This window comes from Dasypus novemcinctus, chromosome 6 (assembly GCF_030445035.2).
Source record: "Dasypus novemcinctus isolate mDasNov1 chromosome 6, mDasNov1.1.hap2, whole genome shotgun sequence".
In the NCBI taxonomy this organism is placed as follows: Eukaryota; Metazoa; Chordata; class Mammalia; order Cingulata; family Dasypodidae; genus Dasypus; species Dasypus novemcinctus.
The window spans coordinates 9,156,761-9,226,879 of record NC_080678.1 but is presented as its reverse complement, the minus strand read 5'-3'; the positions used below and the strand labels follow the sequence as shown (position 1 = coordinate 9,226,879).

At 44.1% G+C, this 70,119-nt stretch overlaps 1 non-coding gene across 1 annotated transcript; it reads right to left on the bottom strand.

Annotated features, from left to right (window-relative positions):
* Positions 1-19,273: 19,273 nt before the first annotated feature.
* LOC101438503 (uncharacterized) lies at positions 19,274-41,036 on the bottom strand. Its single transcript, XR_011648974.1, has 16 exons — positions 40,997-41,036; positions 40,486-40,680; positions 38,919-38,997; positions 38,707-38,822; positions 36,945-37,011; positions 35,544-35,589; positions 33,982-35,070; positions 33,261-33,442; positions 31,037-31,361; positions 30,832-30,947; positions 30,554-30,722; positions 28,691-28,846; positions 25,353-28,102; positions 23,980-24,034; positions 21,703-23,681; positions 19,274-19,538 (listed from the first exon to the last, which is right to left on the bottom strand). It is a non-coding gene; the product is annotated as an uncharacterized protein (transcript).
* Positions 41,037-70,119: the final 29,083 nt, after the last annotated feature.

The window sequence follows — 70,119 nt, the reverse complement described above, 5'->3', positions numbered from 1 at the left end:
ATCCAGCATCCATCTGGAATCTAAGCCCCCTCTTGTTATAGATGTGGAGTGGACACAACCATTCTAAGGTCCACAGAATGGAGGAATAGAGTATGGATTAGAGTGGACTTACTGATATTCTATTCATTAACTATTGTGATTAGTAATCGAAGAAAATGTGGCATTGGTGTGGAGAAAGTGGCCATGGTGGCTGCTGGGGGTAGGGAGTAGGAGGAAGAGAAGAGATGTGGAGGCGTTTTTGGGACTTGGAGTTGTCCTGGGTGGTGCTGCAGGGACAGTTACTGGACATTGTATGTCCTCCCATGGCCCACTGGGTGGAATGTGGGAGAGTGTGGGCTATGATGTGGACCATTGACCATGGGGTGCAGCGGTGCTCAGAGATGTATTCACTGAGTGCAATGAATGTCTCATGAGGATGGAGGAAATTGTTGTTATGGGGGGAGGAGTGGGGTGAGGGGTGTGGGGGGTATATGGGGACCTCATATTTTTTTAATGTAATATTAAAAAAATTAAGACAAAAAAAAATAAGTGTCTGCTATAGGCCTACTCTGTGCTGAAGAGATAAAGACATTCCACGTTGTCCAGAGGCACCGGCCCGCCCTGGGAGAACACCGTGTGACTTAGTAGGACAGCTCATTGCAGGCACCACGCGCTTCAGAATACTAGACGAAATGGCTGTCTGGAGCAAGAGCTCCTGGGCTACCAACTTAGCAGACTAAGGCCCTGGAAACTGGTACTGCTGGTATTTGGCAAGGAATGAGCCTAAGTTTGGTTACGCTCCACATCTACGAAGATATTTTACAGGTAAACTTGGAGGCAGAATGAGCTGGGAAAGGTATGCCCATGTTGCCCTCAGTTTTCAGGACCTTAAGATGGGGCGAGCTGGTTAGCATAACTACTGCTTCATCCAGCACTGCCCTGTGCCAGGCGCTCTGCTAAGCGCGGAGGCGTCTCCTAATCTGTGGGGGCAGTCCTGCACTCCAGGTTCTGTGCTTATTCCCATCATGGTCAGAGTGATGGTCGAGTACCCTGTACGCAACCCTGTGGCGCTGTCTGACTCGGGGGTCCTCACTGAGCCACCTGAGTTGTGTGGGCTCTTCTCACAGCAATATGCTAATTTCACATTAGGGCTAAGTAGAATTTTTAAAAATACATTTTGCAGATTCCTCATTTCCTTGATCACAAAGCAGGGAGGCAGGACCTCTGAGCCGTGAGCTGTGAGTATCTGCTTGGATGGCGAGTGGCAGAGGGGGGCAGGGCTCCATGCCAGGCTGAATGGCCCCCTCCAGGCCAAGCGTCCAACCTGGCCAGTGAAGGTCCACTGTGTGGACGGGCCTGGCACACCAGCCCTGCCCCGGGGGAAACTGGCCCTTAGGCTTCCCTCACCACCCCTCCCGGGCCGTACTTGTGCCTTGCCACACATGACACATTCAGAGGCTTCACTGAGTCTCATAAATTAATGCTAATAATGAGGCTGATAAGGGTGATCATGGTGATGACACCACAATTACTGCCACTCCTGAGCCCTCAAGTTTGTGGAGTCCCAGCATTTTGCATTTTGTACATCCTGAACCTTCAAAACAATCTCCTGGGAGAGAAGCATCATGCCCATTTTACAGATGGGGACTTGACTTACTTTCACTTTCACAGTGGCCTCACTGTAGCTCTTGGCACTCAGCCACCCTCCAGGTCGGGTCTCTGCTCTTTCTTAGGCACTAAGATCCACTACCTAGGGCAGAAAGGGTCACCCTCTGCAGAGTTAGACCAGCAGGTTCTGGACCAGGGTATAAAGGTGCAAAGTCCCAGAGGAAGGCCTCAGGGCTCCCACCCAGGGCCAGGCAGGGCTGGGTGGATGGTGTCAACACCAAAAGAAGTAATGATGGTTTATGCTGCATCTGACAGCTGCTCTCCTGCAGGCCTTTCTGCAACTCTGCTGCTCCAGTCCCAAAATAGAGGGGGCTGCACTGTCCCTTTGGCTTTTTCTAGTTCTTAAGATATGGCTCCACTAAGGGGGTTGAGTAAGTGGTGTGGAAAGAAGTGAAGTAAGTGCTGGAAGAGTCATACTGTTGGCCAGTAGGAATATGGAGAGGAAACCAGAGCCTCCAGTGCAAGGAGTTCAGTCCCAAGGTCCATCACCAGGGGCAGGTGCATCTGCCTGGGAAGAGTCTAGAGGAAACTTTGGAGCAGGCAGGTCGCCAGAGTTGGGCACCTAGAAGCTCAGAGCATCTCACTTAGTGCTTGATGTTTACAATAACCATATCATTAAAAACTTGGAAAAATTCTTTTTGAGACATTGGTGGTGTCCATTTGTGGTTGGATATTTATTCCAATTAGTAATAATGACCAGATTATTCCATCTCTTCCTGAAAGTGAAGCTATCTGATCAGGTATCTAAAAGTGCTTGTTAACCATTACTAACTGCTATATTCTTAGGTGTGCAAAGGGTCAGGTTTATTTCTAAAGTGTTAAAAAGTTGATAAACTCTCAGGTTTTTGTTTTTTTCTTTCATATTCTGCATAATATTCCTAAATTGTCTGTGCATAGAAATGCATCTTCAAGAAGAGCCCTAGCTTTTCTTTGGAGCCTGAGAAATTGGACTTTGGAGAGAAGTGGGGCCAGGTTTAAGTTCTTCTCTACTTCTTTTCTCTGGGCCTCAGTTTCCTCAGCTACAGAATAGCAATTACAATAATGACTTTTTGGGTTGACTTTGAGTTTTATGTGAGATGAAGCATGAGGAATGGCTAACCCAGTCCTGGTACACATTAGGCCCTTGAGAAGCCCTCATCTATTTTCCTGTCTCATCCTCTTTTTTGGAGCCTCCAGATTTAAATCCTGGAGGACAGGAATGTGTCGTGCTCGTTTTGGTATCAGCAGTGTCTAACAGACACCCACAGTTTGTGGCAAGAATGAATCTAGACACCGTTTCTTGAAGCGTGTTCCCTGGTGTCTAGTCCCGTAGGAAGTTCTATTTGAGAAATGACTTTGGGGAGCATCGTGTGCCCCGTTTCCTGCCTGAAGCTTTATCCCACACGCAGCCCGGCTTGTGAAGGTCTCTGAGAGGCTCTGGGGTACAGAAATCTGTGGCTGAACCCAACGTTTGCCAGGCTTTGTTGGCCGTGGACTGTTGCTAAGCCCTCTTCAGCAGGTGTTCTTCAGAAGAGTCGGGTCAAAGGACCTGAAGGACGTGCTGAGCTGAGGACTTTCTCCTGGACCCACGTGGCTCTGCAGAGCTGCAGACGGTGCCTCTGACACACACAGTTCTAAGTGGCCGTGTTTAATTGGACACAGTTTACTGTAAGGGATATGTTGTATGTACGTGCTAGACACTCACCTGGACCTTTTTTAAAAAGCTTAATCTCATTTAGTTTTCATAGTGGCCTCTTTTTTCCTCACACTGTATGGAATGTAACATATTTAAATGGAGCCTGCTTAATTTTGTCGATTTTCCCCATTAACTTCACATAGAAAGTATTCTATCCTTGTTCAAAGTCCTCTCTAGGAAATATTATTCACAAAAGATAAATGAAGGGGGCATATTTTTAAAAATCAAATAAAAGAAACCCTCCAAATACCTGTCAACAGAATTGCAGGTAGCAGTGAGAATGAACGAACCAAACTACATGTGACAGCATAGCGGTGCCTCACAATATCACTATGGTAGTGGAGCAGTGTGAAATGGTTGTGAATTCCAAAAATAGAATTGGATTAGTGTGTAATCCGGTCTGTACCTGGGCATAATTAAGTTATGATTAGGGCTTTGATTGGGCCATGTCTTTGGGGCATTGAATCCCCAGGCTTCGGTGGGTGGGGACTCACAGATAAAAGGCACGGCAAAGGACAGAGTTGAGGGATTTTGATGTTGGAGTGTTGGTGTTGGAGTTTGATGCTGAAGCCTTAAGCTGGAGCCCTGGGAAGTAAGCTCACAGAGGAAACAGAAGCCAAGCCCCTGGAAGAGAGGAACCCTGAGCCCAGGAAGAAGCGAGCCCCAGGAAGAGAGGAACCCTGAGCCCAGGAAGAAGCGAGCCCCAGGAAGAGAAGAACCCTGACTCCAGAGGAAGAAAGGTCCTGGGAGGGAGGAGCCCAGGAAGCCTGAACCCTCACAGACGTCAGCAGCCATCTTGTTCCATCACGTGAAAACAGAATTTGGTGAGGGAAGGAACTTATGCTTTAAGGTCTGGTATCTGTAAGCTCCTACCCCAAATAAATACCCTTTATAAAAGCCAACCAATTCCTGGTATTTTGCACCAGCACCCCTTTGCCTGACTAATACATGTGGTTTGCAGCTGTGTGTACCGCAGAAATGCATGTGCTTAACTCCAGTCCATTCCTGAGGTTGGAACTATTCCAAGCAGGACCTTTCGAAGAGGCTGCTTCAGCTAAGGTATGGCCCACGGCTGAGACCAGCTCAGCGATAGGTTTGCACAAAGGGAAGGCAACACAGAACTGAAGAAATGAAAGGACAGAAAGAAAGACACGAGAGAGAAAATAAAGACGGAACCAGGGGACTCAACAGCTGCTGGAACTGAGAGGCTCGACCCTGGTTTCCACATCCTATTTATTAGAAATTACAAAGCAGTAGTTATCTGTTTACTTTCAAGGCTGCTTATTATTCAAGCTGCAGCACCTGCAATACTAGGGAACAGGCTATGCAAAGTTCAAATGCTTCCTCACACAAAACAGTTTTCATGCTGACCAGACAGCGTTCCATCTAGTCAAGGCCAGTGTTCCTAAGCCCACACTTCTTATCCGTGTTATGGAAACGTTCCAACTTCAAGCCAGGTTCCCATGTTCAAATTCAAGCTATTTTCCCAGATCTCCCCCTTTTTTGTTTTTGCAAAGCAGTAAAGGCAGATTTGTCAATTTCTTGCTGCCTCATACCCTGGAGGGTTTGTAGTGTGCATCTGAGCACTAAATACATACAAAACAGACGGGAACAGATAATTAATACACCTCCTAGAAGACCCCCTCCCCAACTCTTAAACCATATCATAGGGTTCAGGGATCTTAATCCATCCACAATTCCTGTCATAGTGTGTGAGGCAGGAAGCAATTGCAAATGAGCATGTTGAATGTTTATTGCTTGGGCTTGTAATTGAGAAATATCTAAACTTAAATTGTTTTTATGACCACGCAAATGACGTTTCACTGATTTCTAAGGAATATCACTGCTATTGTATACATAGGGGGTCACACAAAAACCAGCTACATTCCAATCACATTGTAGGCATAAGCATATATTTACAGTTTGTAATTCTTCTACCAAGTTCAAAACAGCATTTTATACATAAGCTATAACTGCAATAGATTATACAATAACAAACAATAAGACTTCCAACTGCAATATATTATACAATAACAAACAATAAGACTGCCAACTAGCAGACATTTAATTAACAGACTTTCATTTTTCATGAGCTTAAGATTCCCAGCCAACAAGGCTATATAGGCCAGTACTTGATCAAAAGTGGCCTCATTTTCCCCAGTTTGTATAGTTTTGAGGCTTGGGCAGTGACAAATTATTGTTACTCCCCCATCCTGGGCAGCTGGAAGTTTATCTCATAATTTCAGTGCCTTCTTGTCTCACTGTTAGCATCTTCAGTGGACCTGGTGCCACAACTCTGTTGAATCTGAATTTAGTCCATTGTTGTGAGGATTCATTTCCTAGTCAGAAAATAGTAGCTGTCTTGTTATAAGAGTCCCGATGCAGTGTCTGTGGCAGTGAAAGCATACCTCGTCCCTCCCAAGAGCAGGAGGGGTCCGATGACACAGTCACTGGAGCGAGCATGAAGGACACTCACGGGTGAAGTCCATGAGCTGTTGGCAAGTAACAGGCAGCCGGAACTGCCGGGCTAGGCACCATGAGGTTTGGTACTCATGATGTCCGCCTTTCTGGTGGAGCCAGTCTGCTTCTTCTGAGGTCTCAAAGGTAGGGCTCTGGATCTTCATGAAGGCACCAGCCTCAACAGTCCTCTAAGAGAGATGTTAGAGGAGTGGGCAGGGACGTGATAGACACTTACCTGTCGCTGCTGCAGGCGTCCCAGATGTTCTTCCACAGATCTCTCCCCCAGAGAGTGAGTCACAACAGTCCATTGTTTCTGTCTTGCTTTTAGTATTTGCAATCCACCCCTGGGTAGGGATGGCAGTCTTCAGAGTGACCAGACACTATTAGGTTAAGCCTTTCACTTTCAGCAGGACCTCCCATGCTGCACACAATTGCTTTTTTATATTGTACTTTTGGCCCCTTCCCAGAATTATGGCTAAAATGCAAGGGGTACTTGTTTAGATGCTGCCTTTGCCACAAACCCCACCTAAAGCCAATACTGGGGCTGGCCACATCCAATTCACAGGCTACGTCAATGTCCACCTTTTCCTTCCTTTTTTTTGAATTTATTTTTAAAATTTTTAAAGCAGCCTGCTGGAGGTCCTCCTACTCCCATGAAGGACCTTTCCCAATTAACACATATAATGGTTTTAATATTTGAGCTAAGAGAGGGATGAAAAATTTTTAGTATTCCAACAATATTATAAACTACATTAACATGAGAAAACATTGTGCTCTATCAATTACAGCAGAGGGTATACTTTTGTCTTGCCCAACTAAATAACATTTAAGAATTTGATAGAGCAGCAGGGACCTTGCCGCCTGTCCCAATTGTTTGCCTATTTCACGCTCTTAAGATAAGATATTATTGTCTCTGATGTTTAATTTTGAAAAAAGTATCACTGGTTAACGAAATGTCATTAGTAGGGTTTCAAACACAGATTTCTTCTACACAGTCAGATTCTTTGCCACCAGGCCAGGGCAGATGGCTGGGCTATGCACACAGCCTTGGGGAAGCACTGCAGAAGTTCACTGTTGGTTTTTCTACAGGTGGGAGAATACAGGCTGGCTTCATTTGCCTAAGAAGACACTAAAGAAAGTCTTAGCAAGTTTTAAAACAAAGTGATAGTGACACAGTTGGATATTAATTTCTTGCAACAAATTAGCAATATTTGGGACTGCTGCCTACTACAATGGTGTTACTTTAATTTACGATAAGAGGTTGTTTCTGTGACACTATTTTTAATAATAATTAAAACCATGATTAACCACATTGTATTTTTATCTAATATTATGCTGAAACATTGGCAAATTTCCAGAAATTTTATACACTCTTTAAGTATTCATATGAACTTTTAACTCATACAACTTTAATTAACAGAAGGTTAAGTAATCCTTTTAATTTTATAATACTTTCAAACACTTTCCATTCAACTTATAACATATTAAAGGAACTTAACTATTTTATTATTTTAATTTTTTTTAAGGTAAAAGAACAAGTCTTTTGTAAGAGTTTGAAATAAAAAGATACTTTTCAGGATTTGACTTTGAGAAATCAGGTTCGAATATTATGTTCCCTTTAAAGTGATAAGACTTGTTTCTTCTTTAAAAAACAAGGAAATGATAAGGTTTAACTACAAGAAGCTATTGTGATAAAACAGATTTTTTTTTGTATACTGATTATTCAGGAGAAAAACTCTTTATAAACTTTTAGTAAAACAGTCTAATAATTTGAGAAACTTTGAGAAAGAACAAAATCTTAACTTTGCATCAGTATACTATTTGATACTAAAGCTTTTAAAACTTTATAGACAGACCCATCAAATCTTAGTCAACTTTAACCACAAAGATTCCTTTTCCACAAACCTTTTGCATTTTCTGTATTCATTCAGGTTTTGTCCCACAGTTTGCTCTTTCTTAATAACCAATCATTTTATCTTAGGACAAAATTATTTTCTGTTTCCATAATAATAATAAAAACACATTCTATACACCCTACATACATAAGTTACCAAAATGATTTTAGAAACTGTTTCCAAGCAAACTTCTTACAACATACAATTACCATCAACACTAAACAAACCTGTTAAAATAATAATTCAGTTTGGTTTATGCAAATACAACTTTTCTTTATTTCAAATACCTAGTAGCATACAATACTAGAAACAGTCTTTTAAAATGACTTACTGGAATTAGCCATTTAAACACTGTAATTCAAACAATGCTTATACAAACTTCTTATAATTATTTACAACCATATAGACTGTAATTATATTAAGACAAATTTCACCTTCACAGAGCACAACCCTTACCTAATGTTACCACAATACCTTTTACAACTTGCCACATGCTTTTTTGTCCCATCCTGCATATGTTCATTCTGATTTTACGAAAACCAGCCAGGACGAAACACACTTTTTTGAACAAAGTTATTAAATTTCAGTCAGCACTCCCACAAACTCTTTACCTTTTTAAAAATTCATTTAAGTTTTACATCCTTCATTTTATCCTGTGAAGAAAAATGAACTATTCATTTCAATTTAGGCAAGAACTACTTTTTATGAAGAGACTTATACTAATTTCGTTAATCAAGACTTACAATTTTTATCATTGTAGAGATCTTATTAACATTTAAATTTATGTATTAATTTTTATGTAAGTGCTTATTTAAGTTGTGACCATTTGAATAGAGCTATTTTAGGAATTTTTATTTATTAATTTATATTACCATCCAGAGGTATCAAAATATACACTAACATTGAACAAACAGACAAACACAAAATAATTACAACACACCAAAAGAAACATAGAGTTTACAATTTGACTCATAATTCTTACTTTTCTGGTATAGCTGTTTTTAAGTTCTCCATCATTTCATATCTTAGATTTTACTGCTTTTAAGATTTCTTCTGCAAGCTTGTTCTTGGAGACACTTTTATTAGTAATCATCAACCAGTTAGGATAATTTGAACAGCATAAAAGCAGTTAAGCTTTTATTTATCAGTTTAGACAGACAGTTAACACACATCTTTTGGATTTACTACTCTTTAAGACTATACTAAGTTGGGAAGTTCAGGAGTAAGCTATTGATTTAAAACCAAAAATTCCTTTTAACACCTTGATAAAAATTTTATACTAATTTTATTAATTTGGCTAAATAGGCCCAATCAGAATCAGCATGGAAACAAAACAGAATCTCTCCCTGATAGTCACAATCAATTACTCCTGTATGCACTCTAACTCCCTGTGACATGAGCCAGCTTTTCTCGAGAAGTCCAAACATGCCAATTGGTAAAGGCCCTTTATTCTCATTTTTGCATGGATGGGGGTGTCTCCTGCAAGCGAAAGCACAGGTTCTGCCATAGGGAGATCTACGGCTGCACTTCCTGCTGTGGCGGGGGATAAGTCCAGGGCACTGTGGAGAATGGGGGAGTCCTGGGATTGCGCTGCTGAACTGGGAAAGCCCCCTTTTGGAGCGGGGCAGAGGGGCTGGTTGGAAGTTTCCTGACAAGGGGGTGTCATTCTTATGATAATTAGACTGACATAGGCCAGACCAATGCTTTCCTTTACCACAGCGGGGACACAGCCCAGGTCATTGCTGAGCAGAAATATTCTATCCGAGCAGCATTGTTTTTCCCTCAGACCTCTTCCAACAATCTTTTCTTGTGTGACCAATTTTTCCACAATTAAAACATCTTCCAGAGAACCGTATGGATTTTCATCCCTGCCATAGCCTGAGCAATCATTGGAGCATGGTGAGCCTCTGTCCTACATCCTGGCACAATTTAATATATCCAGTCAAATCCACTTTACCTTTCATAATCCCAATAGCTTTCTGACAATCCTGATTAGCATTTTCGTAAGCCATTAGCTGCAAAATAGTATCAGCAGCCTCTAAGTTATTAACCTGTTTTTTGTAGCCGCTTGTAATTGGGAAATAAAGTCAGAGTAGGGTTCTTTAGGTCCCTGTAGGACTTTTTGAAATGACACCAGAGGCTGGCCTTTAGCCTCAATTTTTTTCCAGGCACTTAAGCAACAACGATGGACCTGTGTGATGGCTTGATCATTCATTGTTAATTGTTGATCTACTCCCACCCAATTCCCCACTCCCACTAACTGATCCAAGGAAATGGGGATATTATGGGCCCTATTATAAGCAGCCCGAGTCTCTGCATGATCTGTCCACCAGGTTTTGAATTGTAAAAATTCTCCAGACCCTAGGGTGATGCGTGCTGATGTGGACCAGTCAGCTGGGATCAGCCTAGAGCCTTCAGTCAGCCCCTGCACTGCACCATAGGCAAAAGGAGAATTTGGGTCATATTGTTGCACTGCTGCTTTTAACTCTTCCAAATTTTAAACGGGAAGGGTTCATGAGTGAACTTGTAAACTCCATTCGGGTTTTGAGGATCAACTCTGGGAGATGCTCTTTCTCATACAGTAACTGGAAAGGCCATTTGAAGCCCTGCCAAGTCAGCCTCCCTTCTAGCCTGTGAAATGCCCTCTTGGGAAGCTGACGGCTTAGGCTGTAGGGTACAGGAGGGGGAGGCGGTGTCGGCGGAGGGGAAAGTGACATTCTAAAGTCCTTTAATGAAGGGGCTGAAGGCAAAACAACTTGAGATTTTGTATCATCAAAAAATTCAGTAGGAGGAATTGCCTTACATTCTCTATTTTTGTTTTTCTCTTCCTCATCTTCTGTTTGCAAGGGTTCCAAAATAGATTTAATAATAGTCAAAGTGGTTTCTACAACCTGTTAAGAGTTGTAAAATACGAGGCTCGCTGGCCTTGGCTCCTCTGCTTTAAGGAGCTGTTTTAGGAGACATGCGGGCGATATTTTGTATTAGGAGACATGCGGGCGATATTTTGTTGAAATGTCTCCAGTTCCCATCGTGACCCTGCTAAATCCCTGAGAGTGTCCTTACTCACCGAGGACTTGGAGGGCCTCCTAAACCAGTCGGGGCTCTGCACCGTGACAACACCTTTAGTTTCACTCGAACCGATCCTTCTTTCAGGATCGAGCTCAGCAATAGGTTTGTACAAAGGGAAGGCAACACAAAATTGAAGAAAGAAAAGGACAGAAAGAAAGACACGAGAGAGAAAATTAAGATGGGACCAGGGGACTCAACAGCTGCTGGAACTGAGAGGCTCGACCCTGGTTTCCACATCCTATTTATTAGAAATTACAAAGCAATAGTTATCTGTTTACTTTCAAGCCTGCTTGATATTAAAGCTGCAGCACCTGCAAAACTAGGGAACAGGCTACCCAAAGTTCAAATGCTTCCTCACACAAAACAGTTCTCATGCTGACCAGACAGCGTTCCATCTAGTCAAGGTCGGTGTTCCAAAGCCCCCACTTTTTATCTGTGATATGGAAATGTTTCAACTTCAAGCCGGGTTCCCATGTTCAAATTCAAGCTATTTTCCCACAGGTACTGTCCATGTTTCATTTAATAATATTCCAAGTGGAAAAAAGAACAGATGATGGAATTGCAGATGTGCTCCATTGTTTATTCACATATCAGATCTCAGTAAAGTCCACTAGGAGCAAATGTCCTCCACATCGTTGTCCAGCAAATTGAACCCACAGGGAAGCTGTGCGCTGTAAACGCAGCAGGCATGCCTCCACCACGAGCTTGTTTGATGAGGGGCTGTATCGGGAGCAGCACATGCTGTTATGCAGCAGGAAGGTTTTGGTGGCTGGGGTCAGCTGGAGTTGGCTAGCCAGTCCTGCAGGCTTGACTAGTTGTGTACTCACATCCACAGATAGGCCGGCTTAGTTTCCTGGCTGCTAAAACAAATACCAGACAATGTGTTGGCTTAACAAGAGGAGTTTATTGGCTCACAGAGTCTAGCAGGCTTGCTTCCTCCCAGGCAGTTTCCTTTGGCTGGTTGCAATCTTTGGGGTTCCTTGGCTTTTCTGTTACATGGCAGTAAACACGGTGGTGTTTTCTCCTTTCTTCTCTGGGCGCCACTGACTTCCAGCTTCTGGCTGCTGCCCTGTGGCTTCTCTCTCCGGGACCAACTTCCATTGCTTCTAAGAACTTCAGCCAACTGTGCCTCTCCTTCTTCACCACCCCCTGCCCCAGGCACCCCACTCAGTGCCGACCTGCGCCCAGTGCACCTGGTGGGTGCTCAGGGATGTCTGTGAACACGTGATTGGATGAGTGAGTGAATGAATGGATGGCCTTTGAACAGCACACACCATCAGAGAACCCCAGAATGGAAAACCCCCGCTCCGGGCCGGCGCTCGCTTTGCACCAGCTCTAGCAATTCAGGCCAATCCCATGGAGGACTCTGGGCATTTGGCATTCCGGGGGAAGAAGCAGCCTGGAGCAGTGTCAGGCTGACTGCTGGGCTCCCCAGGGGTTTAGGCCCCTGTGAGCCTGGGAGAAACCTGGGGTGTGGGGGAAGAAGTGAGCGCTGGGCCCGAGGCCACACACCCATGAGTGCATTCTGGTTTTGGCATCACAGGAACCCTATGAAGCACGTGCCAGCACCTCCACCCTGTCAGCTGGGGAAACTGAGGCTCAGCAAGGAGAAGCAACCAGCCCAGGGCCTGCAGCAAGGAAGTGGCAGAATTGGGACGTGAAGCCAGAGCTCTCCAACTCCCAAGGTCCTGCTCCAATGGCCGCACGGTCCTGGGGGCGGCAGAGGGAGCCAACCTGGGGCCTGGGGAAGGTCCCCGAAGCCCGGCAGGAAAGAGACCTCAGCTTGTGACCCGTTAGCGTGCAGAGACTGCTGGTTTTCATGTGGCGTCTCCCTGGTGGCACAAATGCTCAATCATTCATTTCTCTACATCAGGGGCCTGCCAGTCCTGGCCAAATCAGCCCCCAACCTGATTTATAAATAAAATCTTATTTGAATCCAGCCACACCCATTCATTTGCAGATTGTCCCTGGCTACTTTCCCGCTAAAGCAGCAGAGCTCAGCATTTGCAGCAGAGAAAGGATGGTTCCCGTAGAGCCTAAAATATTTACTCTCTGGCCCCTTAGAAAAAGTCTGTTGATCTCTGCTCTGAATGAAAACCCATCAGACTTTCCTTCCAGATAGGTGGGATTCTTGTGTCCTGGTCTAGATTTAGCCCAAAGCAGAGACAACATCTATTTCGACCAGGTTTACACATCTGGGTCATAGTCAGCAAAGTTCTGTGATTCAAGGCCATTTAAAAACCTTATTAGGGAAGCGGACTTGGCCCAGTGGTTAGGGCATCCGCCTACCACATGGGAGGTCCGCAGTTCAAACCCCAGGCCTCCTTGACCCGTGTGGAGCTGGCCCAAGCGCAGTGCTGATGCGCCCAAGGAGTGCCATGCCACGCAGGGGTGTCCCCCGCGTAGGGGAGCCCACGCAAGGAGTACGGCCCGTAAGGAGAACTGCCCAGCGCGAAAGAAAGTACAGCCTGCCCAGGAATGGTGCTGCACACACGGAGAACTGACACAACAAGATGACGCAACAAATAGAAACACAGATTCCCATGCCGCTGACAGCAACAGAAGCAGACAAAAAAGAAGATGCAGCAAATAGACACAGAGAACAGACAACCAGGGCAAGGGGGAAGGGGAGAGAAATAAATAAATAAATAAATCTTAAAAATAAATAAAAATAAAGACCTTAATAATAAGGTTTCTGATTTCAGATATCCCCTGTGTTACTCAGCCAAAGGAATGCTAATGCAAAACACCAGTAATCGGCAGGTTTTTATAAAGGGTATTTATTTGGGGCAGAAGCTTGGTTACCGGGCCATAAAGCATAAGTTACTTTCGTCAACCAAAGTCTTTTGTCACGTATTGGCGCAAGAGCACTGCCAATGTCTGCCAGGGTTCCGGCTTCCTGGGTTTCTCTTTTCCCCACGTTCACTTCTCTCTGGATTCAGCTCTTCTATTTTATCTACAAGGCCAACTGTAGACTATCATGCGACCAGCTCTGTCTCTCTCCCCAAGGCTTCTGCCGTGTCTAAAGAGCCATTCTATTCTGTGTTCTGCTCCTGTGTGTTCACTTCCTGGGCTCCAGCTCAGAACTCCTGCATCAAAATTCCAACTCTGTCCTTTGCCATGTCTTTTATGTGGTCCAATCAAAGCCTTAATCATAATTAAATCACGCCCAGGTACAGACCATTCTACAAACACAATCCAATATCTGTTTTTGGAATTCAGGAACCATATCAAAATGCTACACCACCTCACAGATATTCATTTTTCCCCTCTCTTCCTGAAGGGATCATATTCAACTTGGATAATGCAGAAACCTGGTTAGTCAAGTCTTCAAGAAACGATGTTTCTCCATGCTCTTTCGGATATGGGTTGTTTTCTTCAGTTTCTGTTTGGGCATATGTGGGCTCACTTGAAGACATAGACACGAACTGTTCTGGCTTCAGGGTCCATGTTTGCCCTTCACCTTCTCCGTGGGGAAATCCCTAATGATACAGAATTCATGAGCCAGGGAGAAAACCTTGGAGCTTTAGGCATACACTGAAGGTATTATCTTCCCATTAGGATAGCGATATTTAGCTTGCCTCCACGTTTACCAAGCTCCAGGCGACGTCCTAAGTGCTTTACATAGATTATCTCATTGCAGTCACTCAGCCACCCTGTGAGTCCTCCCTATGAGGTTGGCCACTAAATAGCCTCATTTTACGGGCAGGGAAGTAGGCCTGGCAAAGTTCAAAGCCTGGGGCAGGGTCACACAGCTAGCAAGTGCAAAGACTGAACGCTGTCCATTGATCATTTCTCCTGCACCAGGTCCGGTAAGGCCACGCAGCATTAGAACTAGCAACACCAAGAGGTATTAACAAGCACCGACTCTACCTCCCAGGGCCCAAAGCCAGACAGAGACGGCGACTGCGCAAGCGCGCAGGACCCTTGGGGCGGGGGGAGGAACAGGTGAAATCTGGCGCCTTCCGCCGCGATTGGCCGCGCGGCGAGGACGTTGCCAATGGGGCGGAGCCTCTGCCGCACGCGCTGAGGAGCCAACGGTTCCGGGTCCAGGACTTGGGGCAGCCCCCGCCGACCTGGCCCCTGCCCGGTGTCCCGGTGCCCCGGTGTCCTCGCCGCGCCCGGCCCCAGGCCCGCCGGCTGCGAGCCCGCTGGGAGTCCCGGGGAGGGGTCGGGAGCGCTTGTCCCCCGGGTCGCTTCGGCGGCGCCGCTGCTGTCCGTGAGGGGAGCGGACGCCCCGGCCCCACCTGCCGCGGCCGCGGGGGCGGCGGGAAGGGGAAGGCGCGGGACGGGCGGTCCACGTCCAAGGTGGAATCCCCTCCTGGCCCGGCCGAGGGGTCCGCAGACCAGCGTCCAGCAGCGATTCCCGCCGGGAGGAGGAGCCCGCGGCCTGCAGGGTCCTGCGCGGGACACCAGCAGCGCTGTGAGTGCCGGGCGTCTGGGTCGTGCACCCACTTGACTGTTCATTTCCTGAGCACCTGCTCAGGGTTAGGGTGCGGCTAGGAGAGGGGCCTTTCGGCGCTTAGGGGAGGAGGGTGGAGGCTGGCCTGAACCAGGGCAGTCGGCAAGGCCTGGGAGTCGAAGGCTGGTGTGAGCGGGCTGCGGGGATAAGCTGCCGTGCTTCCTGTTGCCAGGGGAGGACTTGCCCTTGGCGCAGCCTGCGCCCACGCCCGCAAGCTTTACGTTCCGTGAGAAGTAGAGGAGCTTTTGAGTGTACCAGTCAGCCAAAAACCTCTAAGCTTCCTTTCCATAAAGACCCTGATAATTTTTGGGACACTTGTAAACTGATTTTAAGTCAGATTTAAAATCTAATTTTAAGCTCAGACTTCTTGCATGACCTATATGTAAACCACCCCATTTTTGTTTTCCCTTTTATACTACTGTTCTTTTTGTATTCCATAAATCAGATAATAGCATGCCATTTACCTGGAGGCAGCCCAAGTGGTCCACTTTTCCTCCCAGAAGTAATCTCCAAAATCTGTCTCCTTTCTTGTCCCTGTGACACCCCCCACCTTGCCCCATCCTCCTCACTAAGGTGCCTATTTTTCCCCCCTCTCAGTTAATGAAATATCCTAGCTGGCCTCCCTGCGTTTAACTGCCCTACTCACCCACTCCTAATCTTGCCTTTCCTCCAACTACACAAACTTTCTTAATCCCACAAACACTACAGTTGCCTGAGTCAGGGGTTTCTTTCCACCATGGTGCCAGCGTTACTCCTTTTGCCATTCTACTTTTTTGAAGCTTTTTTTGTTTCTGTACTTTTTCCTCCCCGAGCTGGTTTAGACACCATGTCTTTCTTACAGCACCAGTACAAGCCTCTGTTCAGACTTCATCGTTATAACTGAAATGGATTTATTGAGGCATCTCAACTCAGCAGAGGTGTTCCTTGTCTCCAGTCTTTGCTTTCAACAAATTCCCATTGATCACTTCCCATTACATTCTATAACTTTTGGATTATTAAAACTCAGTCCAAAAACAACAAAACAAACAAAAATAATTAAAATGAAACAGAATGGAAAAAAAAGCTCAATCCATCCAATAGTTCTCTAACTCAATTTACATTTCACCCTTTCCACTCCACCCACTCTAATTTGGCTTAAAGCCTGCCTTGGTAATAAGGTGGTGTGGTTGGAGGGGCGGGCAGGGGCTGGCTCCTCCAACTTCTTTCAAGACCTACCTTCTCTGGTGTGTTCAGAAAGGACAGTGTCTCCTAAACAGCCACTGGCACAGATCTCTGTCAGCTTGCCATTGCTTCTCTGGCTGACATGGCTTGTTTCCTGGCCAGGGTCCCAGATATGGGTTTCCTCATGGGGTACCTGTGAGGTTTGGGATCTCCACTGCACAATTTGGAGACAGTTCTGGTTCTAGATCCACCTCCTCTGACTTACTTCCAGCCTCTGCTGATGGGGCTCACTCTCCCAGCAGGCAACCTTCTCCCTGGCGTGATGTCACTCCTTCAACTCTCTTTAGGACAGGGGTTTTTAACCTTTTTTGTTCTATGGACCCCTTTCTCAGGTGAAAACCATGGACCCCTTCTCAGAGTGTAGCGGCAGACAGTTTTATGAAACTAAAATCAACATGTCTTTAAATTAAATTTTAGGATTATTCAAAATTACATTTTACAACTTCCCATAATTTCAATACCTGATAACCTAATACGGTTCATCATCTACTCAAATGGTCATTCTCGGCAAACATAGAAATTCACATTTTCCCACGGATTATACATTCATCATCATCCTTACCAAACTATTGTAGGCAGTTGTCCACTGCACTCACAACATGCTAGATCAAAATAAATGTCATCCTAAATCTACACTATACTGTGCATTATTTAATATATCACACCCACACCAACACGTCCCCACAAGAATAACGTCTTTTTAAATTTTCAATTCAAGTTCACAGATCCTCAGAAATCTTCACAAATTCCTGGTTTGTGGACTCTGGTTAAAAACCCCTGCTCTAGGATCTTCTCCCTGAGTCAGCAAGTCCACTGCTTCAGCAGACAAGGGACAAGAAAATGTGAGATCTTCCTGCAGGAAATGCACTCCAATCCCTAAGTGTCCTGAAAGATTCTCTCATGCCTCCGTCTGCCTGGTTTTGGAAGATGGGGGGCCCCACAGGCTTCCATGGCACACCCTCCGGCTCCCACCAATCCAGAGACTCCTGCAGAACATGGGCCTCGGGCCAATTCTAGTGAATGGTCAAGGAGCCCTAGATAGGACCAAGTGTCAAAATCAGCTTGTTCCTCTCAAGGGAGTCTGAGCTCCAGTCTTCACTGCCCTTCCTGGTTTCAAGCTGTATTAGTCAGGGTTCTCTAGGGAAACAAAATCAATAGGAGGTATCTGTAAACAGTATGAGATTTTATTAAAATCTCTCACATGACTGTGGGATGCACAAGTCCAGATTCCACAAGCAGGCTGCAAACCAGGGGCTCTGATGAGGGTCTGATGACGGTTCTTGATGAGCTCCCAGGAGACATTGGCTGTCCAAAGACAAGCTTGAAATTTTTTTCTGAATGCTGAAATCATCTCCCCTTTTAAGGCATTCATTCAACTGATTGAGATATGATTTTGCACTTAGCCTTTTTACTCAAGTATTTTTTTAATACTGTTCTAAAAAAATCTTTTTGGAATTTGGAGGGTGGAGTGTGGCAGTTTGCTATTATTTATGAATTCGAAAAAGAGATCATTGTTTGTAAACTGGTCTGTTTCTCTGGGTGTGATACACTTAGATTGTATTCAATTCAGCTGCCATGTCTGATGAAATTACATTAAAATTAGGACTTTGATTCACCTACATCATTAGAGTGCAACTGATTGAGTCCCAGCCCCCTTCAAGCTGATAAAACAGACTCACATGGAAGTAGATAACACAGAAGCAGATAAGAGCAAGAAGAGAGGGTGCTCGGTAGACTCAGCCCTGGGAAGAAAGATAAGCCTGATGGTCTACAGCTGACCTTGTGGAGAGAAGAGAGCAGCTGACCCTGGAAAGAAAGGAGCCCCAGGGAGAGAGGAGCCTTATGGCAGCCTACAGCTGAGACAGGAACAAGCTGAGACCACAGAGCCTGAAGAGGAAGGAGGAAGGTCTTGCATCACCATGTGGCAGCAGACTTTGGTTGAGAAAGTACCTCTTGTGGTACCTTGAGTTGGACTCTTTGGGCCTGGAACCTGTAAGCTTCTAAGCCCAAATAAATACCCTTTATAAAAGTCAACAGAATTCTGGTACTTTGCATCAGCACCCCTTTGGCTGACTAATGCGACCACCACTCACTAAGAGGAGAAAGTAGCTAACAAGTCCTCATTGTGTGAAGCCGTCCTTTTGGTACGAGGTACACCCCATGAGCTTCTTTCTTAGAACCATCCTGAGATGTACAGTTGTCACTTCCATTTTACGGATAAGGAATTTGAGGACCAGAGGAGAGGTAGAATCAGAATCAAACAAAGGCAGTCTGCCCCAGACCTGGCATTCAGTCACCACACTTCATGGTACAAGACAGTTTAAACCACAGATTTGAACCACAGATTTGAAACGGCAGAAACACAACACAGGAAAAACTTGAGCATTGAGTCAAAAGATAAGTAAGCTAAGAACATAATCTGAAACAACTAAAATCAGAAACGGAGTATGTTAAAACACTAAACATCACTAATCCCGATAATTTGGAATGTTAACAAATCAAAACTTAAAATTTGGTTAGGTAAAATAAACTAGGCAGGCCCCATAACATTATAAATTCCTGCACTGGAGTTTTCTCATGGACACCTGTGGGTCTGAGTAAGTCACCCTGTCTGCTCGTTTGAGCAGCTCTATATAAACTGGAGGTGGGCGCCCCTGCTAGCTTTGAAGCGCAAACACTGGCGGCAGGAGCTAGTCAGTTTGATGCAGGCCTAAGTTTGCAGCAGGAGCAGAGCACTTAGTGTAGACATATTTATCCTGTTCTTTTATAAAACAGCTTCTTCCTAAAGTAAATTTCAATGACATTATCTAAAATTTCCCAATTTTATTTCCATGAGTAGAGGAAGCTAAATGACACAAGAGTTTATAGACATTTGCTAAAGGCACATTTATTGAATGAAGATTTATACGGGATATAAAAAAGATTATACCAAAGCACATAACATTTATTACAAAACTTACTTTCAATTTTATTGCAAAAATTATTCTATGGGGATACTAATACTTATCATTAAACTAAAATTGTCATTTTTTTTTCTTCTTCCACTTCTCAGCTAAACATCTTCGATGTCTTTTCTAGTTTTCCTCTTTTTGGTTTGAATGTTCTTTTCCTGTGTGAAAAGAAAAATATCTCATAAGAAGTTTAAAAGAACCATTTTCCTTGTTAAACCCTACTCTGTAAAAGAAACAAGATGAAACAAAATTCTTACTGGATGCCGTGCAGATTTTTAGTTCTAGAAAGTTGATTTTGAGGTTGGAAACAAGTTTTAAGATAGATCCTGTTAAGTTTTTTAACTTTTTACTATTTGGCTCTTAAAACTTAAAATGGTTTATCTTTTCATACAAAAGTTTGTAATCTATTTTTTCAGTACATAATACAAGAAGAGAAAAAATTTCTGCAAAAATTTACATTTTTGCTAATTAAAAATACCAGGAAGTGGATGTGACTCATCAGCTTCCGCCTACCACATGGGAGGTCCCAGGATCAGTTCCTGGTGCCCCCTAAAAAGGACATGGAAGACAGTGAGCTGATGTGTCAGGCTGGGAACAAGATGACAAATGAAGAGATACGACAAGGAAACACAATGTGAAACAAAACAAGCAGGAGTGGAGGTGGCTCAAGCCATTGGGTGCCTCTCCCACATGAGAAATCCCAGGTTTGGTTCCTGGTACCTCCTAAAAATAAGACAAAGAGACACAGATCAGACAGTGAGTGCAAAATAACATGGAGGGTGGGGCAGAATGTAATCAGGACTGTATCTCTTAGGTCTTCTAAATCAAACTCCCTCTTGGAAGAAGCCAGTCAGTGACTAGTAATTGTTGAAGTGTGATTGAAGACTGCCTGAAATGTACCCTCTAAGCAAGACAGTATCTTGCTGAGTAGCTGAAGATGAAAGTGTTCCTGGCTGAATTCACTTTACAGGTGCCCAGGACTTCAAGTAACAAACCCTTTCATTTTGATCATTCTTGGTTGAAATCTAATATGCATAATGTACCCACAGTTTCCTTACTTGGCAGACTTATCCACCTGGAAAATTAAAATCTAAAACGAAAAGGTGACCTCTGACTTTTAAAATGGGTCCCCTACAGCATTAGGGGGCATGTGCTTTACTTCCTGGTTAGCTCCTCAGGTGTGTGTTCTCATCCTTTAAGAGTTTTCTGAAAAAGTTAATTGTGATCCAGGTACACATCCCAGAAATAGTCATACTAACAACTCTTATCAAATGATGACTCACAGTGAAAGGAGGGAGTTAGAAAAACAAAAGAATTGAAGAAATTGAGATTGAGTTTGAATGCAGAGATCCTAAATACTTGACCACGGTATGCAGGCCTCACCATCTCCCAGTGCAGCAGAAACATTCACCATAATGACTAAAGTTGCAGGGAAAGGCCAAATGATTACCCCCACTCTGTCAGAAGGTCATGAAGTCTGGAACACGCCTTTAAGATTCTAATGAAATGGTAACCTGACCAGCAATGCCAGGTAGAGTGGCTCTGTTGTGCCTGTGTGGGGACAGAGCAGGGAGCTGGCTCCACTCCCCTGCTCTGCAGCTGCTTCTGGGTGATTGTCAATGTGGCTGGGGACAGAGATGAGATTCTGGATGTAAAGTGTCAGTGTTGTCACCATTACCCCTGTATAATGAACACATCTCTTCTGCTGTGCCCATGGGCACCAAATCAGATCACTGAGTGTGAACAGCCAAATCCACTCACAAAAAGTTACTATTCAACCTATTTTTAAACTACCTAAATCAAGTATTCCCCATAACACTAATTGAATTTAATCATGCATTATGGATTTATTGAAATGATAGACAATTCATGTGCTTCTAAATTTGGCACTACCTAAAAAGCAGAGTTGTTTAGCTTAATACTCTTTTGTTGGAGGGCGGGGGTTGCATGTATAGGACCCAAGCACTTCCTTCAAAATGGGAACTCTGACATAGTATCATTTACTTTATGGATACTCCCAACTTTTAATTTAGCTTTCAAAAGGAAGTCCTTTAAAGTTAGACATAATGACCTTTCCATTTTAATAAGTTTAGCTGAACTAGCATGGAGTTTTTTATCGTAAGCAGGTAGAATATATTAACTAAAGTAATTCATAGTTCTTCCTAAGTGAAGTTTTCATTTGCTATCTTAAGTCTGGACTTGCTATTGTAAGTGGAATTCCCAAAACAGATACATTAAAATATAGCCAAAACACAAAATATATGGCAAAAACAAAATAAAACATTCTGTGTTCATAACGGACAACAACAGTAAGCTGCTGACCTGTTTTGAGGTTCCAGTAACTGCCTCCTCGGTAATGCATCGCTTAGCATTGCGTGTGGCTCTCTGGTTGTGCCTTGGTCCTTTAGGTGAAGTTTCATCTTTTGAGACCACAGCATTTTTTAAAGTGATTCCTCTGTTTGCCATCTCTGTGGCAAGGATTTTCACTCTTCTAGGTCTCAGGTGCAGCCGATTCACTACCACCTCTGGGTCTTCTGGCTTTCTTGCCTGGATTTTCTTCATGGGATTGTCTTTGGGGTCCCCCACCTGCATTATTTCTGAAGGAGGTGTGTCAGTGTTTGTTTTCCTTAATCTACGGGGTTGGAGCCCTGCCGCTTGGTCTGTCTCCCAAGAGGCTTGTTCTGCTCTACCAGGAAAAGACTCCACCACCTTACCAGAGAGATGGCCCTTATTTCGGCTGCTGGATCCCAGCCGCATTTCCTTGCTGGCTGCTGCATCCTGCTGCTTCATCCTGTGTTTCACAAGAACCTTTGCCGTTTTCTCCATGTGTGGTATTTCTGCTTCACTGGATATATTCAGAAATCCCTCAGAGCCTGTGTTTGCTTTGCTTTTAGACCTCGTAGACCTACCATCTTGAGTCTGAGTTTTGTGCTTTACCTGCCTTCGTTCTTTGTCACCCTGCTCTGTGGGTGCTTCTTCAGGAATAACAGGAAGAGAATCAAGATGCTGCATCTCTCTCTCAAAAAACCTAGTTTGGTATCTGGTCCTCGATGACGCTGCCTCTGGCTTTATTGCTTTTTCTTTGGGCTTTCCTAGGGTTTTTCTCTCAGGCTTGTCGGCTCCCTCCAAGTCTGTCACTTCAGCTGAACTACGGGATGACTTGGGGTCTGTATATTTTTGCCGAGATCCAGATCTTGAGGATCTAACCCTCTCTTCTTTTGGATTTTTTTCTGGTTTCCCCTCATCCTTGCTCACAGACATTCTGTTTGTTGTGACAGGCAACAGATCAGTAGGATACACGTTACTTGACCCTCTAAGCCTCAGCAATGGGCCAGGATTTACAATTGCTGTGTCCTTGACATTCTTACGGGTTTTCCTGATAGGCTTTTCTTCAACTTCCCCTGTAGCTGTGATCTCGGGAGTGCTGAGTACACTAGGAAATACCTCTGACTTTACGTTTCTTTTACTTCTGCTCCTAGAAGATCTTGAAGTTACAATGATCTGAGTGCCCCCTGTACTGTTTAAGATGTTAACTGCCGAACTGTCAGTAACTTTATCTTCTGCCTCTTCATCAGCTACCTTGGTTTCGTCGGACAAATTATTAGAACTCTCAAACTTCACTCCATTTTTATTCTGGCTTCTAGAGGAGAAGCATAATTTTTCTTGATTTATTCCTATGTCTTCCAAGTTCTCCTGAACATTATTCATAAATATTATAGTCTTTGGATGAGTTTCCTCTTCAAAAGTAGTTTTGATTCTTTTTTTAGCTCTTAAAGGTATCTTCTCTTCCTTTGTAGATTTAACTTTTTCTTGCAAACTCTTCATTGGTTTGTCCTTGTTCTCCACATGCATAACCTCTGTTAAGCAAGTGAAACGATCAGATTCCTGCAGCCTGATACCAGGTTTACTTTTGCCCCTAGATCTTAGGGTCACAGTCTTTTGTTTCATCTCCCCATCTTCTGAGTTCTCCTCTTGGAACATCGTCACAGTCTTTTCACCTTTATTTGTCTGAATCTTTTGTGCTGACACGAGCAACTGAGACCCCTGCAGTTCTGTATCAGTTTTGCATCTGTGTCTGGAACGTAGGGACATTCCCCGACTCGGCTTCTCTTGGAGATGAAGCTCAGCTTTGGCATTTGGCTCTCCAAGCACAATCTCTGCTTGACTGGGCAAATGTTTAGGTGCTGGCGATTTTCTGGCCCTTTTTTTCCTAAGAGCAGATCTTATCCTTTGATTCACAGTTCTGCCTTGTGTCTTCTCTGGCAATAATTCTTCAGTTTCAGAGGCACCAGGTTTGGATTCTGTAACATAGAGGGACATATAAATATGTATAGAATCAGTTTCAAACAAAGCATCGTAGAGGTACCGAAACTTGTCTTTTCCCTTCAGTTATTTTTTACACTAATATGGAAATCACTGGTAGCCTGTCCTGGGGGCAGCTGACACAGATGTATGGCAGAAAGGAACAATATCATATGACAGTAATCTATACTTTGTACTTTTCAGCAGTTCCTACAAACTAATTTTTCCAATTTTATCCAAACAACCAATTATAATGAGCAATGCAGAGAATTCATGTAAACAATGATTTCCACTTACCATCATTAGGAGGATTATAAGAGGTGTTTTCTTGACAAAGTTTCCCTGGTCCATCCTAAAGAAATCAGACAATATCCATAATGAGTAAAACATGGCTGGAAGCTCAACATGAAGAAAAATGAAATGAATATGAACAGGGAGTTCATTTGAAAATTTTACATTGATTTTTTTCCTAAGATACCAGTAACCTAAGATTTTCAAGGTAATGCCTTGCCATTCTTTTTCTATGAAATAATGATCATCTCTGCTGAGCAGTCAACAATAAAAATATAAGGAATTTAGGATATATAAGGTTTGGAGGTAATGTTACCCAATCTGATGATAACGTTTTGTGCTAGGACACTGTACATAAGTAAATGAATTCCTAATCAAACATCATTTCCAAAGTTAAACAGGAAAAAATTTCAATCTCTGGAATTCTGCCAAACTTCTTTCAATGTAGTAGTCTCTCAAAAAACCAATCCCAGCAATCAGGTTCTTCTCAAGGATACCCACTTCCTATTTCTATTGTCCTATTTTTAAATTAACCCCTGTGATCCCATTTGTACCTGGTGATCCTGGCAGTAGTGTCTGGAACAACAGAGAACTAGTGATCTGCACTCCCTTCCTTTGAACACTTTTTCACACATCGGAAGACAAACCTAACTCATTCATTCTCTGAAAAACTCTTAAAATATATGGTGAAACTTTTGACTACTTCTTTTTCTCAGGTAGTCTATTCCCTCCATAAAGACCCAAATGGGTTCTGGCTACGGCATGAACTTATCCACTGTGTCGCACACAGACCGCTTTGAGGAGACATCCAATTATGTTACCTACTTAAGAAATTATACCAAAACCGGGAAAACACATTCTAGATGACATGTCAGTACTATATGTAGCAGTTTAATATTATTGATGAATTCCAAAAAGAAATATTGGATTATGCTTGCAATCTGATTTGAGTTATGATAGGGTGTTGAGTCCCCACCTCTTGGTGGGTGGGGACTCACAGATAAAAGGCATGGCAAAGAAGAGAGTTGAGGGTTTCTGAAGTTGGAGTTTTGATGTTGGAGTTTGATGCTGAAGACTTATGCTGGAGCCCTGGGAAGTCAGCACACAGAGGAAAGAGAAGCCAGCCCCAAGAAGGAAGGAAACTTGAACCAGAGAAAAGCAAGACCAGGAATGTAGGAACCCAGGAAGCCTGAACCCTGGCAGACGTTGGCAGCCGTCTTGCTCCAAATAGACTTTGGTGAGGGAAGTAACTTATGCTTTATGGCCTGGTATCTGTAAGCTTCTACCCCAAATAAATACCCTTTATAAAAACCAAGAATTTCTGGTATTTTGCATTAGCACCCCTATTGGCTGACTAATACACTATGTAATGTTTTTACCTGATTTTTCTTTCCAAGATCAAACATTTCCTCAAATCCAGTGAAGTCAATTTCCAAACAGGGTGTCTTTTGTTTGGGTTCTGCCATAAGCCTTTGTAAGCCAGAGAAACCTTCAGTCACGCTTTTCTTTCTTCTTGCTGGTTTCTTTCTGTTTAATTCACTGGTAGTATTTGGCTCCAGGGGTTCTTCTGCTGTTCCCAAAAGTTCTGTCAGGCCACCCATGGCTTTTCTTGACTTGGAAGTGTGGACACTCTGGGGATGTTCTAGTATTTTTCCTGCTAGCTGGTTTTCTTGAGCAAGATTTTTCATATGTATTTCAGGTGTTTTAGGCAACTGTATTTCTTTCACTTTCTCTGATACATTTGGACCGGTGCTAACGGTTTCAAGCATACCTGAAATATCTTCTGTCTCCTTATTTGGAGTTGCCACAAGCAGTGTCAGATCTCCTACAGGATGAACTTTAGTAGGGGTTTTCATAAATCTCTTCATGCCTGTCAGATTTTCTGGAGATTCCCATCTCCACTTAGGGGTTTTCGTGTGATTACTGACACCTGTGGAGTCTTTTCCTTGATCTCCCTTTGCTTTAGGAGACTGCATTGGTCTCTTGAGGCCTGACAGGTCTTCCACAAGTTCTGTTTTTTTCAACGAAGTCCTAAGAGGTTTCCTGATCTCTGTCACAAGTTCAGCTGACTCTCTCTTCTGTTCGGAGGGTGTCTTGAGTGCGCTGATTGTTGTATCTCCTGGTTCCACAATTTGTTGTGGAGTGTTTGACTCCTCGTATCCAGCTGGTTCTGCCTTTTCTTCAGGTGTCCTAAACAGTACCTTGAGACCAGTCAGGTTTTCACTTTTTCTGCATTTCCACCTGGGAGATCTGGCACTCGGGTTTTCAGTCACGGGCTGTACTGCTGGCTGTGGAGTGTGCAGGACTTCCACGGAGCCTGCATTTTCCTCAGGTGTGGCCAGGAGTCTCCTCACTATTGTTAGATGTTCCTGTGGTTCCCGCTTGTGCTGGGGAGTGGTCCTCGGCTTCCTGTGGATGTTATCTCCACCTGTGGGTTCCTCTGGCTCTTTGGGTACATGTGGGAACACTGTGACATCTCCTAAGGTCTCTGGCTTTATTTTAGGTGTTCTTGACAGTCTCCTTACTCCTGCTTGACGTTTTCCTGGTTCTGATTTGTGCTGCGGCGTGTTCCTAAGCTCTCTGTGGACCCTGTCACCACTCATTGGTTCCTCTGGCTGTTGTGCTTGTGGGAACACCGTCACATCAGCCAAGTCCCCTACAGGTTCTGGTTTTACTTTTGGTGTCCTCAGCACTCTTTTGGGGATGCATAGTGGGTCTGCTGAGCCCAGTTTGTGCACTGGTGATTTCTTCATGTCTCCCAAAGTCTCTGGGTTGATTGTTGGGGTTCTCGGTAGTCTCTTACCACCCATTAGCGATTCTACTGATTCTGCCTTCTGCTTTGGAGTGTTCCTAATCTCTCTGTGTGCTTGTTCCTCTGGCTGTTCTGCCATTTCTGTGTCCTCTCTGATACCTTTCCGCTCTTCCATGGGGTCTGCTTTTTCTTCAGGTGTCTTTACCAATTTCTTGAGGCATATTAGAGGTTCTCCCAGTCCCTCCTTGTGCTTTGGTGTGTTCCTCAGCTTCCTGTGGACACTGCCACCAGTTGCAGGCTGTTTTGCTTCTCGTGGTGTTTGTGGCTGCTCTTCAACCAGCAGCAGGTTTTCCATAGATCGTGCCTTTTCCTTAGGCAATTTCAGCAGTCTCTTACTAGCTCTTAGATTTTCTTCTGGTTCTAGTATCTGTTCTGGAGTTTCCTTAACTATTTTGAAGACTTTATCATCATTTATTGGTTCTTTTGGCTCTTTCGGTGTTTCCATTAATCTTCTGAATGCTAGTGGCTTTTCTACTCGTCCCTGAGGTGTCTGGAACAGTCTCTCAATGCCGGTTGGTGTGTCCACAGGGTCTGGTTTGTGCTGTGGACACTTGCGAAGGTCTTTGGTGATTTCATCATCATTTAATGGTGCCTCTGTTTGCCCTGGTGTTTGCAGGACCTCTCTGATTAGAGTTTGGTCTTTCACAGGTTCTGCCTTATCCTTAAGTGTGCTCTCCAGTCCCCGAATGCCTGCAGGACTTGCTACTTGTCCTTCTCTGCTGTGGGTTGGAGTTTTCTGGAGCTTCCTGTCAACAGTATCATGTGTTATTGGCTGTATTGCTTGTTTAGGTGTTCCCGTAGGTTCTTTCATGCCTGTCAAATCTTCTACGTGTTCTTTTTTTTTGTTAGGTGTCAACAGCCTTTGGACAGCACTTAGGTTTTCTACTGGTACACAACTCTGTTCCAAAGTTCTTCTTGATTGCATGATGGGTGTTGCCTGTTCGGACCATTCTTTTGATTCAGCATTTCTCTTGGGTGTTTTGACAGGTCTTTTACTTTTCTTCACCTCTCCCTCCAGATTCTTTTCCTTTGCTGGTGTCTGCCTCGGAGTCTTAATTCCTAAGTTGTTCTCTACAGTTTTGGTTGTTGCCTTTTCATCTTTCATCTCTGTACACAGCACCTGCTTTCCAAGTTCTGGAGACCTACTAAATGCATCTGCCCTTGATGTGACCATCAGAGGCTCCAACTTGGATTCTGGAGTTTTCATCCCAATCCTTGTTGTGACATGGGCCTCAGGAGTTTTCACTAGCGAGTTTGCAGCTGTCTCATCAGACGGCTCTTTGGCGACATTCTGAGTCTTGGAAAGCACATTCTCCTCTATAAGAAATAAAAATGTATGTAATAAGTATATTCCCATGCACATTGTTCTAATTTACTCTTTACAGGAAACAACTGCCTTTTAACTATAAGAATCAGTCAGTGTAGCAAGCTCTTTGAGAGGAACAGAGCTGCCAATCCCAGGGGAAAGAGGAAGGCAGATTCACATCTCCCACCTCCTGCCCCCAGGACGAGTAGGAATAACTGCAGACTATAGAAAATTTATTCTGATCTTTTGTAATTGGCAATAATTTTGAGTTTGAGTAATTCATCTGTATGATGAGAAACCATTATACTTTTCTGCACTCTCATCCCTTTTACTTAAATAAAATAAAGAATCCAAAAGTATACATAGGTAGTGTAAGTGTATCAACCAAGAATTTCACGTTTGTGGTTGCCAATGGAAGCCAACACTAGTTCAACTACCGATAGGAATTCTCCCTTTAAAACAACAGAACAGAGAAACTAGAAATATGTTATCAGGAACATCTGTTGTAGAGAAATAATATGCTATGTGTTGTAAAGAAACACACCATTCATAAGTTCCTATCAAACAACATCATAAAGCTAGGAAAAAAGTAAACCAACCCAAATTTTCCAGAGTGCATACTAGAGATTCTTCTCCTGAATTAGTTACTTGAAATTCTTTCCCAAGGATAATCTTGGAATATGCAGCAGTGTCTGGATATATGTTTATCTCTTGAGGTTTCTCTTTGGCTGGAGTTTTAAACATTTCTGTTAGACCTGTAATATGAAAATATTTAGAAATCAATTAGCATATGACTTATCCATATGCAAACCACCATCCCAGCCCTTACAACCAACCAAATGGTGGGAAATAAACAACAGACCACTCACGAGCATTCCTGACAGATAGGGCCTGCTAGAAAAGTGATGACATTAATACTGTACTCGAGTTTTGAAAAGAGACTAAAGAGAAAATATATACACGAAGTGTTTCTTTCCCTCTCCTCTTGGAAAGGAAATCAAATGAAGGAAGTCAACTGCTTTAATCTTTCAAAGTAGTAGCAAAACCAGGCACCCTTAGGATGCAAACTGCTGGTCATTAATGCCTTCCTCTCCAACATGCAGAAATCTGGGCCCTCATGCTCTCTTCTAAAAGTCGTGGATCCCACACTTGGATTTTATATACAAATAAAATGTCTCCACATTTTAGAATATGGTAGAGGAATTTTTAGTACTGTGAAATAATGACATTTTACAAGAAACCTCTTTTTTCTATTTTAAAGTAAAAAAAAGTGAGATTGACATAAAGAAAAAAAGAATAATGTACTTTAAATAGAATATTTAACTTTCTAGAAAACATGTTATCCTGCCTTCTCCTTATTTTTCCTGTTCTGGCATAGATGGGTGGAATCGCATTCTCCTTCTCGCACCTCTGTGCAGAAGGTGTTCAGCAATTAGCCTGCTCTAAGCCTGCCAGCCTGCCCACTCACACCTGCCCACTCACAAGTCTCCTGCCGATAACACCTCGCAGGCCTCACTAAAAATACCCAGGACTAAGTATCAACAGATTTTGACATTTTATAATGCAAGTTAATGACACCAAGGGGCAAAAATTCTTTGACTTTCTAGGAAAGTATCTTCAAAAGAATGCCTGCAACAATCCACTCTCACATGTGCTAAGTATTGAAACTTATGCTTGCTTTTAACGTTGTGTAACATATATTAATACTGTAACACATGTAATTTATAAACATGCACATGCATGTATATACATTTACATATACACATATGTACATATACATGCCTATTAGATGGTATATGCTCAAGTTTTTTTTAAAATGATGGAGCATGCTATCACAATCTTGGCCACTAGTGGCTCTAGATATTTGTATATTTAAGGTGATCTAAATAGGATCTAACCGTATGGGTCTTATATAGTTATACTGGGGACCACAACAAGTCTATCTTGTGCCAATGTTAGTTCAACTATTAGTGGTTCATGGAAATTTTGTCACAGGGCATGTTTTCTAAAACTTGTTACGCTATTTAGAAGGAAACCAAATCTGGAAGAAGCAAAAATAGTTTTCAAAACATAATTTGCTCCAACTCTAAGTCAACTTATTAGTATAAATTCAGGGAAAGGGACAATAGCAGCAGCTTAGGCAAAAACCTGCTTTCCTGACATTAAAGCAACCTCCAGAGTTCTATACGTTTGCCCCTCTCCAAGGTAAAGATTCACATTTACCTTTTCTCACCTATCTCATACAAAACATGTGATCCCAAGAATGGCTCAGGATCTGTCCTTTTACTCCAACTTTCTCTTCCTTATGACCCTTCTTTCTGTTTCAACCCCAGGAAGTTCACTAGATGATATATCTTAATACCCCACTCAAAGCAAACAACCAAATTTAGCATACATCAACGCAGTCACAAACAGCAGGCTTAGTAGGGGTAAGATCTCTAAGGACCAACACATGTTTTTACCTGAAAAATCTTCATTGCAGTTCTTTTTATTCATAACAAAAGTGTTAAGCATCCTGCAGGGCCAAGTAGGAGCACTGACTTTTTCAATATGCGCTTTTCCTATTACTATGGTACAAGGAGAGTTTGCATGGCCTGTGCTAAATTGATTTTGAATATCGTTAGCAGGTTTCTGTAGAAAAAAATTAACAAATTATCAAAACTTCAAAGTGTAAAACCATTTAACATAATCTTAAATACTATTATGTGCAAGAGAGCAATTTAATACTGAAACCTCCTACCTTTGGAGTATTAGTCCTTTGTTTTCTCTTAATTCGTCTTTGATGGCTGTGTTTTACAACTTTAGTTTGTGGTTTCTTAGTGCCCAGTTTTACAACATCTGCCCATGATCTTGCCACTGCCAAAGGGAAAAATTGTAAAACTTTTCAAAAAATAACATTAAAAAGAAAACTCACCTTAAAATATATTTGTTAATAAAACACTAACCAATTAAATTGGCTTCAGATGCACCACTCTGCCTTTTGGAATAAATCATCTGTAAAGTATCATGTCTGCTTTTATCCAAGGACCTTCTCTTTACAGATAAGCTCCCACTCTTTCTCCCGACTCTTTTAGGTGTATTTCTCTGAGGAGGAAGAGGAGTGCCACTAGAGATTGAAGAAGCCTTGGATGATGTAGGGCTTTGGTCATTTGCAGCTGGAGAAACTCTCTTGGCGCTAAATGCTGAAGAGCTCAGAAACATGTTTTGTGCAGAAGTCACATCCAAAGAGATTTCCGAAGGTACTTCTTTGCCTGGTGCTTGAGGCTGCACCTGGCAAAAATCAAAATGTTCGTAAGAAATCTTACCAGTATGTATCATCTCTATAATGAATATTAGAAACCTCTTCAAATAAGAATTTCAGGTCTTTAAATTTTTAAACTATGCTTTCACTAAATGTGAGGAAGGTGTTGTGTCCATCCCAGTCACAAAAGGAGCAAAAAGGAGAAAATAAAAGGCAGCACAGTTTTTAACAGGTATGTCTCAAGCTTAGATGGAAGGCATGCCTGATTATTGAGAGGCAGGTGTGCTCTTCTCAGAGGAAATGCCAGCCCTGGGGGGTCCAATCCCTTTAGCTTATATCGAAGAAGGGGTGCTCACCTCTGTGAGCTAGCAAAAAGCAGGAAATCTTTTTTGGTATATAATAAAGAATTAGATTGCACAAGCCCTCTTATGAGCTATGGAGCCACATGCTTTCCTAGAGGTCTCAAAACAAAAGATGAGACCACAGCCTGTGGGGAGCTGATTACAAGCTCAGAGAGTTGGTGATATAAAAGATGTGCTTTTGGGAGCATGTTAGCTCAGAGGTTGAGCACCTGCTTCCCACGTACAAGGTCCTCAGTTCAATCCCTGGTACCTCCTAAATAAATGATTGAAAAATAAAAGGAACGGGTTTTGCCATCAAAGATTTACCTTTATTACCAAATAGCCAAAAACCTGAAATATAGCCTCATAATTTCTAAGAAGCAAATTATAACAAAAACCTGATATTTATATTTTGTGATATGTCAAAATTGTTTTTTATTAGTATTTTTTTACTCTAATTATAAGGTAATTGTTTTGACCCCATAAGAGTAATTGTCAGGTGAACTAACAACCCTTTTTGGACTAGTGCCTGTGACCATGTGGGCACAGGCCTATGACCTAATAATGCCTATGGACCATATTAGAAGCACGGTTAAGAACCCAGAGTTTCGTTTACCAGCACCCAACTAAGTTAGCTTTCTAAAATTGAAAATATATATATATATAAATTATAATTCCACCTGAGAGAGGAGTTTGGAAAGAATGTGTATCAAGTGTGTAAACATTAAATAGGAATAAGAATGCTAACTGTTCATGGATCAGCCTGGAGGAGATTATGTTGAGCGAACCAAGCCAGACACAAAAGAACAAATACTGTATGGTTCCATTACTATGAACTAAATATATTCTATAACATATTGTATGATTAAAAAATTTTTATGTATCTAGTACATTTGAGAAATTTTATTCAACTCTGCTTTTTTTATTTTTAAATTATTTATATTTTCAATTATTAAGTGTAAAAATAAAGTGAAGAAAAAAAAAAAAGTATAGAATCACCATATGACCCAGCAATCCCGCTTCTAGGTATACACCCAAGAGAATAGAGACTCAAACAGATATTTCCACCCTGATGTTCATGGCAGAATTATGCACAATCAATAGAAGCAACTCAAGTGTCCATCAGCTGATGAATGGATAAGCAAAATGTGGTATACACACACACACAATGGAATATTACGCAGCCATGAAAAGGAATGAAGTTCTGATATGTGACAATATGGATGAACCTTGAAGATATGGTAAGTGAAATAAGCCAGACACAAATGGACAAATACTGTATGCGCTCAGTGATATGAAATAATTAGAATGAGGAAATTCATAGTCAGAAACTAGAATACAGGTTACCAGGGGCCGGGGAGGGAATGGGGAGTTAATGCTTAATTGGTACAGAATTTCTATTTGGGTGATAGAAAAATTTTGGTAATAGATAGTAGTGACGCAGGACAATACTGTGAATATAATTAACATCACTAAATTACATGTATAAATATGGTTAAAGGCGGGAAATTTTAGGTCATATATGCTACTAAAATTTTAAAAATTACCACGTAAAAAAGAAAAAAAAAAACTAGTTATTAAAATTACCTTGACAATCTTCTTCAGAACAGTTGGAGCATGGGTTCCAAGAGATTTTCTTTTTCCTGGAGTTTCTCCTCTTTTGAGAGGTGTATTAGGAGGTAAATTTTCATCAAATAATTCAGGTTTCAGATGACCACCAAAGGACACCCTCCTCCTTTTCAAAGATATTTCCTCGCCCTTGTTGTCATCTTAATGAAAAAAAAAAAGAAGAGAAAATACAAAGTACTAGTACTTAAGATTTGTTTCAAATTACTATTAAAGACCAACCAATTTAAAAGTTACTGAAACTGAAATTCGATAGCACACCTTCATTCTTTTGTAATGAAAAAGCTAAAACTGTTTAAGAACATAACACCATTAAAATGTTAAGTTCACTCCCAATTTGACAAATAATGATTTTATTTAGAATACTGAAAATCATATCAAGACAAGTCTCTTATTTTCCTATTTTGTTGATGGAATAAGAGAACCCAAAGTTTTTGGAGGCCCTTGTCTCCTTAGATCTGCCCTGTGTCCTAGTTTTCCCTAGCAGCCAGCATTTCTTCTACATACCTCGTAATCATTCCGATCTTCACTACTAATCAGTATAAATAATCAACATGTCTGTCCTGACACTGTACCACATGGCTATTGGAGTTTCAACTTACAGCTATTCCTTACAGAATGAAGTACTTTTATAAATAGAAGGTAGGTGTAAAGCTTTGAGGAAAAATAAATTTAAACTTACTAGAATCTGAAATGGAATCAACATAGTCACTGATATCAAACGAATTAACATCAGGTGGTCCAGGGTTTATCTGTGCAACGTTAGCCTTCAAATTCCCAGGTTTGCTCAGGGCGTCATTCTGAAGCTTCCTTTCAACTGGAGCAAGGAGTTTAGCAGGAGATGCTTGTCCTTGCAGATCTGCTTCTGTAGGTCGAGGGAGAAGTGCAACACACGTGGGGAAACTTGCTCTCTTTCTGGAGGAGCGCTTTCCTGCTGTATTTCCTGAATCAGTAGCATCTGCAACTTTAACTGGTGTGTGTCCTCCAGTTATTAAGTTACTAGAAGTAACGGTTAAACTTTTTGCCTGGGAGCTTTCATTTTCCTCAAAGTTCACAGATAAGCTTCCCCCAGTAGCGCCCAGGTCTTCACTCTTACGTTTTCTTGAGGAATTTTGTGGTTGTGAATATCGAACAGGGGTCTTCATGTCCATCATCTCAGCAAGAGGAACGCTAGAATTTGGGGTTCCTCTGGAAACCTGAGCAGGCTCTACCTGAGTTCCCTTTCCCTCCATCTGGGCAGATTCTCGCACATGTGCTGCAGGCCTTGCCTGCTGGCTCCTTCTAGGAGACTTTGGCCTTGATTCAGGTGGTCTCTCCCCCTGCCTCGCATTCTCTTTTCCTGATACAGGAGTCTGTGTTCCTGACCTTCTACGACCCTGAGCAACTTTTTCTTTTTGTAATTTGGCCTCTAACTCCTCTCTCATTGACCCATAGAGTTTCCTGAAGGGAGAGTCATTTTTTTCACTACTCTCCAAGCATTGCCTAGACTTGCATTCTTGATTATAGCTCACTGATGTTACCCCAGATATATCTTCTTTAAAATCCCCAACAGTGGGATCAGTTGCTTTTCTGTCATTATTTTCTGCATGTTTTGCATTATGAGAACTACAGCCTTTGTTAGCTGCTTGAGGTGTTTTCCTGGTAAAAGGATCTTCTGAGCCATCTGAAGCCGCACCATCTCCTTTGACATTCCTGGAAGGTACTGGAGACCTGCCTAAAATTTCCTCTTCAGTGAAGTTGGAATGGGCATCACGAGCTTGATCTTTCCCATCTTGACAACCAATTAGAAAATAAGAAACAAAAGCTTAAGATTTTCTCAACGATTAAAGTTTAGCATTCAAATTTTCTTATAACCTAGACTTTCATTTAACTTGCAAATTATTTAATGCCCAAATATTTAAAAATGTCTGAAACTAGTTTGACAATCCAAATAAGCAACTCTTATTACCCTCCCATAACTGATGTGAGGTTATCTTAAGCTGTGATTCTACTTGGAATTAAGCTGACAACTGAGGAAGCCAATTTATGTATACTCAAACTCCCCTGAAAAGCAACTTAGCCCAACAATCACTTGGAAAGAAATCAGCTCAGCTTCTGTTTCTGTACGTCATGTTAAACAACCCAATTTCCTCAGACTATGAGACTAGGAACACAAAACACTCATGTTCTAGCCTTCCTGGCTTGCATACTGTCCCTCAGCAGTCCAATCTTGCAGGACCTTAGGCAAAAGGAAACGCTACTAACCAGGGTCATGAGAGAAAGGAGATCTTGAGAGATGGCGTGGTGATTCCTGTGAATGGACAAAATAAGAACAGCAACTTAAATGCCTCGACAAATAGTGACAGTCATCATTATCAAACTATAAAATAAAACATGTCAAAGATATAACTCCAACATTGTTTTAGGGTGAGGCGGTGAGAGCCACAAAATTTTACCAAAGGCAAAGCATTTAACTTTTTCAGTTTCAGGTTTCTTGCTGTCTAACCCAGTGCTTCTCAAACCATCTATGAGAGGGACCACTTTTATTTCCAATACGAAATGGACCGATAATCTTGTAAAAAACAATAAAAATGAATTGGTAAAAATTAAGAGATGTATAAAATACATTCTTTTTTTGTATTATTTTGTTCAATGGCCTTAAAATTACTGACAGTTCGCCATAATATTTTCTAAGCACTTAATTTCAAGAATTATTTTATCACAGACCAATAATAACTCATAGACTGAACATGGCATGTATCTAACCCACAATTCATACAGCTGGCTTTCTGGTTGGTTTCTTTACACCAACAAGTTAGGATGGTGGCCAGTGTAGGGCTGGCTCAAAAATGAGCTTTCCCCCCAGAAGCTGATGAAGAGGACTGACACAGGGTACTCTAAGAGAGAAGCATCAGTTCCCATCTGGGATATGGATGTGGAAACTGCCCTGCCGACTGCTAATTTCATATGTACCTGAGCCAGCGAATTCCAAGTTGCTCTTATTAGACTAGCTGGGAAGCTTCCTAAAGCACAGGGAAAATGGAAATTCTCAGGACACACCCTAAATCTACTAAATCAGAGCTGCCAAGGATGGGCCCAGAATTGTTTTAATACAGTTCATGGTATGGAAACGCCTTGTTCAATCCTGGTACACTCATGTATTGTCTCCCCTTATGAAGCACAGTAACTCACTTCTAGTTTCACTGGTCCTCTCTTTATCAAAATTGAGAAGTATCTTTGGTACTCAGAACCTTCACAATGTGATTATTTCAGACAAAAAAAAAAAAGGAGTGTTACAATGACAGGACTCAGAGACAAAATGAGCCACAAAATAATATAAACAAGTTCCCAAATTTTAGTCCATGTTTTCGGGTTGAGCAAACCATAGATGTGCAAAAAACTAACATCACGAGATATAGTAGGAATCTTTTGGGGGCAAAAGTACTCTCATTTTGAATAACAAAGAGGAACTAGAATTTTATATCATTTTAATATGTCCAAACCCCATTTCTTTTAATACCTCATTAATATTCTCCTACTCTGATCAGTAAGTCATATTCCTTTGTTACTGATTGAAAATAAGGAACCATTCTTTAAAGTACATATGAATGACTGCATATCATCATATAAAATAATCAGAGCCCAAACATGGGTATTTCCCTTCACCTTATCACTTCTTCGTTCTGGAAACTCAATTGTCTTGATTCCTTTCTGATGACTTTCACATTCAAACCTAAAGTACACAGAATGACAGATGCAAATTTCAATTCAAGTCTTGTATCCTATTTTTAAAACCTCCATATCTGGTTAATGTCCAAGGATCAAGGAAAAAGCTTCATTTTATTCATTACTTTCTTTATGAAAATAAATTTAGAGTTAGGAAAATGTTTTTACACTAAAAACTTAGATAAGCTGCCGCCAGTATCTTCTACACACTGTCAGAGGTAGGGAACCCACATTAGTTTCTGTCTACACAGGGTAAGCCACACTACCCTGAGCACCTTCCACATAAGAGCTGAGTGCAGAGGGAGCAAGCCTAGGTGACCTCTAGGTTACCTTTATGACAATACCAGGGCAGCTTGGAAGGTCAAATAGCGCAGCTGGTGACAGTGGATCCTTTGCTAACATCATTAAGTCACATACCGCAGTGTAACTATAGAGCGTTCCCCTCACTTCAGAACACACTGATCTTTTCAATTTCCTACTTATTCAATCTATGTCTGAACAAACAGACACATTTTACAAAGCTGACGTTTCACAAGATACATAACTGTTCTAACAGAACTCAGGCATCAATTCATAGAATCAACCTTTTATTTGAAGCACTGAAAACCTGGACACCTCAGTGAGATGACCTGCTTTGAATTTAGATGCATTCTAAGTACAATCTGAAGCAGTTGGACAATGGAATGGTTTCTTCTAGTCACACTCTGTACACTTTGGATGGATTGTATGGTATATGAACAACATAAAACAATGACCTCCCTCCAAAAAAAGAATGCAGAAGGGATGAATCTAATGGACACAAATAGAACACTATACCCAAAAGCTGGAGAGTACAACTTTTCAAACACACATTAAAATATTAATGTAATTTAACATCAAAATACAAACTGTATCTGATCACAGTGAAAGCCTCAGCACATTTCAATAACTAGAAATTACTCAAAAGTACAAATCAAACCGAGTGTGTATAATTGTATATGCTACTGTGCATGCTCTCAGTGAAGTAAGCAATGAGAAGGAACAAACTACAAGGACATCCTATGCCACACGAACCCCACAAACCTAAGAACTCAGACACAAATGCATACTTTATCGTTTCATTTACATGGAGTTAAATAAGACAAAGCCGTAGTGTGTAGAAATGTATGTTTAAGGTAGTAAAACCACAGAGAGTTATTACATCATAAAAGCTACAATTATGGTTTACTTGGTGAGGAAATGAAGAATTTGGAAGACAGCATGAAAGAAGCTTCTGGAAATGTTCTATTACATGAGATTGGTTGGGACCACATGGTTTTACACTTCATGACAAACTGAGCTAGATGTCTTGCTGTGCTCCCCTTTCTATGTCTGCATTTTACCTTAAAATTTTTAAAAAAGTTTAAAAAAAATTAAAAAACCACTGCACTGTTTCCCATACAATCAGTCTCTGCAAGGAAATAAGCTTCTTTTGGATCAGGTCACCCTTCTTTGGCATAATTATGTGGATTTAAATCCTTGACTTTAGATCAATTTAAGTTCCATTTCTTATTCCTCCAAGATCCACATCCTTTCAGAGTAAGAATATGTTTTGAGAATGGCAACCTGAAACACTGATGTCCAGAAATATTAAACTATAATCATCATGGAACTGTAAGTCTTGTTTATTGTTCATCAGAACCATTGGACTGTGCCATTTATTTTAAGTCCAGTTTTTACCCACCTGAAAGATCGGTCAATAATAGTTATGATATCTCCATGTTTTAGTTTTATTGGTTCATAAACAGCAGCTCCATTTAATTGTGTTGGGCTTGTGTTACTGAAATTAGACAATACTGCCTACAAAGAGAAAGAAGGGATAAAAATGTTAACTAATCAATAGTTTAAAAGTGAAATAAAAAAGTTTTTAAAAATGATTTACAAAAAAACACTTACCTCCTGCTGAGTGACTTCAATTTTGCAGTGTTGTTTTGACACTATAGGAAGCTGTATACGGATGTCACATTCAATACCCCTCAATTCAAAAAGAATGAAGATTTTATTTTTGTTTATTCCATCTTTAAGTAAATTACCTTAGTTTTTCAAAATAAAAAGCATTTGACTAGTATTTTAGATCTGCAAATGCAATGGCATCAAGTTATAACTGGGCAATGAGATGTTTTTCACATCTTGCAAACGATTTTTATAAATATTAGCAACTATTTTAGATCTTTAAAATTAAGAGTACTTAAAATAATTAAAATATGAAATATTACAATATAAAATTTAATTTCCTTTTACTAAAAGAGCTATGACTATAAGCCACAAATAAAGGAATACCTTATCTCAGTATAGAGAAAGACTAATTTATTGTAAATACTCTACTTTTTCTATAATCCACTATGCTTAAAGGTTTAATAACCCGAGCAAGTGCTATTGTTTTAGGCTAGCACCTCAGCAGGTGACAGCACAAAGCACCAGATGGGAGTATTCCTAAACAGTATAGAAACTATTCAACAAGAGTTCAGGAAGCTTCCTTGATGCTCTGAAGTTTCTATTTCAATCCCTCAGTTTTAAAAGTTTGAACACTTCATAACCTTCTCTGTTCTCAATAAAAACCTCTGGTTTTTATTATCTCTTCCTACTAAAGTTATATAACCAAACGCTTAAGAATTGCTTCCTAAATTACAAAATCGTACCTAAAAATAGATTTGATCACTGCTGTATAGTAAGTAAAATTACTGCCATTTAGGGCTGAAATGTTCATTTTTTGTCTTTTGAAGGGAAGGAAGCTACTGAAAGTAAACAGCTACTTTAAGCAAAAGAAAAGAATTCGGTTTTTAGGTATCAAAGTATTCCAGCAGAAGGCAGACCATCTTTTAGATCTGAGATTTCTTTGGCTGGAGACTGCTAGCTAGAATCCTATGTTGCAAGAGTTTCTCAAGCCCAGCCACCCTGCACAGCGCTGCTGCCCCGACGCTGAGGCGGGAGCCCGCGGGCCAGGGCCGCCGCTTTCCGGAGGTCTTGGGAAATAATAGAGGGAAGTTATGGTGAAGAGGGGGGGGAAGTTCTTCACCAAGAGGATTTTTAAACGTCGTTGCGTGTGACATCAGGGCGCAAGGGAGACTGTCATTAAAAGCTGCGCCTGGTCATCAAGTCAGTCCCACCCCGGAACAGGTGGGCAGCGAGGCAGGGAAACTCCAAGTGCAAGCGGGGACCTTTGCCAGCTTCCTCCTCCCGCACAGCGAGGAGCCGGCCGAGGCTCCTTCCTCCCAGCTCGCGCCCTGAGCGCCAACCACAGCCCCGGCAGCGCTGCCCGCACTCAGCCGCCTGCCCAGGACGCCCCAAGGGGCCCGGGACCTGGAAATCCTCTCCACCTAAAGGCTTGTCCAAATTCAAACCCGGAACTAGCCAGGCGCGTTTTCCGAGTCCCCTTCCGTAAGGAGCACCTGTCCAGGGGACAGTGGAGGGGGCGCCCAGGGAGCGGGGGGCACCCAGCGCCAGCGCCCCCACCCCAGCTCACCTTCCAAACAAGCAGGTTTTGCGCCACAAGGGGAAGTGGGGGCCGTCGACCCCGCTCCTCTTGATGACAACGAGGTGGCCCAGGTGACTCATTTTCTCAAGTCCAGGGAGAGGTCCCTCCGGATGGGATGTCAGGTTCTCCAGGTTTGCCAGAGCAAATTCACCAGCAACTCTTCTTCCGCAAAGACAGGGGTCGCTGGATCAGACCAAGAGGAGGGACAGGTGACCCTCAGGGCGGGCGGCTGCGCGGCCACTAAGTGACAGCCGAGTCCCCGGGCCTCAGCCAGCGTCCCCGCGCCCTGGCCCTCACTTCCCGCGCCCTTAGGACACGCGTCCAACCGCAGCCCAGGCGCGGGCCGCCCCCAGCGCGCCCCCTCCCCCGCCAAAGCCCGCACCCCCGAGGACGCCGGCCCGCATCACGCCGTCGCCCCGGCCCTCCGCGGCCCGAGGAGCCCCTGGCGCCCGAGACTCCGCCCGCCGTCCCCGCCCGCTGGCGCCGCAGCGCGGCTCACCCGGCCGCCGGTCCAGTCGGCTCCGCGCCGGCCGCGCCGCGTCCCCGTCCCCGCCGCGTCCCCGTCCCCGCCGCCGCCCGCTCGCCCCACAAAGCCGCCCCGCGCCGCGCGCCTCCGCTGGGCTCCTCCGCCGCGCGCCCGGGAGCGCCCCCGCCTGCGCGCAGCCGCGCGTCCCGCCTTTCGAATCCAAACAGCGATTCGAATTCTGGCGCTAAGCGCTGTGATTGGGCGGCGCGGGCGCGGGCCGGCCAATGGCAGCGGGGCGGGCGCGGGCGCGGCTCTGGGCCCCGCGGGAGGGGTTCCGGCGGGCGGGCGTGGGGGTGCGCCGGGCAGAGGGGATCCCCTCTTTTCCTGGAGTTTGGGCACCCGAAGGGAGCCGTCCGCAAGGGGCAGGCGCTTCCAGGCCGATCACGCTTCACTAAAAGGAAAACCCTCGCGTTTCCGCCTACCTGGAGGAAAGCGTAAGAAGGTCCAGGGTGGCGCAGGATCCCGCCGCCGCGATAACCCCTCTGGCCTCATTTTTCATGACGTTCCTCAGAGCTATGAGGCTTAAAAACTTTTAAAATAAAATTTCTTTATCCACGCCCTGCATCTCCCCAAAGACAGCCAGCTGTTTCTCGCAGATTCTTGTGTATTTTCCCAGAATGTCATCCCTTTAAAAATATTACACAAAGGAACATAAATACACATCAGTCTATACTGTGCCCCGCTTAGTAAATCCGAGGCCACCTCCACTCAGCATAGACTCCGCTTTTCCTATCATGTGGACGGCTGCCCATCGTTTACTTAATTGCGCCTTATTGCTATTTCGTTTTACAAAGATTCTTAGTAGAAATCTACAACTTAAAAAGCTTGGCATGAATACATGGATGGATCCCAAAATGATTATCCCGAATGGAGAAAAAACCAAAAAATACATACCGAGTGATCCTGTCTATATAAAACTCTAATCTATAGGAGCCAAAAGCAGATTCACCCATGGTCCCTTGGGGGAGGGGGATGGTGGGAAGGGGGAAGGGGGACCGTAAAGGGTACTGAGGAGGCTCTGGAGGGGGATGGGCACACGTGCTCACTCTCTGATTGTAGTGGTGGTTTCACAGGTGTATTCAACCTTATCTGATTTTACACTTGAAATATGTGCAGTTTATTGTACGTCAATTATCCCAAGTAAAACCTCTTGAAAAAAAAAACCAATGCATGTTTTTTTTTTGTTTTTTTTTTTTTTTTGCAGGCTACACTTAATAGGAGGGTGAAGTCCTATCAACAAATTTGTTGGGTCAGAAAATATATTTATGTAGAGTTATGGATAGTCCCAAATTGCCTTCTAAAATTTTTGAACTAAAATCTTGTTTACCAATAAGGTACCAGAGTGTTTTCCCCACTGACCAGCTCAGATGTATTGATAATTATTAGTATTATTTTTGATGATGGCAAAAAAGCACAAAAGAAGGACGATATGCTGCTTTGGATCTGCACATCTTTTTTGGTGATGAGAGGCTGGTATCTGCAGTAGTTTCCTTTGGCTGCTCTAACAAATGGCCACAATTTCATGACCTGCAACAGCACAAGTGTGTGACCCTGCAGTCCTGGGGGTGACATGACTGAAGGGAGGACGTCTTACTGCCCTTTCCAACTTCTAGAGGGGCCCATATGCCGTGGCTCCTATGTCCCTTTGACCTTAAAAGCTGCGGTTGCTGATCTTTCTCCAATAGCCTGCTGACTCTCCTGCCTCCCTCTTCCTCTTATAAGGACCTTGTGATGACATTGGGCCCAGCATAATCTCACTAGGAGGCCAGCTGCTGAGCAACCTTAATTCCCTCTTGCCACGTGGCATAACATACTCAGATTCTGGGATGAGGATGTGGACAATTTAGCAGATTGGACACACATTATTTGCCTACAGTGTAAACAGTGTTTCTTTTACTTATATTCTCTATTGTCCATTTTCTAGTGTTATTTTTGTTTTATCTTTTTTTCTGGTTTAAGTTTTTCTTAAATTAAGGAAATCAGCTCTCATTTGTACTACAATTTTCCTTCTCAGTTGGCATTTGCCTTTGGCTTAAAGTTTTAGACTTAACTGTTACTGTGCCCTGCTTAGAAAGAACTTGCCTGTTGCAAGATGAGTTACACGTAAAGGATACTCAGACCTTTGCCAGACCATGGCATGTCAGGGTCAGAAGCAGGCAGAGACCCCTTTTCTGGGGGGGAGGCCACTGCAGGAATCCAGTGCGGGTGGTAAGAAGGGTGGATTACTGGACCTAAAGTGCAAGTAGAGCTGGCAGGATCTGCTTAGGGGTCAGATGAGGGGGAGAGAAAGAGTCAGGGATATTGCTCAGGGGTTTGGTTGGCGCAACTGGATGGATGGCAGTTCTGTTTACTTAAACGGGAAAGTGGGGGAGCATTTTTGGTCATCTTTTTGAGTTTGTTATGTTTGCACGTGTTTGTGTTAAATCATCATGAGTTCAATTTGCACTTCGAGCCTCAGCAGTTGGACATGTGTGCCTGGACTTCCCAGGCGCAGGATTGGGCTACAATTGTAGACTTTTCTCAAACCGTAGAGTGGGTGTAGGCAAGGTGGAGAAGGGACCCCTCCCACAAGAGGGAGAGAGCAGGATTCAGCAAAGGAGTCTAAGAAGAAATTGCCAGTGAGGTGGGAGGAAAGTCGGAAGGGCAGACGCCAGTAAGCTAGTGCTGCAAGATGCAGGAGGAGGGGGGTGGTTAAAAAACATGCCAGCGCTGCTGAGAGGGCGAGTGAGATGAGCCCATGTGGCTCAAGCAATCGAGCACCTGCTTCCCACATGAGTGGTTCCAGGTTTGGTTTCTGGTGCCTCCTAAAAACAAACAAAAACAAACATTTTGTGTGATCTATTTTATTTTAAAAATATTTAATTTTAAAAATAAATTAAAAGCATATAACTAAAAAAATAAGCAAACAAATGAAGAAACCAACTTGGGGGAGCTGATATGCCTCAGTGGTTGAGTGCCGGCTTTCCACATGAGGTTCGGGGTTCAATCGCAGCCCCTAGTACATCAAAAAAAAAAAAAGATGCGGCTGAGAAGGGACCATTGGTTCTGTCAATCTGAGGCCACAGTGACCCTGACATGCAAGTGGAGTGGTAAGAACAAAAGCCTGATTGGAGGCAATTCCTGTGAGGAAGGGAGCAGTTTTGTTATAGAGGGTGATGGGACAAAAGCCAGAGGGCAGGGGTCCAGGGTGAGGTGGGTAAAGATGGGGTTGATGGTTACCATTCAGTAATCCGGTTCTTATGTTATATCTGTATGTAAGTTTAGGCTGTTTTTACCTGTCCAGATAAAAGACACATCTTAAAGGCAATGGGGGAAAATAGAATAAAATTATACTTAGTAATTTGAGGTGTTTTCTTTATGCACATAGTTTGTGTTCATAATTTTCACATTGTGTGCAACACTTTTTCTATTATGCTTTTTTCGTTTATCATTATCAAAAATTACGTAGATGTAACTGAGTACTAATTTTTAAAAATTGTGTGACTTTAAGCTTATGTTTATTCTTCAAAATAACAAGCTTGCTAGATGAACACTTGGCTTTTTTACTTCCGGGTGAGCCTGGGCTTCTTTTTCCACTCCTGCACCAAGTCACCCCCGCCTTCCAGCCGGCTGGCTTCCTTTGTGGGTTACGGTGCAGGGAGGTGGGTTGTGGCCATGGGGGGGGGGGGGGTGTATGGGACAAGTTCCAGTGGGAACAGATGGCGTGCTCCAGCGGGAAGGACACCCACATGGAGTTGTTCAGGACCCGGCGCGGGAACTGTCTGCAGCCGGGCCTGGGGGCGGCGGAGGGGTGGCTGATGAGATCCAGAAAGGGCTCTGCCTGGAGACCACCGCTTACCGGGCGGCGTGGGCGACATTCCCGGGAGTAACGGCGCTGTGCATTGGCATAGCCACCCCCCCGAAGCAGGAGGGCAAGGGGTGGGCGTGCGTTTGCATTCCTTCAGGTTCGGGGTGCACACCGCGTGGAGAAGGGGGAGGGCTGGCTGGGGGAGGCAACCGGAAGTTATCCCGCGGAGGGGGTGACCGGGCCTCTCTTGGGGCCCAAGGCTGGTGGCAGGGGCATTGGGAAAGGGGTGGGCTGCACAGGAAGGATCGCTCCCCAGGGCTGAACAAGCGCGGTGGGGGCTGCAGTGGGCCGCCCTGATGTGACCCTAACGCGGCCCCACGCGGTGCGGCGCCCAGCCCTGACCTCGCCTCCCTCCCCACGCGCCTCGCCTCGGGGCTTGGTTTTTGTGGCTTGGGAATAACTGTTCTCCGTGTGTGGTCTGGGACCCCTCAGGGTCTCCAGGAGCCTTTCAGGGGACCAAAAGAGGTCAACATACGTCATGTTCCTAAGAACACCAGACATGATTTGCCTTCTTCACTCTTATTCGGGCAGAAGCATTAGGTGGAGTTTTCCAAATGCAGGTGCAGAGGTGAGACCCGGGTGTCTTCCATGAAGCCGGCTAATAGACTTGCAAAAATGTGAAACGATGTCACCCTTCTCGGTAATGTGGGAGGGGCGTGCTGGATAATATCGTTATTTTTCGTTAAAATATGTTAACATGAAATTGGGTCATCATTATCTTAAAATGAATTATTAAATAAATGCTTTAAAATCTCTGTTTTAACTGCAAATACAGTAAATGTCAATAGATACAACCGACATAAATAAAATCCTGTTGTTCCTCAATAATTTTAAGGGTGTAAATCAGGGGGTCCTAAACTTTTTTGTTCCACAGACCCCTTTGCCAGTTGGGTGAAAACCAGGGACCCCTTACTAAGTCCACACTACACTGTGTACTATTTAATAAATAGATCACACCCGCACCAACACGTCCCCACAAGAATGCTTTTTTGAATTTCAATTCATGTTCACGGACCCCTGGTGCAAATGGACCATGGAACCAAAAAGTTTGAACGCTTCTGCTCTGAAGCCACAACACAGAGATGGGCTGCTTGTGGGGATACGGAAAAGCCACTCTGGCTGGCTTATGGCACCACAGATTCTAATTGTTTGGGACAGGGCTGATAGAGCTCATTTAAATGCACAGGACTGTAAACCTTCTTTTGGGCATTATTTTTGCATTTTCTCCCCAGGTAAACTATCAAATGAATCTCACCTCTGTGTAACCCTGTAAAATGCAACTTTTCACTCTAATTATGGCTTATGGGAGACTGTTCTTCAACCTTCTCAAAGGCAGTCTCATTAAAACTAGGAGATTCTAGACTTTCTGTCAAATAATCTTATAAACACAATGCAACCTATACATCTGATTCTCAAGAGAGAGCAGGAAATTAAAGGGAAAAGTTGGGAATTGGCAAAGTGGTGGGTCCAGAAAGTAAAGATTCTTAAATCTGTGGCAGAGCCTATCTTTTAAATGTCTTACAGTGTACTTTATCAGTTTTGTTTTCCATTGAATTTGGAATTTGGCCCCAGCCTAAGATCTCGTTTAAACCCAGAGCTCAGTGCTGTGTGGAGTATGGCAGGTTTCTCCTTATCGCGCTGGCTTCTAGGCCCCAGGGCTTCCCTCCACTATCATTATAGAGGGTGAAATATGGCCTAAGATAGACACCCAGGAGTTGGAGCTCCCGGACCCAGGATGGGAGGGAAAAGGCTCTCCGCTGGCATGTGGTCAGGGGGCTTTTCAGGGAATCGACTTCCAGACCATCGCAGTCCACATACACCTGTTTCTAAAATCAACCAGCTAGAGAAAGTGTCTCCAGCCCCTTCACTCTTGCTCTTCCTCCTTCCACTTGCTCCAGGCACCAAAGAAAGGGACTATTCAACAATTCCATTACTGGAAGTACACCTCATTAGGTGGATTTCCAATATACTTTCACTTTTTACATTTAAAAAGTATTTATTAAAAATTGAAACACCTATGCTGTTTTGATCGGCAGTGTTTTAGGATATATTTGTGTATATGTGCGTGTGCACATATATATACATGCACACATACACACATAAATGGGGGGGGAGAAGAGAAGTTTCAAATAAGTAGGATGGGAGTGAATAAAAGAATTTTTAAATAAAATGCTTTAAAAAAAAAGATTTATATTTCCCACCCTCCCCCCCTTGCCTTTTGCCTGCTGTCTGCTGTGTCCATTCCTGCCCGTTCTTCTGTGTCTGCTTGTCTCTGTTGCGTCATCTTGCTGCGCCAGCTTCCCTGGGCCCGGGTGGTCGGCTCTCCGCGGGCATGGGCTGTCAGCTCCCAGCGGGCGTGGGCCAGCTTGCCTTCACATGGAGGCCCTGGGAGGCGAACCCACGGCCTCCCATATGGTAGAGGGGAGCCCAAGTGGTTGAGCCACATCTGCTTCCTTCTAATATACTGTTTTGTTATTGTTTTTAAAAGATATTTAGATACATAAATGTTACATAAAAAGTATGGGGGATTCCTATATGCCCCACTCCCTACCCCTTGCACATTTCCCCACATTAACAACATCCTTCTTTAGTATGGTACATTTGTTACAGTTGATGAACACATTGAATAAAAGACTCAAGCATAAAATTACATTAGGAATCATTAGGAGGGGGAGTACAAATACAAGTTTCAGGAGGAAAAGGAATAATGTAAAATTTCCAGCTGCTGAAGAAGCACTTTTTGTATTTCTTATCTAGATGGTTAAAAAATCACTGTGCCATTTACATTCCATGGGATACATTTAAAAGAGTGATGCAAAAGTTTTGTTCTAATATGTTAGTCTTTGCAACCGGACATAAATTTATGCCCTTTGCAATGATTTAAACTTACAATGGATAAACAGATGTCTACTTAAAAACTTGTAAGGGAATTTACAAACTTTCCTTTGGGGGTATGGAGCAAAAGAATTCGAAGACTATTAGGTTAGAAGAAAGAATAACAGAAAGAAAACGTCTAACACCCTGGACCTCCTTACTTTTCCTCTTGAACTATTTGGTGGGCCTGTCTAGCCTTTGGCTCCATTTGCTATATTTTCCCTCAGGAAGAGAAGGCCTGATGCACATCATGATTTTCCTTTCCTAGCCCAAAGGAAGTAAAAGAGGATGTTTTAGATATGAGGAACGATTTAATGGTTGTTTCTTTCCAAAGCTAATTTTCATGTCATGAATTTTGAAGTAAATGTAAACATACTCATTTATTTTTTTTAAAAAAATGAACCAGTCCATCCCAATTTTCTTTTGGGATATACTTTTATTAAATAGGGCAGACCGCTGTTAGGTCAAGCATCCCTTTAAACTGTGAAGAATTTCATTCCAATATCTTATAAGTCTTTTGAAAATACTGTGCCTGGGGTTATTGGGTATAACTCTGACTTGTGAGGACTGCATTGGAGGCAGCCAGCTCTTTTTTGTTTGGAAAGATTTTTCTGGTTGTGTTATTCGGCTGACAACCAGCCCTCTAACAAACACTGTATGAACGCCTATTGTGTGCCAGGCCTTAGCTGGTGCGACAGTAAGCGTGTGTTATGGAGTGCCTGAGGGACAGAAGCACTGCAGGAGTGTTCCCGGCATCTCGCGGACCCCCAGCTAACGCCGGGGGCAGTATTCTTGCTTCCCTCCCTTGCACAGCCGAGGACTTCCGGGTGGCCTGCCGCTGGGGTGCGCGGGAGCAGCCAGCTCCAAACCCGCGGCGGACTCGGGGTTTCCGGCGGCGCAGCGCGAGACTGCGCTCAGGTCACCGCGGGACGCCCGGGGGCTGTTTACCCGCCGGGAGCTCAGGGTCCTCCGAGGCCCCTCCTGGGTGCTGTTTCTGCAAACGCTCGAAGCTCCCCCGAGGCTACTTGCTGTCACGGTCTTCCCCAGGCGCCCCCGCCGCTCGGCGAGAAGCAAGAGCCTCGGCCTGAGGCGACGGCCGCGCTGTTCCCACGGCGCCCTCTTTCGCTGTGGGACACACACTCCTGCGGGGTGGTCAGCCTTCGTCTTGAACTTGACCCGAGGCTCCTGTCCCCACCCCACCCCCAGCCCCGGGCGGCTTGACCCCGACTCGCGAGGTTGGGGAAGGGGGTGTCTGCTCTTAACCCGCGGACGCCAGGGTCCCGCTCAGTGGGGGTGGCCGAGGGGAGGGCCAGGGCGGGGCACTCCCGGAGACCCTCCTGAGCGCACCCCGAGGGTGGCCCATCCTGGCGGGTTTCTCCAGAGCCCCCGGGGACGGGGTGCGGCCGGTGCTCCCGAGCTCACGGCCCCGGCCAGGCTCCCCCGGTCCCCGCCAGGCTCCCCTGGTCCCCGCCAGGTTCCCCCGGTTCCCGCCAAGCTCTCCCGGGTCCCCGCCAGGCTCCCCCCGTCCCGGCCATGCTCAAGGGTCCGGGCCAAGCTGCCGGGTCCCCGCCAGGCTCCCCACTTGCGGCGCCCAGCGCCTCCAGAGCCTTCTGCGGCTGCGGGGTCACGGCAAGGCGCCGATCCCGGGAACCCCAGCTTCCCAAATTTACTGTCCGGCCCCCCACCTTGACCCCCCCTCTCCACCCCACAACCCGGCCGGCCGGGGTCTGCGGGTCCTGACCGTGCGGGGCCGGAAGGCAGGCCCGCGCGCGGGGCGGTGGGGGGCGCCCGGCGCCAGGTGCCCCTCCCCCACTCCGGCTGGGGTCCCTCTGAAACGGGGACGCCCGGAGATCACGTGGCCGTCAGCCTCAGCCCCGGAACCGCGGCAGGACCTCCACCGCCCGCCCCGCAGCTGAACTCGTTTCCCCGGGTCCCGGGTCCGCCCGCTGTCCCCGGCTCGCGGAGCGCGGCCCCTCAGCCGCCCGCCGGGAGAGAAGCCCGGGCTCCTGCCCGACCCTTCCCTCGCCCCCGCGGCCCTCGCGTGGGATGGCGGGGGGCTGCGTCCCCACTCGTGGGCACCAGGTTCCCCTTTCTGCCAGGGGCCGTCCCTCAGAATTTGCTTCCACGATGATGATGCACCACAACCACTGCTTAGGACCCCCTAAGCGGGTGTCCCAGGGCGGGGAGCCCAGCGGTGGCTCTGTCGCCTCGTCACACGGAGTGGGCCTAACCAGAAGACCGGGAGGCCGGGAAGGCCGTGGCTCCACCCAGGCTTTGGAAAAGTTGCTCTGCCGGAGGCTGCCTGGGGCAGGGGAGTGAGGCGAGGCGGTGGGGGCAGTAGCTCGACCTGGGGTCCGGCGGCAGAGCTCGCGGTGCTCTGCAGGGTGCCGCAGCCCTACAGATTCACATGGGATCAGGTTACTCGCCCGCACCCACTCCGCTCAGTGGCTCCTGGCTCCTCTGAGGCTAGAATCCCAGCCCCTTTGCCTTGCCCGGAGGCCGTAAGCCCCAGGCCCCTCCTGCCCCTGGGTCCTGTCTCTCCATCCCCTCCCTGTGCTCCCGCCTTCCTCAAGCCCAGCTCTGGGTAGCCCCAAGGCTGTGCGTTCTGCTCCTGCCTTCCCTGGACCTCTTCACTGCGCTTGGAGGTGGACTTTAGAAACTACTCCAGAAACCGGTAGGTTAAGAAGCTTCCAAGAGGGAGGCGGACTTGGACCCTTGGTCCGTCTGCCACATGGGAGGTCCAGGGTTCAAATCCCGGGCCTCTTTGACCCCTGTGGAGCTGGCCCACGCGCAGTGCCAGATGTGCACAGGGAGTGCCATGCCACACTGGGGTGCCCCCCCGCGTAGGGGAGCCCCACGCGCAAGGAGTGCAGCGGGTAAGGAGAGCCACCCAGCCAAAAGAAAGTGCAGCCTGTGCAGGAATGGTGCTGCACACACAGAAAGTTGATACAAGATGATGCAACCAAAAGAAACACAGATTCCCGTGCGGCTGACAACAACAGAAGTGGACAAACAAGAAGATGCAGCAAATAGACACAGAGAACAGACAAGGGAGGGGGGGGAGCGGCGCACGGGGAAGAAGGGGAGAGAAATAAATAAATAAATAAATCTTTAAGGGAAAAAAAAATAAAGAAGCTTCCAGGAGAGGAATCCCACTGCGTGGACCTGACCGGAGAAGTCTGGCTGCAGCTGGGGTGGGTTCTGCGTTTATAAAACACGTGATTTAACAGCCTGGAGGAAGGGGGAACCAGAGCAGTTATCTCAACTCTCTGAGTCTAGAAAGAGAAATCGGAACAAAACATGGTGACAAAAAACCATTTTTTTAAACTTAGCGTTTTTTCCCCCTAACATTTTATTATTACGAATAGCGTTGTGATGAACATCTTGAGCAAAAACCTTATTTTGATAATGGAGACTATGTTTTTAGTACACATCTCTCCAAATCTAGTTGCAGAATCAAGTAGCATTTGCTTTATATACATCAAATTGCTTGCTTTCCAAAAGGAACATAACAACTCATCCAACCAATTCAAGGCTTGAGAATGCCTGTTTTAAAAACAGCTCCTTGCATTCTCATTTTATGATAACAGAATAAAATTTGTAAAAAAAAAAAAAAATCCATGGAACTACACTACATAGTGAGCGCCAAGTTAAACCTTGGACTTTAATTAATAGTACAATTATTAAAATGTGCTATCATCAATTGTAACAAATGTTCCACACCAATGCAAGGTATGGGTGGTGAGGTGGTGCACGGGAAGCCTGTATTTTATGCATGATTATTCTGTACACCCACAACTTCTCTGTCTTAGTGTGCTAAGAGCTGCTGGGAGTGAAATGGGTTGGCTTATTTTTTTTTCTTTTTTCTTTGTGTCTCTTTTTGTTGCGTCATCTTGCTGCATCAGCTCTCCGTGTGGGCGGCCCCACTCCTGGGCAGGCTGCATTACTTCCTTTTTTCCTATTTGGATGCCTGCAATTTTTTTTTTCTTTTCTAATTGCTCTAACTAGAACTTATAGTACAATATTGAACAGAAATTGGTGACAGCAGGCATTCTTGTCTTGTTCCTGATCTTAAAGGGAAAGATTTCAACCTTTCCCCATTCAGTATGATGCTGGCTGTGGGTTTTTCATATGTGCCTTTTATCATATTGCAGAATTTTCCTTCTATTTCCATCTTTTGAAGAGTTTTTATCAAAAGTTTGTTGGATTTTGTCAAATGCCTTTTCTGCATTGATTGAGATTATCATGTATTTTTTTTCCTTATTTTCAACATGGTGTATTACATTGATTGATTTTCTTATGTTGAGCCAGCCTTGCACACCAGGAATAAATCCCACTTGGTCTTGATGTGTAAGTTTTTGATATGCTGTTGGATCTGATTTGCAAGTATTTTGTCGAGAATTTTTGCATCTGTGTTCATTAGAGAGATTGGTCTGTAATTTTCTTATAGTATCTTTATCTGGCTTTGGTATTAGGGTGAAATTGGTTTCATAAAATGTATTTGGGTAGTTTTCCCTCCTCTTCAATTTTTTAGAAGAGTTTAAACAGGATTGGTGTTAATTCTTTTTGAAATGCTTAGTAGACTTCACCTGTGAAGGCATCTGGTCCTGGACTTTTCTTTGCTGGGAGATTTTTGATGATAGATTCAATCTCTTTAAATGTGATTGGTTTGTTAAGTTCTTGTATTTCTTGTAGCATTAGTGTAGGTTGGTTGTGCATTTCTAGGAATTTGTCCAGTTCTAGGTTGTCTAGTTTATTGGATTATAGTTTCTTATAATATCCTCTTATGATTCTTTTTATTTCTATGGAATCAGTTGTACCCCCACCCCCTTTCATTTCTGATTGTATTTATTTGCATCTTCTCTCTCTTTTCCTTTGCTAATCTAGCTAGGGCCTGTCAATTATATTCAATTATATTGATCTAAAAGAACCAGCTTTTGGTTTTGTTGGTTTTTCTCTATTGTATTTTTGTTTTCAATTTCATTTATTTCTGCTCTAATCTTTATTATTTCATTCCTTCTGCTTGCTTTGAGATTGGTTTGCTGTTCTTTTTCTGCTTTCTCTAGTTGTTCAGTTAAATCTTTGAGTTTAGCTCTTCTTTTTTAATATAGGCATTTAGAACTATAAATTTCTCTCAAGCCTGCCTTCACCGAATCCCTTAAGTTTTGATAAGTTGTGTTCTCATTTTCATTTGTCTCAATATATTTACTGATTTCACTTGCATTTTTTTCTTTGACCCACTGATTATTTAGGAGTCTGTTGTTCAGCCTCCACACATTTGCGAATTTAGTTTTTTCCTATCTATTACTGATTTCCAGGTTCATTCCATTATGATCTGAGAAGATGCTTTGTATAATTTCAGTCTTTTTATATTTATAAAGAGCTGCATTGTGCCCTAACATGTAGTCTATCCTGGAGAAAGATCCATGGGCAGTTGAGAAGAGTGTATAATCCACTAAGTTTGGATGCAATATTCTGTATATGTCTGTTAGGTCTAACATATTGTTCAAGTTCTCTGTTTCCTTGTTGATCTTCTGTTTAGTTGTTCTATCTAATGATGTTAGTGGGGTGTTGAAGTCTCCAATGATTGTTGTAGAGATGTCTATTTCTCCCTTCAGTTTTTCCAGAGTTTGTCTCATGTATTTTGGGGTACCCTGGTTAGGTGCATAGATATGTATGACTTTTATATCTTCCTGGTGGATTGTCCCTTTTATTAGTACATAATGGCCTTCTGTATCTCTTACAAATTTTTGGATTTAAAGTCTGTTTTGTCTGATATTATGTAGCTGTGCCTGCTCTTTTTTGGTTACTAGTCATGTGGAATATCTCTGCCAACATTTCACTTTCAGCTGTTTTGTATCCCTGGGTCTAAGATGAGTTTCTTGTAAGGTGCATATCGATGGCTCGTTTTCTTTTTATCTATTCTGTCAGCCTGTATCTTTTGATTGGGGAGTTTAATCCACTGACATTAAATGATAATATGTAAATGATCTGTTTTCTTCCACCATTTTATTTTTTGTTTTCATATATCATATCATATTTTTGTCTGTCTTTTTACTTATTTGGTTATCCTTTCTGCTATTCTTTCTTCTATAATCTCCTTCAAGCCTCTCTTTTTTCTTTTTCTTTCGGGTTCTAAGGCTTCCTTTAATAGTTCCTGCAAAGGTGGATTCTTTTTTGCAAACTCTCTTAGTTTCTGTTTGTTTGTAAATATTTTATACTCACCTTCTTATTTGAAGGACAATTTTGCTGGACAAAGAATTCTCTGCTGGCAGTTTTTCTGTTTCAGTATCCTTATTGTATCATCCCACTCCATGATTTCTGAAGAGAAATTGGAGTTAAGTCTTACTGGATGTCCCTTGTAGATGATGGTTTGCTTCTCCCTTGCTGCTCTGAGAATTTTCTCTTTATCTTTGACATTTGATATTCTGATTAGTATGTGTCTTGGAGTAGGTCTATTTGGATCTATTCTGATTGAGGTACGGTGCACTTCTTGGACATGTAAGTTCATTTCTTTCATGAGAGTTGGGAAATTTTCAGCTATTATTTCCTCAAATACTTTTTCTGCCCCCTTTCCCTTCTCCTTTCCCTCTGTAACTCCCATAATGCATATGTTGTTGCATTTTGTGTCATTCAACTCTCTGAGCCCCTGCTCATTTTTTTCCATTCTTTTCTCTTTCTGTTCTTTTCTCTCTTCAATTTAAGCTGTTCTGTCTTTGATATCATTATTCTTTCTTCTATTATTTTGAGTCTGCTGTTGTATGCCTCTAATGTGCTTTTGATCTCACCTATTGTGTCTTTCATTTCCAAGAGCTCTGTTACTTTTCTGTTCAGGATTTCAAATTCTTCTTTGCACTCGTTCAATGTCTTCTCAATATCATTTATCTCTTTAACCAGGTTGTCTTTCAACTCATTAATTTAATTTTGGAAATTTGTGTGCATCTCACTGATAAGTTCTCTCAAATTGTTCATGTCTTCTGGGGCTTTGATATATACCTTTTCTTGGGCCATGCCTTCTATTGTCTTAATTAGGCTCTTAATTTTTGGCTGATGTCCAGGCATCTGATTAGGATGTAGTTTACTCTGTTCAATTTCTTTCCCTTTTGTAGGGATTTAGTGGCAGGAGATGGTATATTACCACTGCTTTTTGATCCTTGGCTTGACCTGGATTGTTAGGGTTGTCCCTGCTGGTTGCTCAAAACTGAACACTGGATTCAGTAATTGGTTGAATACTTGAAACCACAGTTTGAAAGTACTCATTTATTCTTAGAAAATTGATCTGTAATGGCCATTCCTTTATTAAAAAGAAACAATGGAAGGATAAGTCATACAATGAAAAACAAGAGATTAGAGGGGGATAGGGATAGAAGGCAGATTACTCTGAACCTACCTTCTTTGGTATATTTGACTTTGAAACCATGTACATATGTACATAAATATAAAATCAGTTAAATCAAAAAAGAAAAAAAAAGTAATCCCTAAAAGCAAAAATGAAAATAAGCACCATAGACTAACACGGAGAAGCATAATTGAAAGTCATTAAAACACAATGACTTAACTGTACAGCCCTAAAAGGCATCCTCTAAGAATAAAATGAAATGAAAAGTATTGTTAAACATTTCAATCATCATATTGATAGTAATATTTACATCATTAGGCTGCACTCCATATAGTATATAAATGCAAATAAAGAATTATATGAATATTACAAGGAAACAAACTTTTTAGTGATATAAACATAAAAAAGGTAAGTGTTCTGTGGCCACCTTACAAAATCAGGAAGGACCACCCCCCAGTCCAAATTTGCTTTTGATGTTGAGACTGATGATGTCACACACACACCCATACACACCAAGAGGGTATGAAAAGGTTTCTTATGTAATTGAGAAGTCTGGGAGAGGAGGGAGCAGGGCAGATCTCAAATGACTTGAGAAAACAGAACAAGGAAAGGAGACTGGCTGGCCTTACTGTGGCTGGGGGGTGGGCCAGAGCGAGCAGCCCTGCCCACTGTCAAGGGCTGGTGTGGTTTGAATCTCCTGCAGGCACCCAGGGAGGAAGCACCTGGTCTCACCAGCTTGCCCAGATGTGGGACAGAGGAGGAGAGGAAGGGGTGGGGCTTAAAAGCGGTCAGTCAGCAAACACCAAAACATGAGGTCACCCTGGGCCAGATGGTTTCACCCATGAGTTTCACCCAGTATTCCAAGAATGGAACCAATCCTGCTGAAACTCTTCCAAAAAACTGAACAGGGAGGAGCATCTCCCAACTCATCCTATGAGGCCAGCATCGTCCTAAGACCAAAGCCAGATAAAGGTACCACAAGAAAAGAAAATTATCAACCAATACCCCTTATGAATATGGGGGTAAAAATCCTCAACAAAATGCTAACAAACTGAATCCAGCAGACAGTAAAAGCATTATTTTTTAAAAAATATTTATTTTTATTTATTTTCTCCCCTTCCCCCCTCCCCACCCCAGTTGTCTGTTTTCTGTGTCCATTTGCTGTGTGTTCTTTTTGTTCGCTTCTGTTGTTGTCAGCGGCATGGGAATCGGTGTTTCTTTTTGTTGCGTCATCTTGTGTCAGCTCTCCGTGTGTGCAGCACCATTCCTGGGCAGGCTGCACTTTCTTTCGCGTTGGGCGGCTCTCCTTACGGGGCGCACTCCTTGCGCTTGGGGCTCCCCTACGCGGGGGACACTGCTGTGTGGCAGGGCGCCCCTTGTGCGCATCAGCACTGCGCGTGGGCCAGCTGCACACGGGTCAAGGAGGCCCGGGGTTTGAACCGCGGACCTCCCATGTGGTAGACGGACGCCCTAACCACTGGGCCAAGTCCGCTTCCCAGTAAAAGCATTATACACCACGACAGTGGGATTTTCCCAGGTATGCAATGGGCAGGGGTGTTTCAACTGAAGAAAATCAATTAATGTGGTATAACACATTAAAAGAATGAGGGAAAAGACACACATGGTGATCACAATTGATGCAGAAAAGGCATTTGACAAAATCAGTAGCCCTTCTTAATAAAAACACTTAGAAAACTAGTAACATAAGGAAACTTCCTCAACATGATAAATAGCATATATGAAAAACCCACTGTTAACATCATACTCGATGGTGAAAGACTGAAAGCTTTCCCTCTAAGATCTGGAATAGGACAAGGATGCCCACTGTCACCACTGTTTTTCAACACTATTGAAGTTCTAGTCAGAGCAATTCGGCAAGAAAAGCAAAAAAGGCATCCAAATTGGAAAGGAAGAAGTAAAGCTTTCCTTATTTGCTGATGACATGATCCTATGTACAGAAAATCCTTTTAAAAAGCCCACAGTGCTTCTGGAGCTAATAAACAAAGCCAGCAAAGTGGTGAGGTACAGGGTCAACACTCAAAAGCCAGTAGTGTTTCCGTATGCTAGGAATGAACAATTTGAAGAGGAAATCAAGAAAACAATTCCATTTATGATGGCTTCTAAAAGAATCAAATATTCAGGAATAAATTTAGCCAAGGATGTAAAGACTTACACATGGAAAACTACAAAATATTGCTGAAATAAATCAAAGAGGACCTAAATAAATGGAAGGACATTTGTGCTTATGGATTGGAAGACTAAATATTGTTAAGATGCCAGTTCTACTCAATGCAATTTATAGATTTAACACAATTCCAAACAAAATTCCAACAGCCTTCATTGCAGAAATGGAAAAGCCAATAATCAAATTTATCTGGAAGGGTAAGGGGCCCTGAAGAGCCAAAACCCTGAGAAAGAAGAACGAAGCTGGAGGATGAACACTTCCCAATTTTAAAACTTATTACAAAGCTGTAGAAAATAAAACAGCATGGCACTGGCATAAGGACAGACATATAGACCAGTGGAACTAAATTGAGAGTTCAAAGATAAACACACCTATGGCCAGTTGATCTTTGACAAGGGGTCAAAGAACACTCAATAGGGAAAGAATTGTTTTATCAGTAAATGGTGCTGGGAAAATTGGATTTCCATATACAAAAGAATGAAGATGGACCCCTTACCTTATGCCAAACACAAAATTTAACTCAAAATGGATCAAAGACCTAAATATAAGAAACAAAACTATGAAACTCCCATAAGAAAATATAAATGTGGAAGAACATCTTCAGGATCTTGTAGTAGGCAGCGGTTTTTTAGACTATACACCAAAAGTATGAGAAACAAAAGAAAAAGCAGATAAATGAGACTTCATCAAAATAAAAAAAATTAACTTGCATGCATCAAAATATTTTATCATGAAAGTAAAAATACAACCTAAAGAAATGGGGAATATATTTGGAAACCACATGTCCAACAAGGGTATATAAAGAAATCCTCAACTCAACAACAAAAAGTAAACAAGCCCATTTAAAAAATGGCCAAAAGACTTGAATAGACATTTCTCCAAAGAAGATATACCAATGGCCAATAAGCATATTAAAAGGTGCTCCATATCATTAGCTATTAAGGAAATGCAAATAAAAAAAACCACAGTAAGATATCTCACACCACTAGAATGGCTACTTATTTTAAAAATGGAAATTAGCAAGTATTGTAGAGGAACTGGAGAAATAGGAACACTTGTGCGTTGTTCGTGGGAATGTACCCTGGTGCAGCTGCTGTGGAAAACAGTCTGGAGGTTCCTCAGACACTGTAGAATTACTATTATGACCCAGTATCCCACTTCTAGGTATACACTCCAAAGAACTGAAAGCAGGGACTCTGACAAGTATTTGCCTGCTGATGTTCCTAGTGGCATTTTTCACAATAACCAATAGATGGAAGCAGCCCAAGTGTCCATCAAGAGATGAATGGATAAACAAAACGTGGTGAGTGCGTATAATGGAATATTATTCAGCTGTAAAAAGGTATGAAGTTCTAATGCATGCAATAACATGGATAAACCCTGAGGACACCGTGTAGAGTGAAATAAGCAAGACACAAAAGGGCAAATATTTTATGGCTACACTGATATGAAATTAATTAGAATAAGAAAATGTGTAGAGTCAGAAACTAGAATGCAGGTTACCAGGGGCTAGGGTGGGTGCAGGGAATGGGGAGTTAATGCTTAATGGGTCCATAGTTTCTGTCTGGGGCGATGGTAGCATAACATTGTGAATGTAATTGACACCAGTGAATTATATATTTGAATGTGGTTATTAGGGGAAATTTTAGGTTATATTATGCTACTACAATAAAAATGTTTAAAAAACCATAGGACTCTACAACACAAAGTGTGAACCCGAATGTACCATGTTAATAGTGCAATTATAAGAATATTGTTTTATCGATTGTAACAAAGATACCACATTAACCCAAAATGTTAATAAGAGGGAAAACTGTTGGAGGCAGGATCATATGGGAACTCTGTTTTCTGCATGATTTTTGTGTAAACCTTCAATTTCTCTCATTAAAAAAAATGAAGTCAGTCCTCTTACTGCCTTAGGTTTTGAGTTGATGGAGTAGGGGCTCCTTCTCCATCAGGTAATTCCCAGGGTCAAGGTCGTCTGGGCTCCCTCACACTCCCTTTGCGTGACCACCTGGGGCCCGCCCCCAAGCCAAGCTCGATGGGGCTGCACAGGCCGCCTCCGTAGCTAGGAGGCAGCCTCCCCTTAGAACAGGTTGTTTTTTTTTTTAATTAAAAAAATTAAAAGAAAAAAAAATACATTAATTGCCAACCTTTCAAACAAAAGTCCCCGGAAGTCCAGATTTCTGGCTTCCCAGGGCCCAGCTTGCCCGATTTGCTGGAGTCGCGTTGCCCGTGCCCCTCGCCCGCGGCCGCCACCCAGCCCGCGGCCACCGCAGCCCCCTCCGCCCTGTGACCCGCTGGGCGGGTCAGTCCCGCAGCCCGCAGCCCTCGCGGGCGCGACAACACGGCGGCCTAGCCTAGGAGCGCGAGCGCCGGGACCGCAGCGCCCTCTGGCGACAGGACAGGGCCAACGCGCCGCGACGGCAGCAAAGCTGGGTGCAGGCGGGCTCAGGTGCGCGCAGGTGCCGGCCCGGACCTGGGACTGGATGAAGGAAACATTCCTGGCTGCTCCGGCTCCCGGAATCACCATTCCGCCTTAAAACGAAACTCACACCAAGGTGCCCGGAAAGGACCGTGGCGAATGTCAACTTCATAGGCTGAGAAGCTGAGCGAATGAAGTGCGATTCTCTTGCAAAACGTCATGGACAAATGCTCTTCACTCTGTCTTGAAACGTTTGGGTCAATGTTACAATTTGGAGCTCTTTCTTTTGATTAATTGACTCCTGCTAAAATCATTATTTTGGAATCTTTTGCCTATAATTATACATTTATTAATCTGGAAATTTTAGACATACCCTGCCGCCTTGGCCATTCTGTTTCAGGCTCTTAATAAGTGTCTGCTATAGGCCTACACTGTGCTGAAAAGATAAAGACATTCCACGTTGTCCAGAGGCACCGGCCCGCCCTGGGACAACAGCGTGTGACTTAGTAGGACAGCTCACTGCAGGCACTGTGCGCTTCACAATACTAGACGAAATGGCTGTCTGGAGCAAGAGCTCCTGGGCTACCAACTTAGCAGACTAAGGCCCTGGAAACTGGTACTGCTGGTATTTGGCAAGGAATTAACCCCAGTTTGGTTACGCTCCACTTCTACGGAAACGGTTTTCAGGTAAACTTGGAGGCAGAATGAGCTGGGAAAGGTATGCCCATGTTGCCCTCGGTTTTTAGGACCTTAAGATGGGGCGAGCTGGTTAGCATAACTACTGCTTCATCCAGGGCTGCCCTGTGCCAGGCACTCTGCTAAGCGCGGAGGCGTCTCCTAATCTGTGGGACAGTCCTGTACCCCAAGTTCTGTGCTTATTCCCTTCGTGGTCGGGGTGATGGTCGCATACCCTGGACGCGACCCCGTGGCGCTGTCTGACTCGGGCGTCCTCACTGAGCCACCTGAATTGTGTGGGCTCTTCTCACAGCAATATGCTATTTTTGCATTCAGGCTAAGTAGCCATTTTAAAAATGCATTTTGCAGATTCCTCATTTCCTTGATCACAAAGCAGGGAGGCAGGACCTCTGAGCTGTGAGCTGTGAGTGTCTGCTTGGATGGCGAGTGGCAGAGGGGGGCAGGGCTCATGCCAGGCTGAATGGCCCCCTCCCGGCCAAACGTCCAGCCTGGCCGGTGAAGGGCTTCTGCCACTGTGTGGACGGGCCTGGCACACCAGCCCTGCCCTGGGGGAAACTGGCCCTTATGCTTCCCTCACCACCCCTCCCAGACCACACTTGTACCTTGCTACTCATCAAACACTTGGAGGCTTCACTGACTCTCATAAATGAACGCTAATAATGAGGCTGATAAGGCTGATCATGGTGACATCACTGCAATGACTGCCACTCCTTCTGAGCCCTCAGGTTTGTGGACTCCCAGCATTTTGCATTTTGTGCATGATTAACCTTCAAAGCAATCTCTTGGGAGAAGCATCATCCCCGTTTTACAGATGGGAAGTTGCAGCTCTGAGGATGAAGTAGCTTTGGCTGCATCTGAAAGCTGCTCTCCAGCAGGCCTTTCTGCGACTCTCCCACCTCAGCCCCAAAATGGAGGGTGCTGCGCTGTCCCATTTCCTTTTTTTAGTTCTTGGGATAAGGCTCCACTAAGGCCTTTTAAAGGGGGTTAATTAAGTGGTGTGGAAAGAAGTGAAGTAAGTGCTGGAAGAGTCATGCTGTTGGCAAGTAGGAATATGGAGAGGAAACCAGAGCCTCCAGTGCATGGAGTTCACTGCCAAGGTCCATCACCAGGGACAGGTGCACCTGCCTGGGAAGAGACTAGAGGAAACTGGAGCAGGCAGGTCGCCAGAGTTGGGGACCTAGAAGCTCAGAGCATCTCACTTGGTGCTTGATTTTATAATAACTATATAATTACACTTTGGAAATATTCTTTTTGAGACATTGGCAGTGTCCATTTGTAGTTGGGTATTTATTCCAATTAGGAAAAATGACCAGATTATTCCATCTCTTCCTGAAAGTGAATCTATCCCATCAGATATCTAAAAGTGCTTGTTACCTGTTACTAACTGCTGTATTCTTAGGAGTGCAAAGGGTGAGGTGTATTTCTAAAGTGTTATAAAGGTAATAAACTCTCAGGTTGTTGTTTTTTTTTAACATTCTGCATAATATTACTAAGTCATCTATGCATAGAAATGCATCTTCAAGAAGAGCCCTACCTTTGGAGCCTGAGAAATTGGACTTTGGAGAGAAGTGGGGCCAGCTTTAAGTTCTTCTCTACTTCTTTTCTCTGGGCCTCAGTTTCGTCAGCTTTGAAATAGCAATTACAATACTGACTTTTTGGGTTGACTTTGAGTTTTATGTGAGATGAAGCATGAGGAATGGCTAACCCAGTCCTGGTACACATTAGGCCCTCGAGAAGTCCTCATCTATTTTCCTGTCTCATCCTCTTTTTTGGAGCCTCCAGATTTAAATCCTGGAGGACAGGAATGTGTCGTGCTCGTTTTGGTATCAGCAGTGTCTAACAGACACCCACAGTTTGTGGCAAGAATGAATCTAGACACCGTTTCTTGAAGCGTGTTCCCTGGTGTCTAGTCCCGTAGGAAGTTCCATGTGAGAAATGACTTTGGGGAGCATCGTGTGCCCTGTTTCCTGCCTGAAGCTTTATCCCACACGCAGCCCAGCTTGTGAAGGTCTCTGAGAGGCTCTGGGGTACAGAAATCTGTGCTGAACCCAACTTTTCCCAGGCTTTGTTGGCCGTGGACTGTTGCTAAGCCCTCTTCAGCAGGTGTTCTTCAGAAGAGTCGGGTCAAAGGACCTGAAGGACGCGCTGAGCTGAGGACTTTCTCCTGGACCCACGTGGCTCTGCAGAGCTGCAGACGGTGCCTCTGACACACACAGTTCTAAGTGGCCTTTTTAAAATGTAAATATTTATTTCCTCCCCCTCCCCTGTCCTGCTGTTTTTGCTGTCTGTGTCCATTCACTGTGGATCTTTTATATCTATTTCTCTTTTTGTCTTCTCTTCTCATTTTTTCTCCTCTAGGATTCACCAGGATTTGATCCTGTGGACCTCTGAGGTGGAGAGAGTTTCCTTGTCAGCTGCGCCACCTCAGTTCCTGGTTTCTGCTGTGCTTCACCTTGACTCTCCCCTTCGTCTCTCTTTTGTTGTGTCATTGTTTTGCTGTGTGACTGACTTGTACGGGCCCTCGGCTCGCCACGCGGGCACTCACACGGGCACTTGGCCCACCATGTGTCACTGGCTCACCACATGGGCACTGGCTGGCTGCACAGGCACACTTTCTCTTCTTCTTTTCACCTGACGGCCCCAGGGATCGAACCCAGGTCCTCCCATATGGAAGGCAGGAGCCCTATCACTTGAGCCACATCTGCTTCCCAAGTGGTTGTTTATAACTGGACACATTGTACTGGAAAGAGAATGTCGTATGTATGTGCTAGACACTCATCTGGGCCTTTTTTAAAAAACCTTTATCTCATTTGGTTCTCACAGTGGCCTCTTTTTCCCTCACACTGTATTGAATGTAACATATTTAAATGTGGCCTGCTTAATTTTGTCGATTTTCCCGAATGACTTCATGCAGAAAGTATTCTATCCCCGTTCAAAATCCTCTCTAGGAAATATTATTCACAAAAGATAAATGAAGGAGGCATATATTTTAAACAGCCAAATAAAAGAAACCTTCCAAATACCTGTCAACAGAATTGCAGACAGTCGTGAGAGTGAAGCTTTTTGAGAGTGTAATTGTTTCGGCTTCAGCGGCACCTTCTAAACCTGCAAAGAAAGGAAAGTCTCTAAGAGAAACCCCGAGGAGAGGAGCCCTCGGTGGAGGCCGGGGCTCGCTCCTCTTCCCTCGGGGGCTGTCCTGCCTCAGCCGCGCTCTCCGGCCTCCCACCTCCTCACGAAGGGGCCTCCTCGTGGGCTCTGGGGGAGCCCCAGGAACGCCGCAGCCCCGCCCTGGTTCCAGGGCTCCCGGCCCTTGGCTCCACTTCAGAGAGCGAGGGTGGGGGAGAGGGAGCCAAGGCCACGGGCAGGGGCGAGTCCAGCTCTCGGCCCACCAGCGAGAGGCTGCTCCGCTCCAGGAGGGCCTGACGCTGCGCCACGGAGGCAGACTAGCCCTGAGAGGCTGCGCGCCCCGGGCTCTCCTCCTCCTTCCTCTCAAGCCCACCCCCTGGTGGTCTCCTAAGAAAGGTGCAGGGGCCTGAAGAATTTTTAAAAAATATTTTTAACAAATCAACTTTATTGATACATATTAATAGAGCAACAATTCATTCAAAATGTACAAGCAAACCAAAAAACCAAAATGTACAACCAGTGGTATTTGGTATAATCACATAGTTGTGCATTCATTACCTCAATCATCATTAGAACATTTTCATTATTTCAATAATAAATGAAAATAAACTAATAAGGAAATTCTTCACCCCTTGATCTCTCTGTTTCCCCTGCGGCATAGCTGCTATTTCTGGCTGATCTTGTACAATTATTTATTTATTAAGCAGTTTTATTGAGGTATATTCTCATACCATACAATCTATCCAAGGTATATAATCAGCGGCTTTTAGTATAATCACAATGTTGTGTATTCATCACCACAAAAAATTTTAGAACATTTTCAGTACTCTAAAAAGAAAAAACCCACACCCATTCTTCCCCAGCTCTACATAACCACTAATCTAATTTCAACTTTATAAATTGATTTATATTTACATTTTATATAAATGGAATCATACAATATGTAGTACTTTGTGTCAGGTTTTTTTCACTTAGCATAAATGATATTATATTATCATCTTGTAGTGTTGACATGCATTTGTTCAATTTTGAAGAAAACAGGCATATATGCAACTTTATCCATATTCACATATTTCACACATGGTTTACTATGCTAAAAAGTTTGGTTTCTCTTTTTTTTTGATATTGTTTTTTCTTGCATAAAAGATCACTTTTTATTTATTTATTTTTTAAATTGTATTTGGAGATACATAGATCACGAAAAATATAAGAGATTCCCATATACCCCATACCCCACACCCCCACTCCTCTCACAGCAACAGCCTCTTTCATCATCGTGGCACATTCACTGCACTTGGTGAATACATTTTGGAGCACTGCTGCACTGCATGGAGTATAGTTTACACTGTAGTGTAAACATGGAAGAGGCAAGAAGAGATGTGATGTGGGGGCCTTTCCGAGACTTGGAGTTGTCCTGAATGATATTGCAGGGACAGATGCTGGATATTATATATCCTGCCATAACCCACTCAGTGTACTGGGGGAGAGTGTAAACTACTATGCGCACTTAGAATTTTTAAATTTAATTTAACAAGTTCTTATTTGTACCAACGTTACTAGTTCCTCGGTCGCCAACTGCACTCACGGTCAGTCTACCTTGGTCGTGGTTCCACTCCTCCCTCCGTTCACGGCCACTCCTCACTCGAGGGCTCTGGACCGTGTCCACTCCCACGGCGTCAGGCCCAGGAGGACGTGGAGATTATGGGGCAGAGGGACAGCGGTGTCTTGCTTGGTTGAAGATCCTCCTTGCTTTTGGGGGGCTGGTCCATCCTCATTGTTTTGTTGGGTGTCCAGGGCAGGCCTGAAGAGCCGGAGCAGAGAAATCGACCCGTGTCTGCTGGGTGACGGGGCTCCACTGGCCTAGGGGCACGCGAGCCTTTTAGCCTCTGGAAACTGAACAGGGAAAGAGAAAGTCACAGGAGAGAAGAGCCGCCACAAGGGAGGCGGTCAGTGAGAACAGCTGCACTGCCCTGGGGAATTGACGACCGTGTTCCCAGAGAGGCCCCGAGGGGCGCTGGTCACTGGGGGCCGTGGGCCCTGCCTCTGACCAGCCGTCCTGGCTCCCAGGGGCACGTGTGTGGGAGGCTGCGGTGACGGTGGCGCCTGGTGGAGTCTGGCTGGGACCTGCCTCAGGGACTCCTGAGTCCAGGGCTGTGGGTGCCTCCCTGGAGGGGTCTGTCTGGAGGGCAGTGGGAGTCTCCAGCCCACACCCGTGTCTTCAGGGTTTTCTTCTTGGGTGACCAGATCCCCAGAGCAGACACTTCCAGCCTCCGTGCGGAGGCAAAGTGCTTCCGCCCGTCTTTGGGGGCCCAGCTGGGTGAAGGGCTGGGGTTCCAACAGCCAGAGGCCCTGGGCCCCTCATTGGTTCCAGAGGCGCCCTCAGTCCTCAACTGTGCCCAGTGCACCCCACCTGGGGTCTGGGTCCCAGAGCTCCTGGAGAGGGAGGGGTGGCCTCCTGGAGAGCAGGAGGGGGTGGGCAGGGGTTGGGGGTCTCAATGCTGTGTAGCAGCATTTCAGTACCACCCCCTTAACTCCTTCCTTCCCTTCCTCTCCACTTCAGAGGTCCCTGTGCCTCTTGGGGCTCCTCTGCATAAACCAGGTTGGCTTTGACTTTCCCTGACCAAGTTAAAACTTGACTTTTCAGGCCTACTCAGTTACACTTGCCCACATGCTTCCAGCTTCCACAGTGTTCTTGCCAGTGTTCTTTGCCTCTATTAGTGTTTCTGTTTGTTTGCTTGGTTAAAAAAAAAAACCCTTGAGAAGCGGATATGGCTTAAGCAATTGGGCTCCCATCTACCATATAGGAGGTCCTGGGTTTGATTCCTGGGGCCTCCTGGTGAAGGCAAGCTGGCCCATGTGGAGAGCTGGCCCATGTGGAGAGCTGGTGCAGAAAGATGACCCAACCAAAAGACACAGAGGAGAGACAATAAGAGATGCAGCGGGCCAGAGAGCTGAGCTGGCGCAAGAGATTGAGTGCCTCTCCTCTCACCCACTCTGGAAGGTCCCAGGATTGGTTTATGGTGCTGCCTAGAGAGAAGAAGCAGACACAGAAGAACACACAGTGGATGGACACAGAGAGCAGACAACTGTGTATGTGTGTGTGTGTGTGGGGGGGGGGGGGGAGTGGGGAAGGGAGAGAGAAGTAAGTAAATAAATAAATCTTAAAACAAAGAAAAGAAACCCTTACTGCAATTTCAGTGGATTTTCAGGAGGCCTGTGTTCAGCTCACCCTCTTTCCCCACAAAGGACCCCACAAGGCTCTGGGTTTGGACTGAGCTCACCTCTCCCATCTAGCCCCATGAGTTTTCATTACCCAGATCGGAGAGGTCCTAAGAGTAATTTCATGAGATCCAAACAAACTTTACATATGATTATCATAGAAGGGAAAACCACTGATGGTACAAGCTCAGTTGAACAGCTCTGAAGACAGATTCTCCTGTAAACAGCCACCCAGTGGCCCAGTGGCGGGTGGCAGGACAGCCCCTCCCCATCAATCCAAAAGAACACCCCACTCACGAGCCACGTCAGGACCTGGTCCTGGAGCTCTGGGGCTTCCTGACTCAGAGGGCCTAATTCCAGAGCCATATCCAGCCGGGCACTGGGACGCCTTTCTCAAGTGCAAATTCGGACACTTTGCAAGCTTTAGGCCTCCTCGGGCCCCTCCAGGCCACAACTGTGCACAGATGACTTGAGAGTGACCAGAAGGCCATGTGCTCATAGCCCATTGGCTCAGAGAGGATGCGCATCTTCCTCGGTCCCTCAATTCGGTGTAGGTGAACTTGGGGCAAGCTTGCTTGGTGAAGCTGTCATAATTGGAATAACCCCTCCTCACAGTGAGCTCATCATTGTATGTTAGAGACCCCACGCCTGCACCCAGCCTGCTCCTTGGGCAGGTGGAGGTTTTGTTCAGCTTACTGCACCCGGGGTTCAGAGAAGAGGTTTGTTTAGCTGGAATTAAGCAGACACAGCAGGTGCTCCCTGTAAGACACTTACACATTTCCTTTTTTTCTTTAATCAATTATTTGCTGCTCTCCACAGTAGTTCCTGACACTTTAGATGTTCAGTGATGGATATGAAGTGAGTGGAATTTCCCCTGGCTTTTCCTGTTTCATGCTGCCGGCTTCTGAAATTCAAGAGGCCGCTTGATTGAAGGAATGAATAGGATAATAATATAATGCTAATAATAACAATGGCCTGGCATTTATGGAGTGATTAGTGCATGCATGAGAATGGGCTAAGTATGGGCTAAGTACCACCTAGATCAGTGCACTCAATCCCCGCATCACATGGGAAGCTTTAAAGAAAAGCAGTCTGGGCCCTGCCCTGGACCAAGTTAATTAAAGTCTTTGATCTCCTAACTCCTCAGGGGGAGCTGGGATGGAGAGCCCTGGAGGTGGATTTGATCATCTAGATCTCCAACAAGGGCAGCAGAACTGAGACCTGGCAGTGTGATGTAGCCAGTGACAGGACATGGCACTTGGTGAGTCACCCTGTGACACAGGGTCAGGAGGAAGCCAGGGCAGTTGCCAGGAGATTCTGAGGGGCAAATTGGCAAGTGATGCCCACCCCTAAGGGATTGGGCAAGATTGAATTGAGACAGCTGTCATGTCCAGTTTACAAATGCTCCCCATGGGAAGAGAGATTTAAACTGCTCAAGTAAATAAAATTAAACCAAGGGCCCCTTGAACTTAGGGATAATTGAGAACATGGTTTTCCTTCATTTTGCTCAGTTGGACACACCCTTGTCCCCACATCTCTAGTTGGACCCCATCTCTCCTAATGGGTGTGTGTAAACATAGACCCTTCTTTCTCATTGTGGTATCTCATGTGTGTTACACAGTTTCTTCATCAGTTGTATTGTTGATGGGTACTGGGGTTCTTCTGTGGATAAGTACAGTGATGCTGTGACCAGTCTTGTGCATAGGCTTTGGAGCATGTATGTTCTCATTTCCGTTGGGTTATATCTAGGAGCAGAATTGCTGGGTATGCTCATCTTTAGCAGATACTGCCAAAGAGTGTTCCAAAGCGATCATACCAACTTACAGTCTCTTCATCTGTGTTGGGGGAGAGCTCCCCTGGCTCCAAAGATTCACCTACATGTGGTATTTTCCAACTGAGCCTTTCTGATGGAAGCCAGTGAGGGCACTGTATTCAACATATTTCTCTGGTGACTGATGCTGCTGAGTAGGTCCTATGTTTAATGTCCTTTGAGTAGTGTCTTTTTTGTGACGTATCTGGTCAAGTTTTTAACCCATTTTTCTTTTGGCTGGTATATCTTTTTCATGCTAATTTGGGTTTCACATATATTCAGAATGCCAATCCTTTGTGATGTATAAAGTTATGTGTATAAAATATTCTACTCTGTGGGCTGGCTTTTCATTTTCTTAATGGCATTTTTAAATTTAAAATGTTGTTGTAATATAATGCTATTTATTTATTTATTTATTTATTTTTTTTTTTAAAAAAAAGATTTATTTATTTATTTAATTCCCCCCCTCCCCTGGTTGTCTGTTCTTGGTGTCTATTTGCTGCGTCTTGTTGCTTTGTCCGCTTCTGTTGTCGTCAGCGACACGGGAAGTGTGGGCGGCGCCATTCCTGAGCAGGCTGCTCTTTCTTTTCACGCTGGGCGGCTTTCCTCACGGGCGCACTCCTTGCGCGTGGGGCTCCCCCACGCGGGGGACACCCTTGCGTGGCATGGCACTCCTTGCGCGCATCAGCACTACGCATGGCCAGCTCCACAAGGGTCAAGGAGGCCCGGGGTTTGAACCGCGGACCTCCCATATGGTAGACGGACGCCCTAACCACTGGGCCAAAGTCCGTTTCCCTAATGCTATTTATTATTATTTTTCTTTGATGGCCAGCATTCATATGTTTTTGGTTCAGTTTAAGAAATATTTGCATCCTTTAAGGTCATGAAAATGTTTCCCTAGGTTTTCTCCTAAAAACTTTCTTTCGTCTTACTTCTGCAATCCTTGTAGAGATGGTTTTTGTGAACAGTGTGATGTATGGGGGCATATATATATATATATATATATCTTTCTTTCTTAAATGGATATGCAATTGGTCTAACACCATCCTTTCCTCTCTACACTGATGTGATACCTTTGTCTTAAATCAGATGAATGTGTACATGCATACGTATTTCTATTTTGAGGCTCTCTGTGGTGTTCCGTTGATCAGTTTGTCTTATTTACCATGGAAATTTGACTGGGACTGCATCGGTTTTACCAATAATTTGTGAAGAAGCAGTATCTTAACAGTACTTAGTCTTCAATCCAAAATAATTTATCATTAATTCTCTCAGGAGTGTTGTTGAGTCAGAACATTTTTCGAAGGTTCACGTATACTTACTGCCACCACTGCCCCATTATTCATTCCCCTCCTGACTCTTTCAGGCCATGTCAGTGTGTCTGTCACCATTCCTGAGTCCATGGTGCTTCCCTTTTACTAAATCCAATAGGCCTTCCACTTCTGTGTTCTCCTAGCCCTCTCTGTGGCATTTGACACCAGTGCCTACCTCGTGGTAGAGTCTGACTCTCCATAGCATCACCTCATTCTTCCATGTGCACAAGTTTACAATTTTGTACCCGTTTTAGGTCAAGTC